General features: G+C 46.5%; 2 protein-coding genes across 2 annotated transcripts; one reads left to right on the top strand and one right to left on the bottom strand.

Annotated features, from left to right (window-relative positions):
* The first annotated feature begins 6,257 nt into the window (after positions 1-6,257).
* Positions 6,258-32,126, top strand: ENDOD1 (endonuclease domain containing 1). Its single transcript, XM_066586747.1, has 2 exons — positions 6,258-6,730; positions 23,572-32,126. Exons 1-2 carry the CDS (start codon positions 6,440-6,442, stop codon positions 24,631-24,633), a joined length of 1,353 nt encoding a protein of 450 aa, XP_066442844.1. The 5' UTR covers positions 6,258-6,439; the 3' UTR covers positions 24,634-32,126.
* A 30,813-nt stretch (positions 32,127-62,939) lies between these two features.
* LOC136587912 (guanine nucleotide-binding protein G(s) subunit alpha-like) lies at positions 62,940-64,877 on the bottom strand. Its single transcript, XM_066586733.1, has one exon. It carries the CDS (start codon positions 64,657-64,659, stop codon positions 63,442-63,444), a length of 1,218 nt encoding a protein of 405 aa, XP_066442830.1. The 5' UTR covers positions 64,660-64,877; the 3' UTR covers positions 62,940-63,441.
* Positions 64,878-66,960: the final 2,083 nt, after the last annotated feature.

The following is a 66,960-nucleotide window of genomic DNA, read 5'->3' as shown; positions in this document are numbered from 1 at the left end:
CAGTGCTAAGTCCTGGGAACGGTGTGTGTGAGATACTACACAAGAATCCAACACACAGCAGTGTACAATATTGAACCAGCTAACCATGTAACTGCTAGCTATGTACTAGGAGGGTATTTATGCCAATATATATATATATATATATATATATATATATATATATACGTGTTTGCCTCGGCAGGTGTGAGAAACATATGACAAGATGTATAAATATACAATAGAATACACATATTATTACTATAACAGTAACCAAGACACCTTCTTGGATCTCTCTCCACAAATCCTTACCAACTCCGACACCTCCCCCCCCACCCATCAGACTGCCGTGACTAACTCAGCTAATGCCCTGGAGGGCCAAAGCCGCACTCCCACAACACATTGTCCCCAAGCTCTTTCCTTATATACACATTATGCCTATTTATTCACATATCTTTGTATATATACTTCAGTATTTTACTGCCCCCCCCCCACCCCCGCAAAAAACAAACAAACCAAAACAATAATATGAAAGCAACAAATTGTCAACCCACATATGTGAAGGTGGGTGGGGGATCAGGGGGATTGCTGCCCTAATAAACCTAAAATGGCTGTCCCTCCAACTTTTATTCTCTCTTTTAGAACCTCCCAGGGCTCTATCACACGGCTGTATGACGCACACCTATTTTGCGCCCGTGATACTCGGTACTACTCTCACACTGACTTTCAATTGTGCCTCTTGCAAAGAGATTGCAAAGCAAGTGCACAGTCGAGTTGAAAGGAAAGGGCAAGTGGGCAAGCAATTATGCTGTCTGCTCTACACTTGAATCCCTCCTTGGAAGGAGATACAGCACCACCTATGGCAACATTATTACAAGTCAAGTTCTAAATTTTTATGAAGTTTTAAAGAAAGAAAGAAAGAAAATTATGATTGGGAAGAGGACATCCCTCTTGACCTCCTTCAGACCTTTCATATTTTCCACTTATGCAAGAATTCCATTCTTGAGGGTATCAAACATGACTATAAATTTGTACTCCCAAATTCTTCTGTGATGCTGCGACTTGAAATTGCCTTTCAGTATAATAACTCTCATCTGCTCTATGCTGTGTCCATGACCACAAAAATGTTTTGCCACAGGTAGTTCAGTCTTTCCCTCTCTAATTGAGTGTCAATGAGATCTCATCCTGGCTCTCAGTTTTTGTCCTGTTTCCCCGATATAAAGCCCCTTAACCAGGACAGTTACTGCATCAGATCAGGTACAAAACATTGGACGTGTAACATGTGAATGTCCCCAAGAGGACATTTACTGCTAATTTGAGGAACTGTATAATTAGGATTGCATTGCCCTCTGATGCACAAAAAGGAACTCATCCTTGTAAGGTAAGGAGCTGCAAGACCTGCTCACATATACTGACTGCGGACAGGATCCCCAACACACAGCAGGACTATAAGATCCCTGGGACATTCACATGTTCCACATCCAATGTTGTGTACCTGATCTGATGCAGTAAATGTCCTGTTGGGGGGTTTTATATTGGGGAAACAGGACAAAAATGGAGAGCCAGGATGAGATCTCATCGCCACTCAATTAGAGAGGGAAAGACTGAACTACCTGTGGCAAAACATTTTTGTGGTCAGAGACAGAGCATAGAGCAGATGAGAGTTATTATACTGAAAGGCAATTTCAAGTCGCAGCATCACAGAAGAATTTGGGAGTACAAAATTTTTGCCCTGTTTGATACCCTCAAGAATGGAATTAACCTCGGCCCGGGATTCTTGCATAAGTGGAAAATATGAAAGGTCTGAAGGAGGTCAAGAGGCATGTCCTCTTCCCAATCATAATTTTTTCTCTCTTTTTTTTTTAAACTTCATAAAAATTCTGAACTTGACTTGTAATAATGTTGCCATCCAATAGGTGGTGCTGCATCTCCTTTCATGTGCAGGTTGAAGGAGAGATAAGACACATCATAAAATTGTCCTGAGCTCAGTGGACTGATTTACGATTTATATCTCGGCTCAAGTTTGTCTGTTGTTTTAGGTTTTGAGTGTAAAACAGTCTCAAATTTCTGCCTGTGAACATTTATTTAGATCCAGAGGGATGTGTTCCCCTCCCCTCTGCATCTGTATGTTATAATTATGTGCCATCCAAACTAGTTTCATTCATTAGCCTGACGAAGGGGGCGAGCTATCCCGAAAGCTCGCAGTAACATCATGTATTTTTGTTAGCCATTAAAAGGTATCATATCTACAAGATTACTTGGTTTCTCTCACTGAGAACAATCGCACATTGTTCTACTGCCTAACACCTTACCAACCCCCTTTTTTTGTTTTAGGCGCGTAATACGCACCCTTATGGTCTATGGGGGCAGTGAATATGCATGTTACACACGTATTTGCTGCATAGTGCATCATGCGCAGGGCAAATACACTTGTGTGAGTGAGCCCTTAGTATGGCCTATCTGCAAGTAAGGACCACATACAAGCCTGATTCATTCATTACTAGAGATGAGCGAACGTACTCGGTAAGGCCGATTTCGCAATCGAGCACCGCGATTTTCGAGTACTTCACTACTCGGGTGAAAAGATTCGGGGGTCGCCGGGGGGCGGGGGGAAGCGCGGTGGAGCAGCGGGGAACAGGTGGGAGCTCTCTCCCTCCCCCCCCACTCCCCTCTGCAACCCCCCGCTCACCCACGGCGCCCCCCGAATCTTTTCACCCGAGTAGTGAAGTACTGGAAAATCGCGGCGCTCGATTGCGAAATCAGCCTTACTGAGTACGTTCGCTCATCTCTATTCATTACTAGTCACAGGGTTTTTTTATATAAGAGTATCCAGCAAAGTCAGCCGCTTTATGCTATTGGGTGTCTACTAACTAGAGAGAAAGTATTGCATAATGAGCAGGTGCGGCCCAGAAGACATAAAGTAAAAAAAATATCACATTTGATATTCCACGAAAGAAGTTGCTGAGCTTGCATAATGTGTATATACCTGGGGCTGTTCTATTCACAGCAGATACATGTCAAACCTGTTCTGCCCTCCTGTACTGTGCACTACTAATTTACTGACTGCAGAGCAAAGGGGAATTTTTACAATTGGTATCCAGGACACGGTGGGCAACTTTAGTGGGCTAATTACACCTGGCAAACAAACCTTAATATGATCCTAAGAGTAAGGACACGTGGTATTGTACTACACGGGGCCAAAACCCTGTCCACTGGAGGTAGCCAATAGCTGCATGATACTGCAGCAAATTGTTTTGGCCATTGCAGTTGGGCATAGCTTGGCTAGGTGGTCACTTGGTCAGCTGCCCTGTGTAGTTCACCCTGAGTGCCTGGCTATGCCCCTCTGAAATGGCACAGGCAATTGGTGTAAAATCAAGAGGTTTTGTTTCTTCTTGTAGGAAGACACAACAGTCTTAGTGGTTCTAGACACTTTAGGTGGTACAATACGCCTGGTGGTTTCTCTTACTCTTAGTAGCCAAATGCACTTGAACACATGAACAACATAACAATTGCTGGTAATACGTAGCCCCTATTGGGGTGTGGAGGACTAAGAGACACACCAAAAATCCTTCAGGGGGTCAGGTTGTGCCCAAGATGGTTGACAGCTCTTGCCTAAACTTTCTGTGCTGCTCTGCGTCTATGGAAGGCTACCTCTTGCCACTAAATGTCCTGCCTAGGCATTGTTTGTGGGATTGCACAAGCCTCTTTTAGTGCCTCGTAGGGTCCTCTTAACCACTAGACCACTAACTTTCTCGGGTATTAATCCTGACCACCCACAGCTGTGAATGTACAGTGAGTACACCACCAACACTTGCACCATTCGTTTCTTGCAAACTCTGGTTATGTCACGGTTTACCTCTGGTACAGCCACACATAGATGCATCGCCTTGCTTCTTCTCATCCTATCACACTCTCTTACAACTGAGTTCTACCAGGTCTTTGACCAGGTGTAAGACAACCAGTCCTTGCTGTTTTGCTGAATTTGTTGAGGTCTTTAACACCTTGGCACCATCCATCCTCCATCTACAATGGACGGATGTGCGCAGGCATTGTACGGAGTGGGCTTGGGAACCCGACAGAGTGAGGGGGCTCCATCTGTCACTTAAGCAACTCGCTTGCAATGAGATCACGGGTGATTGTTCATACATCATGGTAAGCTGGGGACTTGTGAAGGATTCCATGGTTGTTTGCCTATTAAGCCTTGCCTGTATAACGGCTTAATATAATGCCTGTGGAAATACAATATAGTACATTACTGAAGTGTGGTAGAATAATATTCATTATCTCATAGTCTCATACAGCGCACAATAATAAAACATTTTTCTCAATACAAATACAACAGTGTATTTTGTAAGGGGGCAGCGCGGGACACTTACAGTTCAGCCCTTTTACATAAGTTGTAAAGAGAGAATGTTGACATTGTATAGACTGGTAGAGACAGTTTACTGAGTGCAGAACCTGACATGATATGGTATAGACTCATAGAGATAGTCTCTGGAACAGACACTGGACATGGTATAGAGTGGTAGAGGCTACCCTGGCACAGGTAGCTTACATATAACATTGTATAAACCCATAGAGACAGTTGGCCTGGCACAGGTAATCTTGCCAAACACATTACCCATAACACAAAATGGCAGCTGCCCTTCCCTATGGCACGAGAGTCTGGTGCCACAGGTCCCTCATAAAGGCATCTGATATGAGATTGTATATACAGGTGGAAACGGTATCCTGGCACAAGTGACCTTCATATCCACATTGGCCATAGTACAGGATGGCAGCTGCCTATCCCCTTGGCAAAGGTGAGCCTTGAGGAACTGGTCACTGGCACAGTTGATCATGCTATACACATTACAGCACAGGATGGTAGCTACCTATTACACCTGGTACTGGTAAGCCAGGTGCAGTAGGTCCCTGGTGAAGGTGATTTTGCTATATACATTACAGCTGCTTATCCCACTGGCACAGCACAGTGTGGTGCATCAGGTCCCTGGCATGGATGATCTTGCTATACACATTACAGCACAGGGTGACAGCTGACTATTCCCCTGGCACAAGTCATCTTGCACATCACAACACGGGGTGGCAGCTGCCTATCACCTGGCATGGTAGATCCTGGTGCATCAGGTGATGTTGCACATTACAGTACATTGTGGCATTTGCCTATCCCTCTCTGGCACAGGTGATCTAGCACAGAGTGGCAAAGGCCTATTCCCTGGCACAACAAATCCTAGTGCATCAGATCCCTGGCATAGATGACCTTGCTGTACACAAAACATCACAGGGTGGCAGCTGCCCATAACCTGGCAGACCAGAGTCTGGTACATCAGGTCCCTGGCACAGGTGATCTAGCACATTATAGCGCATAGAGGCAGCTGCCTATCCCTCTGTAACATAGGTGATCGAGCATAGAGTGGCAGCTGCTCACCCCTCTGGCACAGCAAGCCCTGGTGCATCCGATCTCTGGCATAGGTGACTTTGCTATGCACAATTCATCACAGGTTGGCAGCTGCTTATCACCCCTCCAACCCAATCCCTCTTCAGGCACAGGTGATCTTACACATTACAGCACAGGGTGGCAGCTGCCTATTCCCCTGGCACAACAGAGCTTGGTGCATCAGGTCCCTGCCACAGGTGATCTTGCAACTGTCATTACAGCACAGATGGCAGCTGCTTATCCCCCTGGCACAGCAGGGCCTGGTGCATCAGGTGATCTAGCACATTACAGCACAGGGTGGCAGCTGCCCATCCCCTGGCACAGCAGAGCTTGGTGCATTAGGTCCCTGGCATAAGTGACCTTGCTATACATAATACTCCACAGGGTGGCAGCCTCCCATCCCCTGGCACAGCAGAGCCTGGTGCATTAGGTCCCTGGCATGTGACCTTGGTATACATAATACCCCACAGGGTGGCAGTTGCCGATCCCCTGGCACAGCAGAGCCTGGTGCATCAAGTCCCTGGCATAGGTGACCTTGCTAAACACAATACACCACAGGGTGACAACTGCCCATCCCCTGGCACAGCAGAGCCTGGTGCATCAGGTGATCTAGCATATTACAGCACAGGGTGGCATCTGCCTATCCCTCTTAGGACCTCTGATCTAGCACATTACAGCACAGATGGCAACTGCTTGTCCCCTTGGCACAGCAGAGCCTGGTGCATCAGGTCCCTGGCATAGATGACCTTGCTATACACAATACACCACAAGGTGGCAGCTGCCCATCTCCTGGCATAGCAGAGCCTGGTGCATCAGGTGATCTAGCACATTACAACACAGGGTGGCAGCTGCCTATCCCTCTGTGGCACCGCTGATCTAGCACATTACAGCGCAGGGTGGCAGAGCTCCCAGCATCCCGCGCGGCCCTGCAGTCCTCCTGATACTGCGGCGCTGTACGTGCGGCGGGCGGCTCCTCTCCTCTCCTCCTCCCTCGCCGGTCGGCAGGTAGCAGTGTGCGCGCGGACCATGGAGGCGGTGGTACTGCTCCTGTGCCTGGCGGCTCTGCCCGGCGCCCTGCACGCCCGCCTGGTACACGAGGGCGAGGACGGCTTCTCGGAGTGCAACGACTTCTTCTATCAGGGCAGCCCGCCGCAGGGCTTCAGTCACCCGGCCAACGTCAAGGTCTGCCAGCGGTACCAGGGGGACAAGCACTACGCCACCCTGTACAGCACCGAGCACAGGATCCCCGTCTACTCCGCCTTCACCTACCAGGAGGATGCGGGGGGCGCCTGGGGAGGCTGGATGGTGGAGCCGCAGGTGAGAGGGGCACCGGGGGGCATGACATCACCTGGCAGCGGCACAATGGAGGGCTGGGGAAGGGGGTATATAGTGTCCATCACAGGGGGCTGCACATAGATCTGTACATGGCGGGGATATATATGGTATACACAATGTATATTATATTATCCATCACAGGGGGCTGCACATAGATCTGTACATGGTGGGGATATCTAGTATCCATCACAGGGGGCTGCACATAGATCTGTACATGGAGGGGATATCTAGTATCCATCACAGGGGGCTGCACATAGATCTGTACATGGTGGGGATATCTAGTATCCATCACAGGGGCTGCACATAGATCTGTACATGGAGGGGTATATATGGTATACACAATGTATATTATATTATCCATCACAGGGGGCTGCACATAGATCTGTACATGGCGGGGATATATACCGGTAGTATCCATCACAGGGGCTGCACATAGATCTGTACATAGAGGGGTATATATGGTATACACAATGTATATTATCTATCACAGGGGGCTGCATAGAGCTGTATACATGGAGGGCTGTAGAGGGGGATATATAGTGTATAGTATCATCACAGGGGGCTGCACACATGGAAGGGGGTGTATAATGTTACAGTGCATATATTGTGCACATTGCCCTTATGTCTCCATTCAGCCTACAGTGATGTATGATCTGTGTACATATAGTATGATGCATAGTGTGCATTATTCTCTCTAGCCCAGTAATGTATGATCTATGTGTGTGTATATATATATCAAGCCTACAGTAATGTATGTGCTGCATAAATACTGTATATTAGGTAGGTCGCATGTGTGCCCTTATATCTGCATCCAGTCAAGTAAAGTATGATCTGCATATACAGGTAGGGTGTATATAATGTATACAGTGTGCCTCCGGCCCAGGGATGTGTGATGTGTGTAGTCTGGGCAGGTGCTCTACTAGGATGTAGTTGCTACTTTGTTTCCAAACAGACATAGCCTTTGTATCCATTCCTGTTTTATGTATTTATATACATTGTATCCACACTTGTCCTGAGGCTGCTGCGTGTATTATTACACATCTGTATCAGACACCAGTGATGCCATTCATAGGTAACCTATCCTGTGAGGGTCTAGTACCTTTTGCTTTTCTCAGACCCTGAATGACATATATACAGTATGCTTTAATGTATTCCCACACCACATAATCTTGTTTTGTTCTGCCAGTGAAGATCAGGATGGATACTTTCCACCTCCCACAGCAGGAGGATACAAAAATTGGTGACTGTAAATGCATAGTTTATTTTCCGCCTTTATAAAGCGCATACATATTCCGCAGCGCTGTACAGGCATTCTCATCACTCCCATTGGTCCAACAATTTAAGCTACAATCTGTATAGGCTCCTGCTATATAGTTCATCAATGAAATTTTCTCTTCTGGACAACCACATCCTATTAGGGGCATAGATAAGGGTTCCCTCTGTGAGCCCTAGCAGGCCCCACTCTGGAAGACTCGGCACAACCACATTGGCATTACAGTATGTCGTCACTCATCTAAATGGGTGCCACGCAGTACTACAACTCCCCTGTAGGGAAAATGAGCAACAGCACAAAGGCAATTAGAGCTGATTGTTAATGGTCAGCTGACTGCTGGGGTGACTTTGCTCTATGAATTGCAAGTTCCAGTGGCACAACCCTTTTAATTAATTTATATACCTTTGTCTATCTAATATACAGGGTGTAGTCAAAAAGTCGGATCCAGCACTATATCTCAATATATTGAAATCCCAATAGTGTACTTGAATAGGAAGGCATGGATGTGCTACATGATATGATGTACGGGCCTCTGGGGGTCCCCACCATAGATTTCAAATCTATGTCGCGGCTCTGTAAGACATAGAGCGTAGTGCATTCCAGTACTGATGATCGCATTGTAGGACCGAGTTGGTGAATGGCAAAACGCCGATTCAGAGCACATGCAATAGTAAGAGCACGACCCAATCAGAAGACAATGCAAATTTCGGCCTGGAATGAGTGCAATTGCCTCGTTGGACCTGTGTTCATTCCAGGGACTCGACGCAGATCGGTACCTGAAGCTCCCTCAGATGACAGTGGAGGACTTCCTGAATGATCCGCTCCTATCGTAGCAGATGGAGGCCACTAATGTATATTAGTTTTTTTTTTCCTGTGATATACTTTGATCTCCTGTTAAATGCTTATTGCAAAACCCAATTTTAGTGGCCCGTCTGACCTTTGCTATGAATTTGCAACCCTCTCTGTACAGGATTGTAGCCATAGTCTTGTATAGCAAGACAGATCTATCCATCTGTCTTGCTATACATCCATACAGTATAAAAATAGGGGAAAAAATCTCTAATTCTGGTCCCGCCTATTCATGGCCGTGCAGATGACTGCGCTGCTGATCTCCTTGGATGGGAGGCAGCATGTTGTGACAGGCAGGGAACGAATTCCTGACAGATCAGCTGAAAAGAATTTAGAGCTTGTATCTGCTGTCACAGATCTGCCTGACGTCAGCTGTGAACAAGAGGCATTGTCACCACGCCTTGCCCCCTCCTGCTGGCAGCGTGCCCGCTGCTGCCGCTGACATTGTATCACTAGTCATGAACTGAGCAGCAACGGGTACAATGGCATTTTACGGCTGTTTTGTACAATTGTTCCTCGTGGAAGCAGTAGAGAATCGAAGAGGCGCTTGTTGCCTGTGGTGACAATGTATCCGCGTTATCATGCGTGTGACAGTGAGGCCTCGGTCACACTGCAGTGTTCTGCTCATCAGTAGTGGTTCAAAAACCAGAAGAGGTAGAAATCCTTCCACTACACGCTCTGTCTGTAGCTTCCATTTCTGGTTTTTGCTTACAAATGACGATGCAGAATACTGTTGTGGGGATGAAGCTTTAGGATAAAGACCCACAGTGACTTTTCATTAATTATGCAACACCCATTCAGCCCTCTCTCTCTCCCTCTCCCCCCCCCCCCCCCCCCCATTCTCCCACGGGGCCCCCCGAATCTTTTCGCCCGAGTACGGAAGTACTCGAAAATCACGGCGCTCGGGCGAAAAAGGGGTGTGGCAGAGTACACTCGCTCATCTCTAATTATTATGCATCGCCTAATTAATGCTCTATATTGCTTTTTATATTTGCTATTTTAACTGTCGTAATTGAAAGCTGTAATGAGACGCTTATGAAGAGTTACCCCCGGTCTAAAAAATAACACATCTACAGCATGTTCTACTTTGATATATATGCCACCGCGCCCCCCCCCCCCCAAAAAAAAGGTCACAAGCCAACATCCTTTGTACATGTATACATCAAAAAGCCCAAAAAGCGGTGAACGGGGGTTTCACATCTTTATCGGATCCTCCGGCTGAAAATAACGGAAGAAAACGCGCAACATGCCGCACTTTTTCTTCTGTCCAAAGCTGTTCAGCTGGGTGGGAAACGGATGGATGCCATTATAGTCGATATGGTCTGTCTGGCGCTGTTCAGTTCCGTCCAGAGACTGAACCGTTTGGCCGCAGGGATTTCCCTTCCCTGCTCCCTAAAAACAGCAGGAAAGCGGAATTCCCAGCGCAGATGTGAAGGCTGCCATAATGGCTAACTTTGTAGTCCAATCACAGAGGTACCGAAAATGTGTTTTACTATATATTGCAAGAACCGGATTGCGGTGCGCCAGCTGCACTGTAGGGTCCTATGGTGACCTAAAGGTCCTTTACATGGGCACATAATCTGCCTGTGCGAATGCCCACCGGCCAATAATAAGCATGTCAGTCATCGCCCGTTCCCTCCGTGGGCGCGGGGAGATGTGCAGCTGACTAGGAAGCATTTCTATTATCCCCCTAGACAACACAATCAGCCGACCAATTAGTTGGCTTGTTCGTCATCTGATCGTTTGTCCTTTTGTACAGCCTGATTGTTGGACTAATGAGTGTTTGTAGACACATTTGGGCCTGATAATCAGCCATTGTAGGGGCTCATTCACATGAGCGTATTTGCGCAGCAAATTACATGCACAATTTTTGCGTGCGTAATACCTAATTAGAATCTATTGATTTCAATGAGTTCATTCACGAGCGTATTTTTTCATGCAATGTGTGATCGCTCGAAAACAAAAATACGCGGCATGACCTTACTGCCTAATATGGACCGTAGGAGCCCATTGAAATCAATGGGCATGCGTAAATGTGCGCGAAATATGCAAAAATTCTCTGTATTATGAATTCGGTGTGTGAAATGTGCTGCGTATTCACAGACCAAAATGAGCACGAATGCACCCTTAGAGGACCTTAAGGGTCACTACTCACTACGGTTCCTTTTCACTGCGAAATTCGCAGCGTTTTTTTTTTTTTCTCCAGGGGTCGATGGGACTTGTCAATGTTAAATTCGCGATTTCGCAATGCGTTTTTAACATTAGGAAGCCCCATAGACACCTGGAAAAAAACCGCAGCAAATTCGCAAACGCTAAGGGTAGTCACTAGTCACCCTAAAGGAGCTTAAGGTGAGTTGACATGTGGAGGGTCCTGGTGGTGGCTGTATTACAGTCATGTGAAAGAAGTTAAAGGGCCCATCTTCACAAGCGGATAATCTGCCCTTTTATTGGCGCTAACCTGCAATAAAGCATGCGGGTCGACGCTTGTTAAATTTCTATTTACTTACCGCAATCGTTGTTAGTGTGCAAACTGTATGGCGATGAACAATTGTGAACCGGCCCTGCGAGCGCAAAAGTTATAGTAACACACTTGTGTGAAGGGGCCGTTGGGGCTCATTCACATGCCTTTATGCAGGAGTCCCACAGCACTGGTCTGTGTGAAGTGGCAGAGACTGCGTATGGCGGCGAGTGCACTGGGCATGCCTGCGTATCTCGCGCAAACGGACATGTGCAGTATGACTTTTTAATTCCCCGCTCTATCTCATAGCGGGGTTGTCTATGAATCGCCGCCCCTACACAATGTATTGCATATGGGCAGTGTTGCATGTGCTGCCCATACAAAGCTATAGGGCTCATGCTGCATGGTACGCCAAGAAATGGAGCATGCTGCGATCTGTTTCTCACGTGTATCGGCACGCAGCTGTTTACACGCTAAGGTGAATGGATCAATAAAAAACTCCATTTACTTTCATTGACTCCAATCACTGCATGTCACACAGCTGTGCATCGCAGCTGTAATCACGGTCGTGTGAATAAGCCCTTACGCACGTATTTTTTACGCACGTAGTGCTCACCCCTAAAAGCTAATTGACTTATATTGAGCCATTCAGATGTGTTTTATTTTTATTTTTTTTAATGCACGGAATACATGGAAAAAAAACACAGCATGTCCTATATTGGTGCGTATTACGCTTATTGTAGGCTATAGGGGGTTAAAATACTCAGTAAGTGCATATGTCAAATGCAATACACAGCCCCTATAATCCCATCTGAGTGAGCCCTAACAGGGTGAGGATACACAAAAGAAAGACCTTTTATGCGCCTTCCTCCCAAACTCCTGCACTTCTAGTCACAGCGTGTCTGTCACTAGCTTCTGCTGCCCCCAGAGAGGGGTGTATAAATTTGGTGACAGTCTTTTTAAAGTTTGTCCCACTGGCAAACTCCTTCAACTGCCTACAGTTATCCGGGGGACAGAAATGCTAAGACAGTCATCCAGTCCTTGGCGTTGGGGCTTCAGTATCCAAAGCCAATATTTAGAACTATCCGTTAGATGGGACCAGTCACATGGATGGCGCCCACGTCTGGTAGCACAGAGATAGCAGCTTCTTCAGTAAGCTGTGGAGTTTGCTTGTTTACTGATATGAATACGTTGGATGGGTGTGAGCGCTGCTCTGCAGCACTGCTTCATTCTGATCACTATTACGTAATATAGAGATGCATCATGAGAACAATAGGACATTATGTAATATCTGACCTGTGGCTGTGTGAGCTGCCGCACGACTTCATGATGCAGAAAGCAGCTTCTGCCTGTAAATATAGGAACCTCATCCCCTCTTGTATGTTCGGTGACCACATTGCTGCCACTGCTATAGAGTGACAAAAAAAGGAAAAATAGGCTCAGAATCTAATCCAGTCCTAATCAAATACACTCTTGCAATAAGCATTTACTAAGAATTGGATCCCTTTAAAATATAACTTTTATTGAATTCTACAAAGATTGTACATAGAAACGAAAACACTTAAAAGCCCCGTATATGCCGCAGATTATATATTGCGGTTTATTACTATCCACATTGTCCATGTTATCCCATATTTAGACAGCTGTCAGTCTATGGCTATAGTTATATTTGCATGTGTTATACAGGATCAGATGGTCAAAAAATAATAAACGGGGCGCGCTATCCCCATGGGGACCAATAGCGGCAAATCCATTCTCCTAGCTGGAGGTACAGGGAAGCCTCAGAGCACTATAGCTCCTGTCTTCTATATTCCCCTGATGACACCACTTAGGCAGTGAAACATGTTGGAAGAGCTCTGTTTCATCTTGTAATATCAGTATTAGACCGCAGGCATTGCTATCTCACACTATTAACCCCTTGGGGCATTGCTATTACTCAGAGCACAGCTAGACAGTCATGCAGCTTCCCTACATGTTGAATGCTGGTGGACGGTGTAGCAGGTTCTGATGATCAGTCCATTTAGTCAGATGCTATAGGCTTCCCTGGACCTCCAGCTAGGAGAATGGATTTGCTGTTATTGGTCTCTATGGGATCACGCGGCCCGTTTATTATTTTTTGACCATCTGATCATCCTCCCAGGACTGGCCTGCTGAATAACACATGCAGATATAACTATCTTAGTATGGGATAACATTGATAATGTGGATAGTAATAAACCATAGTGTGCGTGCGTGTGCGCGTGCGTGCGTGTATATATCTGCATCATATACTGGGCTTTTACATTTTTCAGTTTCCATGTGCAATCTTTGTATAGTTCTATAAAAGTTATATTTTAAAGGGATCCAATCCTAGTTAATGTTTATGGCAGGAGCGGTTTTGATTTTTGACTATATAGTGTTGTCATGTATATGTTCCTATAAGTACATTACTTTACCTCCACCCCATCCACGGCACCTGAGGCTCAGCATCATAACCTCACTGCTCCTCTGTAACATCTGTAGGCTTCACGTGAAGGAAGCAGGATGGTAGGATTACCCCCAGTGTGCACAGCAGAGCCATGTACAGAAGGCCGTGCGCAGACGGATATGCCCCCAGAATTATTCAGTTTAACTTGATTTCAGTGGAAAATAAACAGATTGGCACAATTTTAGACTCTTTAAAGTTCCACAAAAATGTGTTTTCTCATGCCAAGAATTAATGGGTGTGGATGAAATGTACTTTTAGACCTGTCAATCATAGCAGAGGTTAAATAAGGCACAAAGTTCTGCCATAAATGTACAGCTGTAAAAAGAAATTCAGACATTTCCAAACGTATTCGCCTTTAATAACTTAGTTACAACTGCCCCTCTGTGTCATTGCTATTGCCACTGTCCAAGCTGCTTATCTAGGCTCACACATTACAACACGTTATTTTGTCATTCCTCTTCCATTTGGTAGGCTGGGGTAAGACAAGTGTATGGTCATAGCGTACTATGCTTGCGTGAGTTTTGCGCTCGTAATCTCTTGTACCAATCTCCCATAGGCTGCCATGTTGCTGCTCATACGAATTTCGCAAAATAAGCGTGCAAGGAAAATTTAAGCAAGTTCTACCTTGCTATGTACGCATACATGCCATGATGGAGCATTCCCCCTGTGTTGGCAAAAAACCCCAATGAGGTAGAAGCCGATTTATTTTTTATTTTTATTTTTTTATTTCCCTCCCCCCCCCCCCCCCCCCCCCCCTCGAGGGGGGAGAAAATATTTCCTGACTCCAATCTGGCGATTGGAATAATCCCCGGATCACTGACCCGTCTAAAGTAATCAGTGATACAATATTATGTTATATCACTAATCACTCAAGAAAGGTGACCAGGTCCCCCTTGCACTCCTTTATCGAATTCTTTATTGCCATGTCCTCCGGCAGAGTTTCATAGTCTCACTGCTCTTACAGTAAAGAACCCCCTTCTATGTCGGTGTAGAAGCCTTCTTTCCTCTAGACATAGAAGCTAATGGCATGATAGGATCGGTGTGGAAAGTCTCTATTGAGTGTTGAAATGTTTCGGCCCTCAAGATTATATTCAGGGCGGTGTACTAGAGAAGGTGTTGCCAGCTGGTGTAAACGCCGCGACGGGAGGCTGTAGGTGTGATGTAAAGAAACAAAGCCAGTAATAGCGCAATCTTTTTAAAGCGTGGAGAGTCTAAAGGCAGGAATATTAACACTCTTTATTTACAAACTAGCAGGAGCAAGCATGTTTCGAGGCATAGAGCCTCTTCCTCAGAGAATTGCTGTAGAACAACACTTGCTACAGCCAAGCGGAATGCTGGACATAAAGTGTTCCTATAATAAGAGGAGGTGACTCCTTCTTTTACTGTGGGAACACTTTATTTTCAGCAATTCCCTCGGCTGTAGTATAAGGAGGGAGGGACTAAAAAGTTATCAGCCCGACCAACAAGGGAATGAGCTAGGGGCATGAAAATATAATGCAGCTTATTCCCCCTGAAGTCCAACACACTTGCTACATCGTTTCTGAAGTTTCTTTAACCGTTCTAAAAATAAAGTTTAGTGACTGAAGAAGTGCCCTGTTGCTATCATCGCATGTGAATTATTAAACATTTTTGTCCCATCAAGTTTTTCAGGTTTGTAAATAGGAAATGCAATGATAGAGCCATATCTGGTGAGTAGTGTGGACAGTCTATGCACTGAATCCCAAGATCCTCCAAAAGATCCATTGTCTTGGCAGCCTTGTGTGAAGGAGCATGGTCCTGAAGAAGGGTGCCTTTTCAGCTTTCAGCCTCCTTCACACGGGCGACAAAGTCGCGCAATTTCGTCGCGATGCTACAAATCGCATTTATGTGAAGCCCATGCTTTCCAATGGGTTAATTCACACATGCGATGTTTTGTAGTATGCAACAACGCAACACAAAAACCTTGCGTGTCTGGCGATATGCCCGCGACACGCAAGGTTTTGTAGCCCATGTTTCAGTATGGAGCCTTCCTCTCTGTTGCATCAAATGAAAACAGACTTTTCATGTGGTGCGATGCAACTTTGACAGTAGGACATCCTGCTGTCAAAGCCCTAATCTAAGTCCTGGCTGCAGGAAAAAAAATGTAAAAAACAGTATACATCACCTTAGAAGCACTGTCCGACGCCACTACAGCAAGTCACAGCCAGCGCTTGATGAATAGCTGTGATTGGTTAATTGAGTGCTGGCTATGATTGGCTAGGCCTCAGCCAATCACAGGCAGCGCTTTGAGGAGGCGGGGACTTTTCACTCCCCGGCCAGACAGATGAAGAAGAGGAGTGCTGGGGACCAGGAAGAAGCGGCAGCGGAGCCACGGACAGCGCTTTTAGGTGAAGTATACTTTTTAATTTTTTTTTTCTGCAGTTAGGGCATATTTTTGGGGTTGCGCGACTTTGTAGCACTACAAAATCTTGTTATTGCCGCAAGAATACGCCGCGATATCGCTGCAATTTTCTCTCGGCGATGCCATGTCGCTCGTGTGAAAGAGGCCTAAAGTGTATTTTTTTTTTTTCTTTAAGTGCGGCCTTTAATTTGTCCACCACGTGACAGTAGTTTTCTGCATTGATTGTTTGGCCCTTGTGAGTTTAGCCTGTTAATAAAATACCCATGCTATCCCAAAAAATGGTGGCCATGAGCTTTCCTGCTGACTTGTGCCATGGAGATCCAGAGTGCCACCTCTGTGAGGACCATTGTTTGGTCTCGGGATCATAGGGGTGTAACCAAGATTCATCAGCAGCCACCAGTCTTTCTAAAAATAATTTGGACTGGATTCCTCAAAAGGCTTCAAAAACACCTTGAAGTGTTCACACGTGTGCGTTTCTGGTCATTGTTCGAAGATTTTGGCATTCATTTGATTGAATGCTCATGTAGATCCAATCGTTCACATGAATTCTACTCCAAACACGTTCCTTGGGTATCTGCAGTGTCTCCGCTATTGTTTCCAGTGAGATTTGCCCAAACCATGTCACATTCTGCAATTCGGGTGTGATGGGTCTCCCAGAGCTTTCAGCATCATGGGTGGAAAAAATTGACCTGCTGAAAGTTGGTTCCCCTCATTTCTTCATAGTTGAGTGTGACGGGTGCTGCTCACTCAATGCTTCCATCATGCACTCATGAATTTCCTTTGGTGTGGTGTTCTGCGTGAACAAGAACTTCATGATGCCTCGCAGTTCAGTACTTTTTCTCCGCCATGTTTTTTTTAGAGATGAGAAGAAAAAAAAATAGCGCTGTTACCCTGAAAATTGGAAGAACATACTTTATACCGACAATAGTAAAATTTTGCATACATTTCAGGCAGGGGTCGGGCCGGGAACTTTTTAGCAACCCCCTTCCCTCACAAGTGTTCTCCTGAAGCATTCCACTGAGGAAGAGGCTCTGTGCCTCAAAACGTGTTTGTTCTTGTTGGCTTATAAATAGAAGTCGAGTTAATATTCCTGCCTTCAGACACTTTTTATGACATGGTTAGAAGTTTGTAGGTTGTACTAAACTGTAATTTGCCTGCATTAACCTTTTAATCGCAGTCGCACCCATATTTTGCAAGCAAAGCCTTATTTTCTTGGGTGGCCTGTATCATCCATCAAGTATTTAGGTCTTCTACATTTAGTATAATAGCCTGGATGACCATATACCAAGCTGTGCGACTCATCAGTGTTATATAAGCAATCTAGTCCACACCCTCCTGTGTACACATTGACATTCAGCAGCCGCTTAATAGTGCATGCTGTGATTTGTGTGCGGGAGGGTTGGGTTCTTCCACTTGCCTGCTATTTTGCTTTCTCTATCATTTGGGGAATAGAAACACATCTCCACTTCAGAGCTGCAGGCGTGGACCCTCACCGAGAATAGTAACTTCAATTCATACTTTATTAAATAATGTTTCCACATGGCGATGAAAATATGCAGTTTTTATTTTACGGATTTGCCAGTTTTCACTATCTGCATTGCAAAGGGTAAAATCCACGGGGAGAATTCTGCAGCATAAATTGTCATGCTGTGGATTTAAAATCCACACTACACTGCAATACTTTGGCAGGTTTTTTTTTCAACAGCTTGTGGATGAGATTTGATTTAGGGTGGACACCCACTGGCGTTTTTATTTCTTGCGCTTCGAGAGCGAGTGAAAACACTCACCTCGCAGCGCAAGAAAAACGCTGCGTGTCGCCATTGTTTTTAATGGGGCCAGTGGCAGCAGCGCTGGCCCCGTTAAAAACATAGGAGTATACCGCGGACTTCTGCCAAGGCTGTCCCATTGCTTTCAGTGGGTTCGGCGCTGCTGCCGGCCCCATTGAAAGCAGTGGTTTGTGGCAACCCCCGCAATATGATTTTTGGGGAAGGGCTTGAAATATATGTATTTCTTTTTTTAACTAGTTCATGATTTTCAGGAAAGGACTTATATTTCAAGCCCTTTCCCGAAAATCATACTTTGGGGGTTGCCACAAACCACTGCTTTCAATGGGGCCGGCAACAGCGCCGAATCCATTGAAAACAATGGGCCAGCATGGTAGACTTTCCACATCTAAAAATCCACAGCAAATACATATCAAGTCTGCAGCGAACAAATTCACACCTGAAATCCACAACATGAATAGGCATGCTGAGGATTTAGAATCTGCAGCGGTTTTCAAAAATGCTGCATATTCGATGTGGAAATTCTCTGCTTCACGTAAAGGAGATTTTTGAATTGTCTGTACTACCCGTGGCTAGGATCCACTCGAAGGGTATGTTGACATGTAATGGATGTTCTGTGGATTTCCTGCATGGAAAATCGGCAGCATTTACAGTTTAAGCTATGTGGATGGGATTTTAAGACTATCTGGTCCACATGGAGAGGACCATGTCCACACAGCATGTGCAACCTATTAGAAATATTTTGCGGATTCTAGATGCACAGCATGCCAATTTATGCTGCGGATTTTCACTGTGGATTCCATCTCTTCAAATGAGGTGAAGTTTGCGCCAAAATCTGTGTCAAAATCCACATCAATTGGTGCGGCTTATCAGCTGCGGAAAATCTGCAGCTCATCTGCTCCATGTGAAATTATTTTTGGGGTTTTCAAAGCTCAATGATTTGGCCAGTGTTTTTACAGGGGTTCTGGTGGGGTTGGGATAGGAAGTTACTTTCAGATTGGTATGGTTGCAACTGCTACACCCACTAATCCTGAGAACGAGGGTCCTGAAACTCACTAGATGAATGAAGCTGCAGTCAAGTGCGCACAATACAGCTCCATTCATTTCAGTGGCACCGCTTAAGATAGCGGAGTTCTTGAACTCCACTTCCAGTAGACCTATTGTAATAGAGTGGTAGTGTGCATGCTTTACCGCCACTCTATTCATGTGGGGAGCTTTGGGACCCCTGATCTCTGGATTATTGGGTGTCACAGCATTTGGACTTCCACCGAGCTGAAAAGTTATCCCTTATCCTATGGAGGGAGTAACTTTCAGCTCTACCACAGTCCCTTCAAGTAAGACTTGATATGACTATGGACAAAATGGTCAGCTGATGTGATCGGGTCTGAATGTTACTTCACCAAGAACTCAGAGGACACAGGAGGACCTGAGATTAGTGGTGCTTAACTTAAGACATTGGGCCAAATTCATTTAACCTGTAGAACCCAAGCGGTGAGATGCATAAAGATGCTCGGACATGTTGTTTTCCTTCTGATCTTGCTTCTTGTTTTTCACGTTGATAACTTAACCTTCTGGATTATCACATGGTCAGAAAAGAAGACTAATAACTGTTATGCCGGGCAGCCTGGCCCACACGACTCTGCACACAGAGACCATTGTGCCGTGCTGCTCACACAATATGGTCCATTCATTTACACTGAACTGCACTTTGTACGAGGCTGCATCCAAGTGTTTTGTTGCTTTGTACATACATACCAGGTGGTACACATTGATAGTTGTGAATGTCCAAACACCCATTAAAAAAGAGAATTTACACCGTGCAGAACTAGGAATGATTTTATTCTCTTGTGATTGCACAGATTTTTTTTTTTCATCTTTTTGGTATTGCCATTGTGAAAGCTGCTTATCTAGTCTCATGTAGTCCAATACATCAGCTTTGTCATTCACCTTCCACTTTTGTAGAGATAACTAAAAAAAGAAAAAATTACTTTTACTGTATGCCGTCAAGTGAGATGCTCTTCTTTACCAGAGTGTATGCCTCTTGTGGCCAATAAGAGAATTGCAATATTTCTTAATTCTTTTTAGATGGCTAGTCACCGTTAAAATCGGCAATGAAAAATCACAAAACTATTTCAAGATATACTAACTTCTCTTGTTGACATACAAAATTGTGCCAGCTCTTTGCGGTGTGAAGCGGCGGCTATAGTTGGGGTGAGGCACATACCTTGTAACGTTCAGATAATTAGGTAGGATTAGTGTACACAGAGGCCCTTTATATTGTGGCCAGGATAGTGAATACACTTCAGTTGTGAATATAGAAACCTTTTTTGATTTATTCTTTATAGGCGTTGTCCTACCAAAGGAAATTATACCAGCATGAATGAAGCGGCAGTCAGACAAGCAAGTTCAAGTAGTCGAACCCCCACTGATCAGCTAGGTATCCCCTATCCCTTGTATAGGGGATAACTTCATTTGGTGGGACAACCCCTTTAAGTGTCACCACATGACTACAACAGGTATTTCTCTATATTGTGTATGGAATTAAGAAAACCTAGCTGCTTTTTTCCAGAAGCTGTTCCACTCTTGTGTGTGTGTGGCTGGGGCTGGTATTGCAGCTCATCCCTATTCAATTCAATGTGGTTGCATTGCAATACCAGACACAGCCAAAGGCCGAGAGTGGCACTGTCCTCCATAAAACATCTTTAAAAACAGTCATGCATGGTACAATATATATGATATACCAGTATATATGTATTCAGTGACTAAGTAATTGCCTTGATAAGGCCAACCCAGTGTAAAGGGCTTTTTACATGGGTCAATCATTGGCCTCAAATGTTTATTCGAAAGTTCGATTGCCTGATAATTGGCCGGTCTGAATGTGCCACTGATCACACAATGAATGAGATGTATGAGCAAATGCTCCTTTGTTGAGTAATCTGACCTTTTTTTGTAGCACAGAAGGGAAAAAATTGTCGTCGGCAGCACATTCCCCTGTGTAAATGGAGGGAGTATGACCTGGACTATATGAAGGCCATGCAAATTATCATTGACCAATGCTCCCCATCAGTACATTGCTCCATGTAAAAGGACCCCAAGTACTGTCTTGATCAACCGCCTTGCGTGTTTCAACAATCTTAAGTGTTTCAACTGGCTATAGCATTCATGGGTAAAAAAGGAGTCCTAAAACGGTCATGGCGGCGTGGTATATGTGGGGATCAGCCTAGACGTTCCTACAGTTTGAGAGATAACGCAGTTTAACTGCTATGTCTTGTACTAAACACTCCGGTAGTCGCTGAATCATTTCGCCTCCTTATATCTCCCAGTGCGATGACGTCGGCAATATTTGCGGAGAACCATTTTACATTAAAAAAAAATGGAGTTTTCTGAAAGTCTCCCCATTAATCCATAGTGAGTGTATGATCCCACAATCCATCACTGTTGGTCATGTGATACAACTATTTCTGAACCCCGTACAGCCCGTTTGTCATGTCTCTACTATTTATACATTCGTCTCGGTATTGGAAAACATTTTCTAGAACAGGTCAGTGAATAATACCCGAGCCGCCGATGCAGTATTTGCTATGGTTCTTGTGTCGTGGTGGTGATGTGTGAATGATGAGTGAATCATGGCCATGAATTAGCCTATGTAATCAGAAAAGCCTCGGCCACCCCACCAGAAGAGCTATATTCAAGCCCCTTTTTATTGTGTCCTAATAGATGATAAAAAAAAACAAAAAAAAAACATTCAACTTTTTTTATTTTTTATTTTTTTTAGTTTTTCTAATGGACTGAGTATTTTTGGTGTCTATGACGCAGCCATTCATTATTTTCCTGAATCAATATCTGAGCTGCTGAGTCAACGTCTGAGACCTCCCTAATGAAACTGGAGATTTTATAAGCTTGCATTTCGGAACATTAGCTAATTGCGTTAAATGGACATCCATCAGTAGATCCCGTACCGCCCCGGCTCATCCTGTTGGTTAGTGCGCTTGGGAAGCATTAGGAATTTTTGCTAACGACTGTTATTGACCACGCTGTCACTCAGGAGAGCATTTTAAGTGTCTCCGTCATATTCCAAGGTCAGGAGCCGAGGAGGAAAGCTAAAATCTGGAGTGGGGGAGGGAAGGCAAGAATACTGTAGCTTCACTGAACATGTATGTTGTGACCATCCTTTCGTTAGGAAGCGTGCATATTTTAATGATACGGCATACACAAGATGGAGCTGAACGGGAAAATAGAGACTGGGATAGATATTGCTAACGCAAATGGCAAAAATATCTATTTAGCGATAACAGATGTAGCACATGCTAACTTGACGTTAATGCTAATATATATATGCGCCCTATTTGTGTTTTCTATAGGAGAGTAAAAAGTGCATGGCAATTGCATGCCATGTGATTTCAATGCATACTACTATGGGGACCGCATTTGGGGGAAAAAAAGTGCAGAACAGTAAATCATGCCATGGAAATTGCATGGAAAACCAGTTTTTCACTGACCAAAATGCACTTGCATATGTGAATAATGCCTTGTACAATTTTAGAATGCAGCCATTTAAAATTATTGCACTGTTGTCTCTTACAGTACCACTTGCCACCACTAGCTGTAGTAAACACCTCCACCAACACTTATACAACAGCGTCCTCCGTTCTCATTGAACCCACTAAAAAGAAACACTGCTTGAAAACTGAAAAAAGTATTAGCTCAAGTTTCTACCAAACTGATAAACTCATTTTTTAATAGTATAGTTTAAGATTTACACTTCTATATAGTATCTTACATATTCTCTTTTAAAGGGTTTGTTCATAATGGACAATACATTTTGATTAGCTACGCTAGCCATAAGCTGATCACAGGGTGTCCCACTTCTAGTTTCCCCAGCAATCAGCTGTAATGTGTATGTAGCAAGTGTTGTGATCCCCCTACAGTGCCTCCACAGGTAACATGACACATGACATAGTTATTAAAATTAATGCGTTTGGGTCCTCCATGGTGAGGGACTCTTTGTGGCCACTTTTTTTTTTCTTGCATAGGCCGGGGGCACGCTACTGTATTTTGGCCTCTGGAATGTATGATGCATGGAGTTTAGGTCAGAAGAACCGCGGTGAGGACACACTTCTGTATTATGGATGGTAAACGACGGCCAAAATATGGTAGTGTGTTCCCGGCCATAGATGAGAATCGTGAATAAAGGGCTCCTTTTTTTAAAAAAAAAAGATACTCAAAATTCCCTAGTAGGGGATGTAAAAACAGGTTTTCTAAACAAGATAAGAAGTGCCAGACCACATACAGATAGTCTTCTACACTTAATGTCTCTTCTGTAAGATGTTTGCCTTACTTTGCGAAGTACGTACTTGTATTGAAGCACCTTCCACAGAAGATTCTTCAGCTAGTTCATGTTGCTTAAGATCCGAATGTTTGCATTTATTCTGGTTCCCAGAAATTTTTTTTTTTCTCCCCTACAATGAGGAAAATTGTCTTCTACCTCATGGGGGTTCTTTGCCTTCCTCTGGATCATTATTGTAGGGTAATAGGCTAGACTGCATGGACATATGTCTTTTTTTGACTTACAGACTGTTACTTATGGTACTTCTCTTCTGATCATCTTACAGGTGGACGATTCCAAGAGCAGTTTGGATGAAGTCAACAAAGGTTCTGACGTGAAGGAGCAGGTTCCTGGACTAGGAGCAAACCAGGCCTTAGAAGAAGACTATGCCTCAACGGATTACCAACCTGGTCCATTGTACCATAGGGCTCCACCAGCCCTCACCAGCGCTGTGCCATTGACACCGGATTTCAAGGAGAAATGGTCTGCAGATGTGGATCTTCTGATTAAGGAAAAGTTACTACCCCATTGTGAGAATGGAGAGAACCTTCACCTTCTTGCTGGAGCCGTCCCATCCAGTACAAAAATAAATGATAAAGTGGCCGTTCCAGAGTACGTCTGGCTCGCAGCTTGCTGCAACATTCCCGAAGCTTGGTCCTTGGCGATTGTTAAAAGAATTGGAGATGTAGATGGCTTAGAACAGATCACCGTGGAGGAACTGGAAAACCAACTGTCTGGAGATGTCAAGTTGTTTTCTAACCAGTGCGGTGGTGGCGCTGTCCATCCAGAACTGAGATCAACATCTGAAGCTTCAACTCAGACTGAGGAGGAACCACCAGTTAAGAGCCCAGGAGCCTTTTCTAGATTTTTCCAGTTCATTTTCTGTATTATCTACGAAATTATAAAGAGTGTCCTGTGCTTGGTGTGGTTCCTTTTCAAGCAAGTCTGTAATTTAATCTTCGGACGACTGTACTGGATCTGGACTGCACTCACCACCTACGTATTCGCCTTGGGCAAAGTCTTGCTGAACATTCCTTGCGATGTCCTCTGTGTCTTTGCAAACATTCTTTGCGGCTTTGTACGAATCCTTAACAATGCTTTATCAGTTGTATGTCTCATTCTTAGGCTGCCAACCAGATTCCTCTGCGACATGGCCAGCTTCCCCTATTATACAGTCTGTGCCATACCGGATGTTGGAATCGACATACTAAGTGGTGTCTGGGGCATCTTCATGTTGGGGTTCTCGGCCTTGTTCGGGGCATTTGGGGGTTCGTTCTCGGTGGCATCGTTTGCAAGCAGCAATGTTTTGCAAAGGTTCATTGGACAGTCCGTGGGTTATGAAAACTGACCGGTATTACTAAAGGAGAGCCGTCAACCCAACCGTTGATTGATTGGTGTGCTCGCACTTTACTGCAAGTCATCCAGAATTCTTGTGGAATTTCTATGAAACTTCCATTTACTTTTATCCTGCTTGTTGGCATTTTTCATCAGCCCACGGGAATTCGACTCCTTTATAGTAATGCTGGCTTCTCAGTAAATTTAAATAGGAACGATCAGCTGGCTTTCAAGCTCATTTTCTCTTTTTATTGTGGCAGGTGTAACAACTCATCAAGTGTCTTTTCGCAAGGTGAAAGTGTGAAAATTGGACTATTTTTGGATGTTTTGGCTGAGGAGACTGAATGCAGTTAGTTGGCATTCTAGGCAATGACATAAGAGTGTGACTATTTGATAGGTGGTTGTCTGCAGGTCGCGGTATAATGTAGATTTTAGTGTTTTTGTCTTTTTTTTTTTTTTTTTTTTTTTTTCATCGTGCGTAAAAAGTATTGCTAAGGTATAATTACTACTTTTCGGTGAGACGTAAGATTGATTTACAGCCTCTTTAAAATGGTGAAAGCGTTTACTGTAGGCGTTACGAATAATAGACAAACTGATCCAAAAAGCAGCTGGTTAACATATTGCGTCGGAGTGAAGGGGTAATTGGTTTTCTTAATTTATCAGGAACTGTAGTTGATTATATTTGAACGTTACAACTAGAATGTAGTTTTTCTAGGTTTTTTTTCCCTTTTTTTTTTTTTTTTGTTTTTTATACATATAATTAAACTCCACTTTGATATGACCAAAACTTTTTCAAATTCTCCTGCCATTCAGTTCAGTCCGTATGCTGTCTGTTGCAAGTTGCACCCAAGACTCTTTGGCACAACTTGCCATGTGAATCCGGCCTTATCCAGAATCAATATACTTTGAACATCCTGTTGGAACAGAGTTCTGAGTCGTGGAGGTGTACTGCACTGGCCTTTCCCACCCGGATCACTTACAGTGACTGCTCTCCCCCGGTCTGCGTGTAAGAAGAAGGCTATCGGTCTAGGCAACCTGGCGGGAAGAGGCGGGTCCGGTGCGCCCCCATGGCTCCAAGTTCTTTTCGGACAGGATGTTTAAAGTATGCTTATTCTGAAACGCTACAGTGTTTCAGAATAAGGCATATGGTTTTTGCCCAGAATTTACATACCCATTCTAGGTTCATGCAGCCTGTGGTATGGGCAACATGATCTAATGACACATTCCCTTTTTAAGGTGTTTTTCTCCCATAAAAATAATGCTACTAGAAGCCGTATCTCCATGATTCGGCATCTGATGGAACACGACTACCATATTTCTCCCTATGAAATCAGAGAAATGTAGTACAGTAGGTCCTAATAGAAATCTATGGAGGCCGTATTATGCCTCCATATAACATAGAGGAGCAGTAAGGCTCTTGGGTAAGACCTAACAGTCTGTGGTGAGAAAACCGAAACAATGTCCAAATCTGCCAATGCCCCCTGACCAATACTGCTCACTAGGGTTGGTTTGTGGCGTTATCACTGGGAAATTTCAATGCAATAGAGGTCAAAAGTTGGGTTGATTTTTGGAATCGGGGATATCTTGATAGATTTTTCTTCATTAAGCAACTTCCTTTAATACAGGAAGTCAGCTGGGGTCTATGAAAGCTCTAGATTATATTTGTCAACTTTTGATTTTTGCTCCACAACTAAAGAGAAATTATGTTGCCTAAATCGGGACAAATTTTCAGTAGTTCTGGCCGGATTACTGTATGGTTGTACGATGGACGTTGTCCAGTTTTTATATCCAGCCTGCTTTGGACAACTTGTGTGACTCTTGCGTTGCTTTAAACAAATTACCCCATCAGTATTACTCTAAATCAAAAATTCGTGAATCAGCATTTTGTGGTGTTTAGAATCTGAAAGCTCCTGTATTTTACGTCTCGCGTCCCGCGCCTGCTTCTTTCAATCCGTATTATTTATTTCTGATTTAGTTCTGTTTGCACTGAAAGAAAATGTCCTGTTGAATTCAGGAACATGGCACTCATTGTTTTCTGGAGAACCAAAAAAAAGGGAAACTTTATGGAACAAGCTGTTGCGAAATAAACATATACATTTTGCCATGTTTTGACATGACTGTCAGGTTTCTTGTGTTTCCTTATGCGCATGAGTAGTCCTTGGTGTGATTTTTTTTTTTTTTTAAGGGTTTTTTCTTAAAGGTGGGGTATCCTCTTCGTTGTTTACCACAACACAGCTCCATACCTATGATTGTGGCCCTGTCTGGTGTTGCAGCTCAGGTTTAGCCAATTAAATGGGAGTTTACTAAGGTACCACTCGTGCCAAAAGCCGTACGTACGATGCCGAGCCTGAGTGAACAATGACGAGGATGCAGCACTTGCTTGGAGCATTGCAGACCCTTCATTCAGGTGTTTTAAGGGAGTGTCAAGAGTCACAGCCCCACCATTAGAATATCAGTGGCTTAGGATCTATTTACACGGAATGGTTTTTCTATGGAAAGCTTTGAATTGAATGGAAATCTATTGCAACTGCAACTTTTTGGACAGGACAATGTAAAAATGTCCTGTTACTACATCATGTGGAAATGCCTCAGAAATCCGCAGATGGATTCTGCCCATTGATGGGGCTAAATCTGAGAGGAGGGCCGTGACAGAATAGCTGCGGATTTCTGGAACGGTTTTATAGGTTTTAGTCGGGACAGAAACTTCCGCGGTGGATTCCGCCGGTGAACATAATTTGCGGACTGCTGAAGAATTCAGTGTCTTCACTTCATCTTAAAAGGGGTGGCCTATGAAACCCAGAACCCCCTTTTGGGCAGCCGTTGAAGTTTGCCCCTCCCCAGTAAAAAGCTTGACCCATCAGTTATACAGTGATCCCCTCGTCCATCGCCGGGGTTACGTTCCAGAGACCCCCACGATACGTGAAAATCGGCGAAGTAGCGGCGTTATATTTACACACATCAATCTGTCAGGTGAACTGCCAAATAATCGCCAAAGTGAACAAACAGACCGATGCTGTGATCAGTGAGCCAATCAGCGCCCAGGATACAGAACACCTTCCATCAGCCAATAGTGTGCCGTGTACAATTTCGCGTTGGCAAGTGCTAGTGACTTATTATATTTCCTGTATGTACCGCAAAATTCCACGATCTAGCGAAAAACTCTGGGGAAACAGAATTCTATATGGTCTACCTTAAATCTGCGATGCACTGAAGCCGAAGTCATTGAACCGCGATATAGTGAGGGATCCCTGTATTTAACATCTCCCTGTTATATTCTTCATTTGTCAGGATTCAGCAATGTTTACATAGCTTTCAAAGTTCTAGATTGTGACTTTTTGTGTAACTTCCAGATATACTGTGTAGTAGTGGGTCACTGTACTGTCAGTCACCGTCAATTATAGCTTTTTTTCCCCATTATAACGGACAAGTTAGAAGAAACTTTTTTTTGTCCCAACTTTTGCTGTGCAAATTTTATGTCTCCCACTACTGAATCTGGGATTGCTTGCATTTCTTGGGCATTTTGACCAGATATTACAAAGCTCGTTAAGTTGGCAGAAATGCAGATAATGGGTTAAACTGGTTCTCTGGGATTAGTATTGATGACTTATCTTCAGGATTTGTTATCCATATAAACTAAATAAATAAATCTTGGTATTTGTATAGTGCCAACTAATTCCGGAAGGATGGAAGGCTAAGTCAACCTTGAGCCGGCTACCTGAGTCATGCGGGGATTGAACTTGCAACCACACGAGGCTCTATATCATACTAAATGGGGTGTACCACTCAGGACCCCACCATGATCAGCCAGTTTGAAGTGGCCACAGCATTCGTCTAAGTGCTATGGTCTCTTCTCAGGCTTGTGATGTCATGTTCATTGGTCACATCTAAGAGCAGGTCAGTCCCATTCAAGCGAATGGGTTTGCACTGCTCTACCAAGCACAACCGCAATACAATATACAGTGCTGTGCCTGATGGGCACTAAAGCGGCCAGAGCGCCACTGCTGTTTCAAACAGGTGATAGTGAAGATCTTGAGCAGTAGACCCCAACAATCTCTTATTGATGACCTGTCCAGAAGATATATCAGCAATATCTTCAGTCTCAGAAAAACCCTTTTAAAGGCATTGTCTTGTCCTACAGAGGGTTCCCTGCTCAGGGAGACTGAATCCCTGTATGTATTACATGACTAACCATTCATCCGAAACTCGGAGGCCCTTCCCTCGGAGGCCCTTCCCTCGGAGGCCCTTCCCTCGGAGGCCCTTCCCTCGGAGGCCCTTCCCTCGGAGGCCCTTCCCTCGGAGGCCCTTCCCTCATAATAACCATTCACCTTCCATCAGGGAATTGGTTGGTTTCAAATCTAGCAGTACCTATTATGAATAAGGCCAAACATGTCTACCTAGATGATTCCTCATGAAGTTTTATTCACTTTATGGAATCCAATCTTAATTAATCCAAGATAAACGATATTTACTGCTCATCATATTACATGCCAATATTTGGAACCGAAAACCCAGGAACTCTGTGCCGCCTCTGTAGTCCAGTTCCCGAAAGTAAAGCAAAACAGCCATTTAGGTTTTTTCCAGAGGAAACCAATCATGATCCTAAATCTTATTTTTTATCCTGGAGGTGTGATCATGGACATTAGTGAACTGTTCTAAATTTAGTCATAAGCCTGAACTAAATACCCTGAAGGAGCCTGCTAAGTTCAAGCCTTAATTTGTCCTCCCCATCTTTGTAGATCCTGCGAATACGATGATGAATAATTGCTTGTGATTTGTTTTTGTATGGCGCTTGTTGAACTGTTCGAATTTTTATTAAGGAAACGTGTGTGTGTGTGCGTGTGTGTGTGTGTGCGTGCGTGTGTGTGTGATAGATAGATAGATATAGCAGAAAATTCTGTCCTGTGAAATGTTTCTTTATGAAATAGTTTAGCAATTGAGATTTGCATACAGGGCCACTCCAGCAGATACATGCCAGCCCCCATCACACACTGGAGGTTTTCTCTGTGCATTGCAGCCACTTCCATGCAGTGCAGCCTCCTGTCTGATACTTGTCAGTACCATCTTGAGAATGAGAGTTATCACTTTCAATCAAGCAATCCCATAATGCATCAGCACAGCATTAGCTGAGGCTGTACCATTTTTGCCAGCTGGAGGGACCGTTTCATTATCCTTACATTCTATATTCACCTAAATAAGCTATAGACTGTAGGCATACAGTCAGACGGATGAGCTGTGATCTCCTCTATTATACCCGTGTGACAGGAACTGTGTGATCATCAGTAACTGTGATAGAGTGTCTGTGTCCCCTTCTAGGCAGTTTCTATGGTGGATCAATGTAACAGCATCACACAGACTGAGAAACTGACTGGAAAATAATCCATAAGCTCAAGCAGCTCTGAGCAGGTCAGAATTGAGATCACATGACCATCTGAGGAGAAAGAAGCCAGGAGTTTCAGATAGAAAGAAATAACTAACCAAAGAAACCCTCGCCCACTAATATAAATGGCTGCATAATGAATGACTATAAAACAATCACTAGAGTTGCCCTTTAAAATGCTACAAACGAAAGGAGTAATATATTTGCATAATGAAGAACGTCACAATCCATTATGACCGCTAATATCCGTAATTATCTGTTGTAGGGGTACGTTGACCCCTTGTAATACACAAGCTTTCCTAACTAACATTAGTGATGTCATCAGAACCCGCCATTTATACATTTATTGTAGAAGCATGCCCTGCATATTCTATAACCATTATAAACCTTAAACCAGCCCTCCAGTTTCGGGTAAAAATTCTGTCCTGAGTCCAAAGGGGGTAAAATCATAGAATGGTAGAGTTGGAAGGGACCTCCAGGTTCATCGGGTCCAACCCCCTGTTCAGTGCAGGATCACTAAATCATCCCAGACAGTATATTACTTGCAGTGGTCTTTCTCTGCTTCACCCTGATCTGATAGTTCCAGATCCTGTTCTTGGCCCTTCAAGATGGCTGATGGGATCTTCAGACTTCCTAATCCCCTCTTTTGTGTTAGACTACCAGTGCACTATACCTGCTCTCTGATTGGCCAGAGCTGTACGCATGATCAGTGCTGGCCAATCAAGGAGCAGTGCATTAGGTAGTTAAAATATTGCTATAAACAGGGCCCAAAACCAACAGCTCAGAGGGACAGCAGAGAACTACTACTACGGGTAATATACCTCCTGTCCCAAGACCAAATTCCACCCGCCCCCCCCCCCCCCCCCAAACCAGAGGGTGGCTTTAATAACCATAATGAGAAGTTGGGGATAAATTAATTTAAAGGGGCAAATCCACCTAAATTTTGTCTTCTGGCCTGTTGTAAAGACATGATCTAAAAGAACAGTGGGGGGCAGTAAGCTTAGCCCTCATTAGACTTCGGGGCTACAGTGTTGTATAGAACCCCTTTGACAGCTCAGAGACGTCTATAAGTGAAAGTCGTGTGAAAGGGGAGTTCTGCTTGAAATTACTACTGTTTGGTACAATACCAATACCGGGACTCGACATTCTTATGGATAAACCTCTAATTATCTGTATATTACAATCCTGTTACAACTTTTCCTAGGTGAATAAAGTATATCTACTAATCAGAATGTGTAATTAGTAGGATGGCGTCTTGTTTGCTTCCTACATGATTCGTCTTGATTTTGTATTATGGGAAATATTGGTGTGGTGTATGTTAAGTTATCGGGGGTCTTTTCATTGGGTCTACTTGAAGGCACCATATTAGACGTGTCATTGAACTTGTATCTGGACCGCTTCTATTAGGCCAAGCTGTGGTAATTGAACCAGGCCCGGCACTAACCTTCACCTGCTAGTTATATAATGCGAGCATAGCCCGTAGAGATGTAGTCATCGAGATTGTAGGATTACCAATGTAAATCATTTGTACAAATTGCTATGTCCTATATATATTCTGTCATTTTTGGACTAATGTATTGTTTTTATTTATGTTTATATACTTTTTTTTTGCTTTGTTTTTCCCCAAAGGGGTTTCGGGTTATTGATGGGCCTTTCTTCTATAGCTGTAGTGGTGGTGGCTCTTTTGTAGGCAGGTGCCACCACTGGACACCAGTGTATTTGTATACTAAAGTCTCATGCTTGTAGATTATGGCCGCCTTCGTAGGCCTGTTTAGATTTCCATCGCACCATCCACAAACAAGAGTCCGAAAAGAGCTCTAGTGCCCAACGGGTGAGAGGAACATCTTCAGCTTTTTGCAGCATTGACCTTTTTAGTGTTGTGTGACATGAACTGCTAAGCAGTAGGATAACCGTAGGAGGAACAATGGCGCAAGAGCAAAATGCCTCACCACATCCATGCTGCACAGCAATAAAGTACAGACCACTTCCAACTGACTGGTTGCGCTTGTGCCCCCTTGTGGAATCTGTCATGTGACCATTTGCCATGTCCTGTATGTAAAATATGTTCATGTTTTTTTGTTTTTTTTCTCACATGTATGATTACAAGGAAATAAAGTAACTTAAGATGACATCTTTCTGGTTTGCGGTCTTATTAAAATGGTTCGCTAAAAGCATTTCGTCAGGTTTTGTTTGTTTTTTTTTTTTGCATGTGATGGTTACGCATCATTAGCGCCTCTTAAAGAAAATTTTATATATATATATATTTTTTTTTTTTAGGATAAGGCCGGGCTAATTTGAATGGGTTGGATTCCACCTGCAGAAGACCTGTGATCCTCCATGGAAAGTAATTGCAAATGATCGCAGATGTGTGGTTTTCTGCACAGATGTACACTATGCACAGCGCAACAGAGAGCCCTTTCTCTCCCCTTCAGGTTTCTCTCCCCGTTTTTTGTTAAATCTATGCAACTCACCTGTCACCCGCACCGGCAGCGGAACCCTTTCTCTTGAGCGAGCAGGTACTCGCTAAGGGCAATGCTCGCTTGAGCAATTGCCCTTAGCGAGTATGCTCGCTCATCTCTATTGAGTAACTTTGGTTGTTTTCATTTATTTTTTTTGTACCGATCAGCTATTTCATACCGTTCACATCTGCGCTCGAACCTCCGGTTGGAGATTCCGTTGCAGATCTGGCACAAAATACTCTAAGAAATAGCGCTGCATGCAGCGCTGCTTTTCCTGGTAAAAATGCTGATTGGAAACCGAATGGACCCCATTATAGTCAATGGAGTCTGTTCGGGGCTGTTTGTTTTCGTCATAAGACTGACCCATTTGGCCAGGGGATTCTCCTTTCCTGCTCCCCGAATGGAGTAGGAAAAATGAACCGCCGCACCTGTCATAGCGGCCTTAGTCCGAATGCGGAATCCAACCCAGTACCCCCATGTACCTGTCCGCAGTGGCCTTCATCTGTATTGTGGATGTGCCGGCCAGGTCGGCCAGCACATGCGCAATACAAGTGATGCTGCACCATCACTAGGTGATGATGCGGATTCCGCGGCCCATCCGCAGTGACAGCTGCGGATCGGACAGCTTACATTGAATTAAATGGAAGCCGTCTGTGCGGAAATTGCGCTAAAATAGGACATGCTATGATTTTTTTTTCCCTCCGCGAGCAAAAATCACCGCAGATTTCCGCTCGTGGACATGGAAAAGCGATTTTGTATAGCTTGTCTATGGGCAGTATTTGCTCTGGATTCCACCAGTATACAAATCCGCCCGTATGCATTGGGCCTAACTATTCACATCAAGAGCTGCTGCTAAAACTCTACTTATTGCGCTTTGAAACAGACAGCGGTTTATTGACACTGCTGTGATTGACCAGCTTAGCACTCGCCATGTAAAAGTTTCTGGCCGGCTCGCCGTGCGCCATCTCTGGTAATTGGAAGATTGCTAAAATTAACTGCAGACAGCAACAGAAAAAAACATCATGTAACTCCAGAGTAGAGAAGTTACTCATCGTTTAACCCCCCAACAGTCACGTTATATTTGGAAAGACCCTCCCGAAAAATGTCACTTTTATTTAAATGTAGATTTTGAATTTGTCCCATATACATATATTTGGCGCAGAACTCTGTCGCCTTCAGTGCATATTTAACCTTAGTGACATTAATTAATTTTAGCCTTAACCCCTTAGTGCCGGCCCCATAGTGTTTTTACGTCCTGCCGTTGCAGCGTGAGCGTCAGCTGTTTATTACATCATACTGGCATTACATCATACTGCAGGAGCGCTCAAAGCATCACTGGTTGTGGTCCTCTAGGACAGTGGTGACGAACCTATGGCACGCGTGCCGGAGGCGGCAGGCAGAGCCCTTCCTACTGGCACGCGCCCCATCGGCCGCTCACCACTTGTGAATACCAGCAGGGGCCGAGGCTCCCCTGCCGGCATTCACAAACGGCACTGCTAGCCGCGCTGATCCCGGCACACACTGACTTCAGTGTGCAGCAGGAATCCCTCTCCCCCCTGCCCCAACGTCTCCTACTACTTGGTCCTGCCGGGAGGGGGGAGGCGTCCAGCAGAGTGTGTGTCAGTGTGTGGCGGGAGCATATTAACACTTTCTTCCCCACTTCTGCAGCAATCAGCAATTCCCAGCAACCTGATCGGTAATTCCCAGCAAACAAATCAGGTTGCTGGGAATTACCTATTGAGGCAGAAGTGGGTAAGAAAAAGTTAATATGCATGCCGGACCATCGCTGACCAGAAGAGGAGCTGAGCTTCCGGGAGGAGGGGGAGGAGGAGGAGGTAAGTATGTGGGTCTCGGGAGGGGCACTGTGGGGTGTCACTACTGCACTGTGGGGCCGCTGGGGGTGTGTCAATACTGCACTGGGAGGCCGCTGGAGGGGTGTCACTACTGCACTGGGGGTTGTCCCTACTGCACTGGGGGGCCACTGGAGGGTGTCCCTAATGCACTGGGGGCCACTGGGGGGGGGTGTCCCTAATGCACTGAGGGGCAGCTGGGGGGGGGGTGTCACTACTGCACTGAGGGGCAGCCGGGGGTGTGTCACTACTGCACTGGGGGGCAGCTGGGGGGTGTCACTACTGCACTGGGGGGCAGCTGGGGGGGTGTCACTACTGCACTGGGGGGCAGCTGGGGGGGTGTCACTACTGCACTGGAGGGCAGCTGGGGGGGTGTCACTACTGCACTGGAGGGCAGCTGGGGGGGTGTCACTACTGCACTGGGGGGCAGCTGGGGGGTGTCACTACTGCACTGGGGGGCAGCTGGGGGGTGTCACTACTGCACTGGGGGGCAGCTGGGGGGGTGTCACTACTGCACTGGGGGGCAGCTGGGGGGGTGTCACTACTGCACTGGGGGGCCGCTGGGGGGGTGTCACTACTGCACTGGGGGGCCGCTGGGGGGGTGTCACTACTGCACTGGGGGGCCGCTGGCGGTGTGTCACTACTGCACTGGGGGGCCGCTGGCAGGTGTCCCTAATGCACTGGGGACCGCTGGGGGGGTCACTATTATCGCTGTGCGGTGGGGGACACTATTACCGCTAGGGCCGCTGTTGGGTGGGGGTCACTATCACTGCTGGGGCCGCTGTGATGTGGGGTTCACTATTATTGCTGGGGGGTGGGGGTCACTATTACTGCTGGGTGGGGGTCACTATTATCGCTGGAGGTGCTGGGGGGCGGGAGTGTCACTATTACCGCTGGGGCTGCTGGGTGGTGGGGGTCACTATTATCACTCTGGGGGGGGTCACTATTCCCGCTGGGGCCGCTGTGGGGTGGGGGTCACTATTACCGCTGGGGCCGCTGTGGGGTGGGGGTCACTATTACCGCTGGAGCCGCTGTGGGGTGGGGGTCACTATTAACCCTGGGGCTGCTGGGAGGTGTCACTATTACCGCTGGGGCTGCTGTGTGGTGGGGGTCAGTCACTATTACCGCTGGGGCCGCTGTGATGTGGGGGTCACTATTACCGCTGGGGCTGCTGGGGTGGGTGTCACTATTACCACTGGGGTATGTTTACATGTGGCGGAAATGGGCAGGGCTGTTTCAAAATAGATCGGGTGCAGATTTCGACAACTTTTTGGATGCGGAAATGCTGCAGAATTTTCCACAGAAATTTCCGCTGAGTACATTCTGCAGCATTTCTGCATCCAAAGAGCAGTCAAAATCTGCTCCCTGTCTATTTAGAAACTGCCCTTTCCTTTTTAGAACGATGGAGGTACAATTATACGTCGTGATAAGCCCCGCCCCCTGATGTGTTGGCACTTTGCGATAAATAAGTGGGTTTTAGGTTGCAGTTTGGGCACTCGGTCTCTAAAAGGTTCGCCATAACTGCTCTAGGAGAACAAAAAGAAAGTGTAAAAATAAGATCAAAAAAATGTTACTAATAGAGATGAGCGAACGTACTCGTCCGAGCTTGATACTCTTTCGAGTATTAGCGTGTTCGAGATGCTCGTTACTAGAGGCGAGCACCACGCGATGTTCGAGTTACTTTCACTTTCATCTCTGAGACATTAGCGCGCTTTTCTGGCCAATAGAAAGACAGGGAAGGCATTACAACTTCCCCCTGCGACGTTCAAGCCCTATACCACCCCCCTGCAGTGAGTGGCTGGCGAGATCAGGTGTCACCCGAGTATATAAATCGGCCCCTCCCGCGGCTCGCCACAGATGCATTCTGACAGAGATCAGGGAAAGTGCTGCTGGTGCCGGAGCTGCTATAGGGAGAGTGTTAGGAGTGATTTTAGGCTTCAAGAACCCCAACGGTCCTTCTTAGGGCCGCATCTGACCATGTGCAGTACTGTTGAGGCTGCTTTTTGCAGTGTTGCACTTTTTTTTTTTTTTGTATATCGGCGGCGCAGAGCATTGCGTCCTGCAGTAATTTTACATAGTCCAGGGCCAGTAGTGGTGGTGAGGCAGGGACAGTGAAAGACATATCCAGTCTATATAGGCAGTGGGCTTTTCCAAAAAAATTTGGGAAAAAAAATCTATTTGGGCTGCCTGTGACCGTCCTGACTGTACTGCGTCTCTGCTGGGAGTAGTTGTCCTAATTCAAACGCAGCCAGCTAAGTGTTACAGCAGCCTTGCGCAAAATTCTTTCCTGCTTCTGCTGTGCGTTCCGTAAGCGAAGTCAGCCTCCAACCACAGGCCAATAAGCGGCACATTTAATTACAGCGTTCTGTTTCTGCACTACTGGTAATACACCATGCTGAGGGGTAGGGGTAGGCCTAGAGGACGTGGACGCGGCCGAGGACGCGGAGGCCCAAGTCAGGGTGTGGGCACAGGCCGAGCTCCTGATCCAGGTGTATCGCAGCCGACTGCTGCGGGATTAGGAGAGAGGCACGTTTCTGGCGTCCCCACATTCATCTCACAATTAATGGGTCCACGCGGTAGACCTTTATTAGAAAATGAGCAGTGTGAGCAGGTCCTGTCGTGGATGGCAGAAAGTGCATCCAGCAATCTATCGACCACCCAGAATTCTGCGCCGTCCACTGCTGCAACTCTGAATCCTCTGGCTGCTGCTCCTCCTTCCTCCCAGCCTCCTCACTCCATTACAGTGACACATTCTGAGGAGCAGGCAGACTCCCAGGAACTGTTCTCGGGCCCCTGCCCAGAATGGGCAGCAATGGTTCCGAATCCTCTCCCACTGGCGGAGTTTGTCGTCACCGATGCCCAACCTTTGGAAAGTTCCCGGGGTTCGGGGGATGAGGCTGGGGACTTCTGGCAACTGTTTCAAGAGCTTTCAGTGGGTGAGGAGGACGATGACGATGAGACACAGTTGTCTATCACTCAGGTAGTAGTAATTGGAGTAAGTCCGAGGGAGGAGCGCACAGAGGATTTGGAGGAAGAGCAGCAGGATGATGAGGTGACTGACCCCACCTGGTTTACTACGCCTACTGAGGACAGGTCTTCAGAGGGGGAGGCAAGTGCAGCAGCAGGGCAGGTTGGAAGAGGCAGTGCGGTGACCAGGGGTAGAGGCAGGGCCAGACCGAATAATCCACCAACTGTTTCCCAAAGCGCCCCCTCGCGCCATGCTACCCTGCAAAGGCCGAGGTGCTCAAAGGTGTGGCAGTTTTTCACTGAGAGTGCAGACGACCGACGAACAGTGGTGTGCAACCTTTGTCGCGCCAAGATCAGCCAGGGAGCCACCACCACCAGCCTCACCACCACCAGCATGCGCAGACATATGATGGCCAAGCACCCCACAAGGTGGGACGAAGGCCGTTCACCGCCTCCGGTTTGCACTGCTGCCTCTCCCCCTGTGCCCCAACCTGCCACTGAGATCCAACCCCCCTCTCAAGACACAGGCACTACCGTCTCCTGGCCTGCACCCACACCCTCACCTCCGCTGTCCTCGGCCCCATCCACCAATGTCTCTCAGCGCACCATCCAGCCGTCGCTAGCGCAAGTGTTGGAGCGCAAGCGCAAGTACGCCGCCACGCACCCGCACGCTCAAGCGTTAAACGTGCACATAGCCAAATTTATCAGCCTGGAGATGCTGCCATATAGGGTTGTGGAAACGGAGGCTTTCAAAGGTATGATGGCGGCGGCGGCCCTGCGCTACTCAGTTCCCAGTCACCACTACTTTTCCCGATGTGCCGTCCCAGCCCTGCACGACCACGTCTCCCGCAACATTGTACGCGCCCTCACCAGCGCGGTTACTGCCAAGGTCCACTTAACAACGGACAGGTGGACAAGCACAGGCGGGCAGGGCCACTATATCTCCCTGACGGCACATTGGGTGAATTTAGTGGAGGCTGGGACAGAGTCAGAGCCTGGGACCGCTCACGTCCTACCCACCCCCAGAATTGCGGGCCGCAGCTCGGTGGTGGTATCTGCGGCGGTGTATGCTTCCTCCACTAAACCACCCTCCTCTTACGCAACCTCTGTCTCGCAATCAAGATGTGTCAGCAGCAGCACGTCGCCAGCAGTCGGTGTCGCGCGGCACGGCAGCACAGCGGTGGGCAAGCGTCAGCAGGCCGTGCTGAAACTACTCAGCTTAGGAGAGAAGAGGCACACAGCCCACGAACTGCTGCAGGGTCTGACAGAGCAGACCGACCGCTGGCTTGCGCCGCTGAGCCTCCAACCGGGCATGGTCGTGTGTGACAACGGCCGTAACTTGGTGGCGGCTCTGCAGCTCGGCAGCCTCACGCACGTGCCATGCCTGGCCCACGTCTTTAATTTGGTGGTTCAGCGCTTTCTGAAAAGCTACCCACGCTTGTCAGACCTGCTCGGAAAGGTGCGCCGGCTCTGCGCACATTTCCGCAAGTCCCACACGGACGCTGCCACCCTGCGCACCCTGCAACATTGGTTTTATCTGCCAGTGCACCGACTGCTGTGCGATGTGCCCACACGGTGGAACTCTACGCTTCACATGTTGGCCAGGCTCTATGAGCAGCGTAGAGCTATATTGAAATACCAACTCCAACATGGGCGGCGCAGTGGGAGTCAGCCTCCTCAATTCTTTACAGAAGAGTGGGCCTGGTTGGCAGACATCTGCCAGGTCCTTGGAAACTTTGAGGAGTCTACCCAGATGGTGAGCGGCGATGCTGCAATCATTAGCGTCACCATTCCTCTGCTAGCCTCTTGAGAAGTTCCCTGCAAAGCATAAAGGCAGACGCTTTGCGCTCGGAAACAGAGGCGGGGGAAGACAGTATGTCGCTGGATAGTCAGAGCACCCTCCTGTCTATATCTCAGCGCGTTGAGGAGGAGGAGGAGCATGAGGAGGATGAGGAGGAGGGGGAAGAGACAGCTTGGCCCACTGCTGAGGGTACCCATGCTGCTTGCCTGTCATCCTTTCAGCGTGTATGGCCAGAGGAGGAGGAGGAGGATCCTGAAAGTGATCTTCCTAGTGAGGACAGCCATGTGTTGCGTACAGGTACCCTGGCACACATGGCTGACTTCATGTTAGGATGCCTTTCTCGTGACCCTCGCGTTACACGCATTCTGGCCACTACAGATTACTGGGTGTACACACTGCTCGACCCATGGTATAAGGAGAACCTTTCCAATCTCATACCCGAAGAGGAAAGGGGTTCAAGAGTGATGCTATACCACAGGACCCTGGTGGACAAACTGATGGTAAAATTCCCATCCGACAGCGCTAGTGGCCGAAGGCGCAGTTCCGAGGGCCAGGTAGCAGGGGAGGCGCATAGATCAGGCAGCATGTACAGCACAGGCAGGGGAACACTCTCTAAGGCCTTTGACAGCTTTCTGGCTCCCCAGCAAGACTGGATGCCTTTCTCGTGACCCTCGCGTTACACGCTTTCTGGCCACTACGGATTACTGGGTGTACACACTGCTCGACCCACGGTATAAGGAGAACCTTTCCACAATCACAATGGGATATATTTATGTACCGCCGGTGGGTTCCAGGGAGCCACCCATGCTGTCGGTCCACACGGAGTTGTAACTGCATGTGTCCACTTCTAAAGAACCCCAGTCTGACTGGGGCATGCAGTGTTGGCCGAAGCCCACCTGCATTAAACATGACATTACCTCAGCTCTGCTGGGCACTGCAATGGGATATATTTATGTACCGCCGGTGGGTTCCAGGGAGCCACCCATGCTGTCGGTCCACACGGAGTTGTAACTGCATGTGTCCACTTCTAAAGAACCCCAGTCTGACTGGGGCATGCAGTGTGGGCCGAGCCCACCAGCATTAAACATGACATTACCTCAGCTGTGCTGGGCAATGCAATGGGATTTATTTATGTACCGCCTGTGGCTTCCTGGGACCCTCCCATGCTGTCGGTCCACACGGACTTCACAATAGGGAGTTGTACCTGCCTGTGTCTACTTATAAAGAACCCCAGTCTGACTGGGGCATGCAGTGTGGGCCGAAGCCCACCTGCATTAAACATGACATTACCTCAGCTGTGAGGGGCAATGCAATGGGATATATTTATGTACCGCCGGTGGCTTCCTGGCACCCACCCATGCTGTCGGTCCACAGGGACTTCACAATAGGGAGTTGTACCTGCCTGTGTCTATGAATTAAAAACCCCGGTCAGGTTGAGGCATGCAGTGTGGGCCGAAGCCCACCTGCATTTAATCTGACGTTAGCTCTGCTGTCCAGGGCACTGCAATGGGATACATTTATGTACAGCCGGTGGGTTCCTGGGAGCCACCCATGCTGTGGGTGCACACGGAATTCCCATTGCGGAGTTGTACCTGCCTGTGACTATTTATAAAAAACCGCGGTCTGACTGGGGCATGCAGACACCTTGACAGAATGAATAGTGTGGCACATAGGTTCCCCATTGCTATGCCCACGTGTGCAGCTCCAGATGAAGGTGGCACAGGATTATATTTCTCATTGCTTCTGTACAGCATTGTGGGCTATCGCCCCGCCCCTTTTAAAGAGGGTCGCTGCCTAGCCGTGCCAACCCTCTGCAGTGTGTGCCTGCGGTTCCTCCTCATGGCAGACGCACTTATAAATAGACATGAGGGTGGTGTGGCATGAGGGCAGCTGAAGGCTGCGCAGGGACACTTTGGTGTGCGCTGTGGACACTGGGTCGTGCGGGGGGGGGGGGGGGGTTGGGCAGCATGTAACCCAGGAAAAGTGGCAGCGGAGTGTCATGCAGGCAGGGATTGTGCTTTGTTGGAGGTAGTGTGGTGCTTAGCTAAGGTATGCATTGCTAATGAGGGCTTTTCAGAAGTAAAAATTGTTGGGAGGGGGGGCCACTCTTGCCGCTATTGTGGCTTAATAGTGGGACCTGGGAACTTGAGATGCAGCCCAACATGTAGCCCCTCGCCTGCCCTATCCGTTGCTGTGTCGTTCCCATCACTTTCTTGAATTGCCCAGATTTTCACAAATGGAAACCTTAGCGAGCATCGGCGATATACAAAAATGCTCGGGTCGCCCATTGACTTCAATGGGGTTCGTTACTCGAAACGAACCCTCGAGCATTGCGAAAATTTTGTCCCGAGTAACGAGCACCCGAGCATTTTGGTGCTCGCTCATCTCTATTTACTAATTATTAAAAAAAAAAAAAGTAATAAAAGTTCCCCAAAAAATCCTTTTGCCATATTTGCAATAAAAAGGTAAAAATAATAAACCAAAAATACGTGTTTTGCGTCGCTGCATCCGTAAAAGTCTGATCTATCAAAGTAAGGGCTTAGTCACATGGGCGTTTGTAAGCCCGATTTGCAGATGCGCTTGTGATCTGCGTCTATATATACCCAATGCTTTGCAATGGGATCTGTCACATGTCCGTTTTTATGTGGATGTTCCGAAAATTATGACATGATTCGCAGAACGCATGTAACTGCATTCTGTGCAAATCGTTCTTGTATAGCCGCTCAGTGGGGCCTGCGGCAGCAGCACCGACCCCATTGAGAACATATACTAAAGATCGTTCTCCTCTGTCACAGCTGTGGCAGAGGAGAACGATGTTCTCCCATTGAAGTCAATGGAGCCGGCAATACAGCCGCCGGCTCCATTGAAAGCAATAGGCTGCCAGCAAGCGCTGTATTAATTTTCGGGGAGGGGCTTCAAATATAAGCCCTTCCCTGAAAAGCATCTAAAAAAGTGTAAAAAATAAAAAAAATATATACACCTTTTTGCAGCTGCTGGAGATCAGCCGCATCCCCAGGAACGGTTAGGGGCTGGTATGAACTTTACTTGAATAAACTTGCAGTAAACTATTATTACAAGGCAATTTAGGTATAGTCTTCACAGTGCAGGCAAGAAAAGAGATCAGAGGCCAGGAAGGAGACACAGGAGGACACCGGTCCTGCAGTCTACGTTATCTGTCAGATACCACTCCTGGAAAAGGAACGCTTCGGAGGAAAAAAGGGGGAAGGCTCACTCCACAGACACTCTGGCAGCAATTATTGACTTTCAGTATTTTCACCCCGCTCTGTAGACACATGGGTGTGACAATTATCGAGCGTACTTCTACGCGGTGATCCTGACTCTGGACGGCTGCGTAGGAAAACTTGAAGACTTAATTATTTAGTACCTCTGCACTGGCCTTGTCAGGGATAGTGATTACTCACAGATGCTCGCTCTCTGATCTGGGGGAGGGGGGGGGGGGGTTCACGCCACTCATATCCAGAATGCAGTCTCTATGGGATATCTCTTCTTAGCTTCCATCTTCACCACAAGGAAGCTGAAGGTGCTTTAGTGTGGCTCTGTGTTAGGTGGCAAGATGGAACCTCAACTCAAGATGGAACTCCTTTCCCACTCTCATTCACTCCTATTTATACCTTCACTCATACCACATGACATGACAGGCTGATACATTTAAAGGCAGATTATGATTTTATTAAAGTTAACCTCTCAAGCGCCGTAGCTGTGCAACACACACACACTGGATATGACATAACAGGCTTGCACAGTGACCTATGTATGACAATTATAGAGGGGACAAGGATGATGTACTGGGCCATTACATATGTATCCCGGCTGTAGCATGGGCCCAAGCTCGGGTGAGTTTTGCAGGGGGAAATTTTAGCCGCATGGGCCTGACTAGTGCCTTCCATTATATAAGGCACTAGTCAGGCCCCACATGGAATACTGTGCACAGTTCTGGTCATTGGTGCTCAGGAAAGATGTTACAGTACTGGAGGGGGTTCAAAGAAGGGCAACTAAACTAATAAATGGAATGAAGGGACTGGAATACCCAGAGAGGCTAGAAAAATTGGGATAATTTACTCTGGAAAAAATACGGCTAAGAGGCGATCAAATAACTATGTATAAGTACATGAGGGGACAATACAATGATCTCTCCCATGATCTGTTTACACCCAGGACTGCGACGGTAACAAGAGGGCATCCGCTACGTCTAGAGGAAAGCAGGTTTTATCACCAACATAGAAAAGGGTTCTTTACTGTAAGAGCAGTTAGAGTGTGGAACTCTCTGCCTGAGGAAGTGGTGATGGCAAAATCCATAGAGGAGTTTAAAAGGGGACTTGATGTCTTTCTGGAGAGGAAGGATATTATAGGTTATAAATCTTAGGTTAATTGTTAATTCAGGTTTACAGGCAGGTAGGAAATATTAGGGGTTGATCCAGGGAACAGTCTGATTGCCATTAGGGAGTTGGGAAGGAATTTTTCCCCCAAAAAGGGCTAATTGGCTTCTGCTCTTGTTTTTTTTTTTGCCTTCCTCTGGATCAACATAGGAGTATAGACAGGCTGGACTAGATGGACATTGTCTTCATTTGGCCTAACGAGCTATGTTACTATGTTACTATGACAAGAGGATGCACATAACCAATGCAGTAAGGGTCTCTCTGGTCTCGTGGCTCTCGACCGGAAATCTCTCAAGAGGCATTCATTAGTCATAAGATCCAGTGCTGTGCATCACGACAGATGCCAGCGCAAGAGGCTGGGAAGCACGTGTATGGGAGCTTTATCTTCAGGGGATCTGGTCGCAGAGGATAAGTACACAGTCCTCAAACATCACAGAGCTTTTAGCAGTCTGGAAATCCCTACAGAAAATAGAAGGGGTCATCTGGGGCAGATATCTGAAGATCTTATCGGACAATGTGACGGCAGTGGCCCACTTTCAGTGTCAAGAAAGGACAAGATGCGCAAGGCCTTGCAAAATATAGCACAAAAAAATCTTTTTGTGGGCACAGAAAATATCTTATCGATCTCAGCCATCCATCTAAGAGAGGTTCTAAACCAAAAGGCAGATTTCCTAAGCAGGTAGCATTTAGATCCAGGAGAATGGTACCTCTCACTGGAGGTCTTCAGTGCGCTCATGATCAGATGGCGAACACCACACACAGATCTCTTTGTGACGAGAAAAAAATCGCAAATTGAAAAAATTCGCTCAGTCCAAGAGATCACCCCACAGCAATAGATGCCCTGACGCAGGACTGGGGCCAGGGACTAGTTTGTGTTTCCTCCAATTCCTTTGATTCGAGGAGTCCTTCAGAGGTTTTGCTGCCAGAGGTTCACCATTATATTAACAGCTCCCTTCTGGCCACGAAGGACATGGTTCAGGCTTCTAAGGAGTCTTAGTTGGCAAGATCCACTCCTACTACCGGTTCAGCTAGATCTCTTTACCAAGTATCCTCTAAAACATCCAGATCTAGTGAACCTACATCCGTCAACATGGATTTTGAAAAATCCATGCTGCTAGGACTGTGTTTCTCTACAAAAGTAGTGAACACACTCCTACTCAGTGGAAGGGAATCAACAAACAAAATTTATCAGGAGGTCTGGAACAAATTTGTATCTTGGTGTAGAGAGAAAATTACTTCTTCCTGTCCTGACATCCCTGCAATCCTGGAGTTCCTTCAGGGGGGCCTGGATGAAGATCTTTCCCCAAGCACTCTGAGGATCCAGGTAAAGGCACTTAGTGCTTTTTACGATACTAGACTTTCAGAAAACTCCTGGATAACAAGATTCCTTAGGGCAGCAGACAAGCTGAAGCCCGGGATCCGTAACATAGTGCCCCAATGGGATTTAAACTGAGTTCTTATGGGCCTGTCCAGGTCCCCGTTTGAACCTATAGATTCAGTCTCTATTAGAAATCTGATCTTAAGACAGTGTTCTTAGTGGCCATCCCAACAGCGAGAAGAATGGGCAAGTTACAGGCCCTGTCCATCTGCTACCGGTTTTATACAGTAACGGATAACAAAACAATTCTTAAATTAGACCCATCCTTCCTACCGAAGGGTGGTGTCTTCCCTTCGTCCATCACATCATAGTCATCCCCTCATTTTGCAATAACCAAAAAATGAGAAGGAATTCCACTGCCTAGCTGTCAGAAGGGCAGTACTTAAATATGTTAATGCCACAAGCCAGGGGAGACAAGAGAATAATCTTTTTATCCAATTCTTTGGCCCGCAACAAAGGAAAAAAGGCATCAAAAAACTCCATAGCCAGATGGATTAAATGAGCTATCGCAGAAGCCTACGAGACGATAGATAGGACAGCCCTGAAAAGTCTTAAAGCTCACTCAACAAGGGCAGTATCCACGTCTTGGGTGGAAAGAGCATTGCTTCAGTAGAATAGATATGTAGAACAGCGGTGGCCTAGCTAGCTAAGGGAGAAAAAGCATGCAGGAGAGCTCCGTGCCCCGCCGGTGTAACTCATCGCCATCCAGCCAGGGATTGACCTGCAGCAGTTGGCTGAGACCCTGCGCCATCCTTCCCAACTTTGGGGGAACATTAAGGGACCTTTTAAGGTCTCCCTGTAGTGGGAGAACTGCTGAGGGCTTCCAAGTTTAAGCATCCCCGGGCTCGTATGCCATCGCTAGCGCCAGCGGCTCTGTCGATTCGCAGAGCCAGATGGACCCCAGCCATGGACCCTCGTTGCCTCGGCCCTCCTGCGCAGTGGAACTGGTGATCACCGAGTGCCTGGACACTGAAAACTCTCCGGTCCCCGAAGTGATATGCAGCCTCTCCACCCACTGGCAGCCGTGATCCTGAGGCAGGGGATGAGGAGGAGTGCTTTCTCTGCAGTGCCTCCACAGTGGTCGAGGAGAGGGGAAATAAAAGATGCGGAGTGAGAGGAAGGAGAAACTAGAAGGGCCCCAGCATATAAGGGTGCAGCTGCCTCCCTCCCCCTCTCTACTCTGATTATCACTTATCTAATAGGCGTGGAGGCTGTGGGTCAGAGAGTGAAAACATCTGCAGACCCCCTGCTCTTCAACCTGCAAGTCTCCTCCATATACTCCTGTCCACTGACTTCTGGCCTGTTCTCTGCTGCCATCTAGTGGTGGTGTGGTGCCACTGGCATGACTACACTATGAATATGTCTCAGCAGCCTTGCATATTAAACTACCTGTGAATCACCCTGTGGTACATTATAAGCCTGCAGATATCTCCTACAGTATCCCCCCTATGTAATGGCTCCCACTAAACAAGCAAAACTAGTGAACAAGCTGCAACAATATACCTGGCCCGGCACACCAATAGACCCCCAATCTAAAGAACCCTGCAGCCCAAAAGGCGCATCCTCTGAGGAGAGAGTATCAGTTTCGCCTTCCTAACCATTGCCGACGTTCTTAAGGCAATCACGGAGTACCGGTCTGCTCTCACAGAAAGAAATTGATGCCCTACAGTCGGAATTTAGTCTGCTGATAGCGGACGTTCAAACACTGCGGGAACGCACGACCGAGATTGAGACCCGTAACTCAAACCTGGAGGACACCACAGCAAAGTCTGCTCTCAGACTTTGCGCAGATACAGCGACCCAAGACACAAGGCCCATGTTGAGGAGCTGGTGGGATAGAGATGGCACTTGTCACAGTGGCTCTACCAGACTCCTCCCCAGAGGGACGCATGCAACCTCGGCCAAGGCATTGGTAGGCCTCTTCTAGCCAACGCTAGGACAGCAGTTACCTGTATATGTGGACTGAAGAAGTTGTCACTCGTGACGCCACCATTCCTTCACACCGTTGATTATCTGGCGGTAGACTTAATAGAGTGCACACACTGTTAACTTTGCGTCTCACTCGTAGAATACAGCTTTACACGCTAGTGCAGAAAAGACAGTTTTAGCAGCTGGTCAGAGAGGAAGAACACAGGATGAAATCGGGCCTACAGTTGCTTTCTGTATGACTCTGCCCCTGGACACACACACTTCGGGATGCAGGATAACACAACACTCCGCAGACACTCACTTAAGAATTAGTAGCTTAGTTGCTGCATGGCGGACTACTTTTCTCCTTTGACTCCTCAAAGCGGGGTTCCTGGAATTGGGAACGTCAGGATACTTCTCCTCAGCTTCCATTCTCTTCACCACATGAGAGTTGAAGGTACCCCCATGTGGCTGGCACTCTCTCACAAAGAAGAAGACGTTTCTCTCTTTCAATCACACCTTGCACTCATATTTATGTCATTCAATATCACATGACTAGGCAAACGTGTTACATTTTCCAGACATATCCCAGCCAACTTTCAGACATTACCCTTTTAATGTAGCATTGCACTTGCTGCAGCTGTGCAATACACATAACTAGAGACAAAACAATTTGCACAGTGCATCTACACCGAAGACATGACGGTTATGACCATTATGAAGAGGCCAGGTGTATAGACTTCGGCCCACTATACATATGCTTAGCTCCGGCTTCGCAGAGCAGCAAAAAAGATAGATGATATGTAGAATCGGCTGCGCCGCTGTTATCTCAGGTTTATAGAGAGCGGAGCGCAAAAATCCTTGTGAGTTCTTGGAATCACTTCTTAAGCAGACGTACGGCTCAGATTCTCTGCCACCTCTACTCTCTGTTGAAAGGGCACATCGCATTCCACCTATAGACCCACCACCTGCAGGCCGCCTGCGCACCTTCATAGCCAAGTTACTCAACTACAGGGAGAGAGATAAAATCCTGGAACTCAATCGCGTGAAGGAGCCGCTGAGGGTGGAGGGCAAACAATCCGGATTTTCCCGGATTTTTTTCTGGAGGTGCAGCAAAGGCAAAGAAATGACTGCACTCTAAGCAGCTTGTGTACACAATGTTATATCCTGCTAGACTGAAGGTGATCAAGAACAATTGCTCCTACTTCTTTGAGAGTCCGGGAGAGGTGCTGAATCGACTTGAGCAAGACTGAATCCTGTTTTTGGGACCCTAATAATCCTTGAAATGGCCAACCCATTAATCCACATATGCCGTAACTACTGATGGAGGTTTACCACCCCCTTACCTGCCGCCCCCCATTCCTCCCCTGCCCTTTGCCCCCTCTTACCCCCCCCCCTTCCTCCTCCTTGATCTTCAGAGTCAACTGTTGATGAGGAAGCCTTTGATATGTGATGTGGGCTAATGTTTTTTGATTTCCCCAGTGACCTAGCGATATTGCTGTCTGTGGTCTTCCCCTGATGGACCCCCCACCTTTTTGAGGCCAGGGGCAATTGGGGCATCCTCCTGGAGAATCAAACTATAGAACCGTGGTGTACGGTGTAACCGGGCATATGCAAGATATAGTGGGAAAGCCTACACCTTCATGATGTTGTCTCTATTCTTTCGCAGGGGGATTCTGAAACTACTTTTGTTCTCTTAAGTTTTCTAGTTAGTTCTCTTGGGGCAGGCCTCACGCCCCTTACAAAAGTTGCGAGTTATGGGATCTAAACCTGTCCTGAGTTCAGGGGGATGGGTAGGGTGGGAAGGGATTTTTGTTAGGGCTTGTATGTATAAGCTGTCTGCTTTTTTTCTACTTCATTTTGTTTTCTTCCGCGACTCCTCTCTTTGCAGATGATGTCCAACTCTACTACAATGGCTACCGCGTATCTTTAACTGGTCTCTTGGAATGTTAGAGGCTTGAACTCCAATTTTAAAAGAGCCTTGGTTTTCAAATTTCTCAAGATTCACTCCCCCCATATAATACTATTTCAGGAAACGCACTTGCAGGGCTCCAGAATACTTGCAGTTAAATGGGCCACTATAGGCTCTGCATATCACGCTACTTACTCCAATTATGCTAGAGAAGTCAGTATCCTGGTGGCTAAGTCAGCCCAGTTTGCTTTTCGACAGATCCATATTGATGCTGGGGGACATTTTTAATCCTTCAGAGCACCTTTCATGGATGACTTCTCACAATAGTTAATGTTCATTTGCCACCCCCTGCTGATATTAAGGTCCTCCCTGAAGTGATGGTATGGGTGGTTTGCTTGAGCCTGTTCCAGTAATATTCAAAGGAGACTTTAATCTCATTTTAGATCCAGTGCGAGACTGCATTACTCCTACTACCTGAGGATCATCTTGGCTACCTGCATGGCCTCAATCCTACCTGCTGCAGGAAATATGGCGCCTGCAAAACCCACATGACACCGCCTACTTGTGTCACTAACAAATAACGCTTTTTCCTACATTGATCTATGTTTTAGTTCCCCGGACTGTTTGCCCATAGTGCATGATGTATCCTATCTGCCCAAAGGCATATCAGATCATTCTCCTCCAACTGGTTCTTGACCTTGCAGTGGAGGGTAGCCACCCTTAATGGAGACTTAAGGCCCATTTTCACTGGATGAATATCGCTAAAACTTCGCTCATTGGCAATCGTTGTAGAGATAATTGGTGCGTGTTAATGGGCGCGGGGCACACCCATTTCGGGCACCTTTCACTGATCATTAAAATCAAGCTCTTTTGATTTTAGCCATCAGTTTTATCAGTTGTCCTCCACGGGGGTGGGGGGGGGGGGGTGCTGATAGCATTGTTTCCCGTGCAGAACAAAGGATCTGAGTGCAGCTAATAGCCTTGGGCATTCAACGAAGGCTTCATTAACATTACATAATTGGCAGCTACTTGAACACCAATTATTTTTTATGTAAATAAAATAGCGATTATCTGCTACTGTAAATAGGCCTTAAGTCCCCTATGGCTAAAACAAGGAGAAAAGTGTATGTGTATGCTGAGCAAGATATGGGAATGTACTGGGGGGTCAACGATGGAACTGCTTCGGAGCTAATAGTATGGGACGCTTTTAAGGCTTTCACTAGAGGGTCCTTCACATCTGCCATAACAGAGTATAGAAGGTCCCTACAGGCCATCCGGCTTGACTTGGAACACCACCTTGTTGTTGCGGGGGCCGCACGTAGTGAATCCTTCACCAGAAGCTTACCTAGAACTAAACAACCTGCGAAGGAAATAGAAATTGCTATTAACTGGATAGACAAAAAAGAAACTCCTCTACTCCCGACACCAGGCCTTTGACCAGGGGGATAAGAATAGCCACCTGCTGGCCTACTTGACCAGAGAGGACCAGTTGTTGTCACCAATTGCAGTGGTGTGAGATGCTTTGGCTGCCCTGATAGATGACCCACAACTCATCAACCAAACGTTTGCCCATTTTTATAGAAACCTATTTACCTCTAAACGTAGCTGTTCTGATGAACAGCTAACAGGCTATCTTGATAATATCTTCTTTCCTATGCTGAACCACTCCACTGTTTTGCATAACTCCCCTGTCATTATTCCAAATAGCTTTTTCTCCACGCTCCATGGGATTGTGCTACGCATTTTGTGGAGAGGTTCCACACAGGATTAAATTGGAGACCCTGTGCCTCCCGGTGAGCGTGAGAGGTCTAGCCTTAACCCACTTCTACTACTATTATCTGGCCAGTCAATTGGTGTATGCTGGATGGTGGCTGTCCTTGTCAGATTACAACCCGATGCTAGGCCTGGAGCGTAGGATGGCGGGCTCCGATCAGAGTCTGAGAGGTTTGCTGATGCTGGCCCCTTCTCTTCTACTATCCCCCTACCCGCTCCTATGCTGGTGCAACACCCCAGAGGAGTACCCCCGACACTTGACCAACGTGGGAAGCTGGGAGGGTCAAGTGTTGGCTTGTCATGGCGGCACTTACCAGACTCCTTTTCCCTGTGGGATGACACACAGCCATTGCCAGAGTATACTGCAGGCCACCGTTGACACCCCTAGGATAGGGAATGCCAATAAACTGGATGATGTAGTTGTTATGGGTGATGCCACCGTTCCTACACACCATTTTCTTACACGGCGGAGAATAATTACAGACACGGATTTCTAGTACCTCAGGTCCCCGGGAATGGTTAGGGCCCGGTATAAACTTTACTTGAAATAACTTTGGCAAACAATTGTTACACAACAATTCATGTATAGTCTTCACAGTGCAGGTAAAAAAGGATATCAGAGGTCAGGGAGGAAACACAGGATGTCCACGTTATCTGCTAGGCACCGCACCTGGACAGGGAGCACTCTGGAGGAGGAAGCGGGTAGGGTCACTCCACAGGCACTGTGGCAGCAGTTAATTAGCTTTTAGTACTTGCACCCCGCACTGGAAACGCGTGGGTGTAAAAACTAAAGTAGCGTACTTCTACGCGGTGATCCTGGATCTGGACAGCCGTGTAGGAAAACTTGTAAATTTGAATCTGTACCTCTGCACTGGTCTCTCACATAGAATTACTTACGAGTGCTCTCTCTATTAGGATTGGTGCTCACTCTACTCACATTCAGATTCCAATCGCTACAGGATATCTCTCCTCCTCTTCCATCTTTATCACAAGAAAGCTGAAGGTGCTTCCATTTGGCTCTGTGTTAGGCAATTTGGAACTTTCTGAGCACTAGAAGATGGAACTCCTTTCCCTCTCTCAAGCACTCCTATTTATACCTTCTCTCATACCACATGACATGACATCCTGATACATTTACAGGCAGACTATGATTTTATGAAAGTTAACCTCTCAAGCGCCACAGCTGTGCAACACACATACTGGAAATAACAAAACAGGGGTTTGCACAGTGCATCCACATAAGACAAACATGTGTGACATTTATGGAGGGGACCAAGATGATGTACTGGGCCACTACACTGGTAACACTCAAGGTGTGGCACAGGGCCTTGCCTCTGGCCCCTGTGGAAAAAATCATGTGGTCCCCACATACTCCCCCGTGGAACAATCCACACTTGCCACACCTGCAATGCTTCACCAATTCTGCATTCAGGAGACTTCATGGGTTGAGTGTCCTCTCAGACATAGTCAGTGAGAGTGTAGTAGCCCGGGGGGTCCTCCAGAATAGCCACACATCCATTGCCCTGTGAGCACTTTGCTATGTGCTTCCAGGAGGCATAGAAAGTGTCGTACATGGGAGAAACCGTGTTACCCCTTTTTTCTCAAGCTTAAAGCTTGGCAACAGCTGGCTGCTCATTGGCTGTATATCATGCCATCACTGATTGGTGGGGGAAGATGATGGGACTTCAGAGTGGGAAACTCCGGGATTAGCCAGTATGCTGAGGGGGGGGGGGAGTAGAGTGAAAGTGCGGGAACAGTACAAGAAGAGAAGGGAGTTGGGGGCAGAGAGTGGTAGTGAGCAGTCATCGGACGCGGTCGTGCAGGAGGAGCTCCGCAGAGTGAGCAGCTACGACACACTATTCCACAGGGAAGCCAGGATTCACCAGCTCCTTAGTCTACTAGCAGTGAGGAGGAGAAAAGCTGGGACCCGTTCCACTAAAACAGTGAGTTACACATAACCCGGTGAAATCAAAGCCAGGGGTAGTGAAGTGGCCCGTCTTAAACTTTAATAACTGCATAATCAACTTCCAGTAAGCCCAACAGATAACTAGGCAGGTGGGAATTTCTACTTTGTTACCTCTAAATACCACAGAGAGAGTGTTGAAGAGAAAACTGTGTCTCATCTAAATTCAACTGTATCACAAAATGTTGTACTACTACATAACTATTTGCTGTGCAAAGCTTCTACAAGTCTGCCATTGCTGTGTTGTACTGCTAAATTCAAGCTTAAGTAAATCTGTGCGCTTCCAGTTTACTAAACCAAAAGCTACCAGGACTCGTGTCAAATTATTTCCGCCATTGACCCTTGAAGTCCCAGATGAAGTGCTGGTGTCACATGACAAACCATTTTTTGTGCCACTGTGCGGCAACCGAAAAGGGCACCTTTGCCTCCATTGTCAGGAGAGATTGCAGAGCCACCCGTGACATCCATTTTGCAATCTCCGTGGTCTCCCCCACTTTGGTGCATCTCGTTCAGATGCTGCAATGGCACCTTCTGCACTTTCCCACAACTGCAAATAAATCATAACTTGCCTGAACATTCTTACTTTAGATACTACCAGCTAAGACATGTAATCAAGGGCCAGTTCTGGGGCCTTTCCATACCACTGTCCCTGACTCAGTTGGAGGGACTGGTGCAGATGTGTAATCTTGTGAAGCCACTGTCTAATTTCTATGTCCAGTTAATACAGGATCTTGCCCCGGTGAGGGAGAGGATCACCTGGAAGTGGGTCACTGATATTTGTGATCTGTTGGCGGGGGAGGATGGGGACATACTAGCAGGTTCTGGCCCCCTCTGATTATCGCTAGGGACAGATTTATTCAGGTCAAGTTCCTGCATCATATATATTACACTCCCTCCAGACTGCATGTTATGGGTTTGGTCCCTTCGGAGACTTGTCGACGATGCTTAGTTGCTTAATGTCTTACGTAACTACTGGAGGGATGTTCTTATATTCATGGAATTTCACCCTGGAGTCCCTAGGATCATGCACACTGGGGTGTGTTTCTTCCGGCTTGTTGGAAATCTGCCGGTAGTTGATACATCTCAGGTGTGCTGTCGTGGAGACGATAGGGAAAAGGTAGATTACACTTACCGATAATCGTCTTTTTAGGGAATCTCTATGACAACACTCTTCCTTTCCCCTCGAAAAAAGGAAGATATATTTTTTTTATTTCTATTATGATACCGATATAGGTAGTTAATTTAGTTGAGTTCCTACCCCTGGAGATTTCATTATAAATCACTGAGAAAGGTGGGAAAAGGGTTTTTTTTTTAACCCTCTGTATGTTCCTGTCCTATCAGAAGGAGGCAATCTCAAGTGTGCTGTCGTGGAGACTCACTAAAAAACCGATTGGTAAGTATAATCTACCTTTTCTCCTTAGGGAGAGCACCTGGAACAGTGTTTCTCAACTCCAGTCCTCAGAGCCCTCCAACAGGTCATGTTTTCAGGATTTCCTCAGTATTGCACAGGTGATGTAATTACTGTCGGTGCCTCAGACATTGCCACAGGTGTTCCTACTATAGGATATCCTGAAAACATGACCTGTTGGGGTCCCTGAGCACTGGAGTTGAGAAACACTGACCTAGAAGTTGAGTGAGTGAGGAGACTTATAAGGCCATTCATGCTCCTCTGGGTAACATGCAAATAAGGGGGATAGAACAATGCCTCTGCAGTGCCACCTATTGGAAGGCAGCATTCCTGCAAGTCAAGCATGAATGGCCTTATAAGTCTCCTCACTCACTCATCTTATAGGTTCTTTCCCTAAGGAGAAAAGATATTGTTCCTGACCCACGTCACAGGCCTCTCGCTAGCCAAGCCAGAAACCTACAACACACTGATGAGGGGCAAACACCCCTAAATATTACATTAATGCTATTCTGGCCCTTGGAAACAAACAGCGGTTTATTGCCACTGCTGTAATTGACAAGCTTAGCACTAGCAGTGTAAAAGTTTCTGGCCGGCTCGCCGTGCGCCCTCTCTGGTAATTGGAAAAATGCTAAAATTAACTGCAGACAGCAACAAAGAAGAAACATCATGTAACTCCAGAGTCGAGAAGTAAAGCAAATTCTTTACAAAGTTACTCATCGTTTAACCCCCCACAGTCACATTATATTTGGAAAGAACCTCCCGAAAAATGTCACTATTCTTTAAATGCAGATTTTGAATTTATGTCTCATATATAAATATATTTTGGTGAGGTGGAGCTTACAGATATATGAGTAGAAAACATGCTGGCTGAGCTCCCGCTGCACCCACCGTTAAACCCCTGCTCACCACAAGACAGAAGGCACCAAGTGATCCCCAAGGCTCCATGGGGAAGAGAAGAGGCACCAGCAAGGTTAAGGAGGAGGCGAATGACAAACCGCCAAGAATCCAGCGGTTCCTCAGCACCCTCAGCCAGACAGCCCCTGCACTCAAGATAGTGCCGGACAATGTGCGCCCGGCTCCTGCTTCAGTCAGTGGCAGCAGAGAGGGGAAGCCTGCAATGAAGGACTCTGGGTCCCCTGGCAGCAAAGGGGTAGATATGTTTATAATGCCCCCAGGGCTCCAACTCCACACAACGAGGGTAGTAGTACCCCCTTCTGGGCTGCTTCTATCCAGGCTGTAGAGCTTCAGGCAGCAAATACACAGAGCTCAAGTAGCCTCTATAGCCCAGGCAATACAGCACAGTTGCAGGCTTCTTGGTATGGGTAGCAGCCAGGCACCATTATCCAGGAGACCCTCTGTTAGCCTGAATGCCCCACCAGAGGGGGCTAGTAATCCTTCATAAAGGATCCCTCTACTGATGATAAGTGGGATTAGAAGGAACATTTTAGAGCTCTCCCAACGAAAAGTATTTCAAAAGGTATTTCCAGCTCACCGCTTTAAAGAATGGCAGATCGGTGACTTTTAGGTCTCCAGCTGATCTTGCTGTGTTTCTAGGTGCGCTAGAATTACCCATGGTGGCAATACCGGATTGGCCACACATCTCAGCTTTACCCACCTCTGACCCTAGGGAGACTTGGCAGGAAGTTAAACCCCGTCGACCTAGAAGCAGCGGCCAATTCGGCAGACCAGCAGACTGTTGCATGTTTGGCTAGTCTACACTGCCTCCTAGTAATGTATGCCATGCCTCTCTTAGTGAGCCACGTGACTCCTCATGATATAATGTCAAATGTTATTAACGTGTTATTGCAAATGTAGTGGCCCAGAGTTATTGCGGCCCCTTCATCAGTGTGAATGTATTTGTCTCATTCTTACTGTATTGTCAGTGTCTTCTATGTGTATGAATATGACGTGTATTGCACCTCTGCAGCACTGAATGGATTACTGTCTGGAAATGCATCTTTTGTTAGTCATGTGACAGTGCTATACATATGTGATTGCAAGGTGTGTGCAGGGGAGTAGTCAGTGAGTTAGTCTGTCGGTGAGAGAGTCCATTCCAAGGCTTGCAAGAGAGAGGAGTGCTTGGAGCTCTGCAAGTAAGCCACGAAGAGCCCTTCAACTCTGTGTGGTTCGGAATGGAAGAGGCTGAGAGGAATCCAAAGCCTACCCTGGGTCTGCTCTGCCCAGGAGATGCCAGTGTTACCCTTAAACACTGAGAGAGAATGAGGAGCCACCATGCAGCATGCCCCTTTCCAGATGTAAGTGATGACTGGTGGAGAGCTGGAGAGAGAAGGAAGAATGCTGCCAGATCAGGACCCACAGATAACAGGACTGTGGTTTCTCCTGTCTACCCATGAATCCTCTCTGTCACATCACTTTGAGTTTTACCCTGTTTTCCCTGCTTGCGTGTATTACTGAACTGTATCGAGTTATTGCAAGTAAACGAGCTTCACTGACCATTCCCGGTTTGGCTCTGAATGTTGAATCGCTGTGTGTGGACTCTTTATGGCTAACAACTGGATTCACCGCAGAGGAAGGAATGGTGGCATCACCTGTGAAGGACTAAGGTAATCCACCAGTGAGTTTCCCTATTTAATAGCCTGCCCTCGGCCCCTTGGATGTGTCCCTGGTTACCCTCCGGATGGGAGATGGTAGAGCTACCATGACAAGGCCCAAACTCTACCCCGCTGTGTCCTAGGCTGGGGCCCGCTCCTCGGACGCTGCACAAAGTTCTGATTTAAGAGCCTAGTTTGCCTTGTCTTTTACCGCTTTAGTATTGTGGTGCCATTTTGTCCAATAGTTATTTACGCTTTTATGCATGAGTTAGTCACTGTCATGTACTTGACTCTAATTTATTGTAGGTGGGGGCGGCTAGACTGCTTTGGCGCCTTCAATCTCCCTCTCTACCGGGTTGATGCCACTTTAGTGTCATCTGTAGCTGACCCGATTAGACAGAATGAGTGTCTTCTGTCACCACAACTTTAACCCCTCACACCCCTGTCTATTTCTACTACTTTCTCTTTTTTCTGTCTCTCTGATGCCTCATACACCAGCTGCCTTGGCGATTTCCCTTATTGATACTAAACCACCCCCATGGCTAGTCTCTCTTTTTGTACCTATAATGCCAGAGGTCTGAATAGCCCCGCTAAAAGGGGCCAGATCCTGGCTCATATGCACAAGAAATGGATCCCTTTTTCAAGAAACACATTACAGAAGAGGCCATCTCCCTAAATGCAACAATAAAGTTGTTACAGTGGCTAACATTTATTCTCCCAACACAGGGCAGGCTTCGTTTGGGTACCACATAATAGGAGAGCTGGCACAGTTTGCCTTGGGTTCCAACATCGTCCTTAGAGGGGATTTCAACCTTGGCCTAGATCCCAGTCTGCATACTTCCTCGGGTAAGTCCTGTTCTTCCCTGGTGGCCTTACGTAGATTGCGGAGCCGGTTGACAGAGCTGCAATTTGACCTCTGGAGGATACTTCATCCAGGGGTCAGGGACTTCAGCCATCATTTCATCACCCATATAGTTATGGGAGATTGAACTACATCCGAGTCGGCAACAGGAGAAGGTGAAGCACAAGGGGTCAGGCAAAGGCAAAGTCAAGTCTGAAGCAAGTGGGTCAAAAGCTGGGAAGCCAATCCAATAACGTGGGTGTAGCCTAGAGACAAACATACACTGGCAACCACTGACAGGAACAGACAGGTTTACATGCTGTCAGAACTCCCGCCCCAGCAGCTGATAGGAGCGGGAGCCTGACAGCAGCAGGAGCTAGTCATAAGTGCAAGAAAATCAGCTCCCAGCACTAACTGGCCGGGCGGAGATACAGGATGCATGCCCAGCTGCCATGGCAACGGGGACGCGGCACGGGGCTGCGCCCGACGCGTCCCTAGCAACCCGGCGGAGGACAGGTCTACGGCGACCAGGGGAGGTCACCAGCATCGGGGCTTCACTGCGCCGCACCCCAGCCGGCTGGGTGATAAGACCAGCGGTGCGGGCATGGAGGCCCCGGGAGCCGTTGGTCCTGACATATGCCAGCAGATCTTGGGGATTATGGATTGCGCCCATTTGTGCATGAAAGATAGAATAAAGGAAGGATTTTATGAATATGGAAATAAATGTAGTTCTTGGTTAGCGAGAAAGCTGAACCCACGGTAAAGCCAGTCCTATGTTTTTGCAATGAAGTCGGCAGAGAAAGGGAAAGTCCATGCAACAAGCGATATCCTAGAGTGTTTCAGAAAATACTATGGCAAGCAATACAATATTCAAAGTGCCACAGAGGAATCTAAGAGGGTTAATTCATCAGCCATCGAGCAGTATTTACGCAGTTACATCCCGACGCCGATTCCCTCTGAGAGTTCTGAGATACTAGAGCAGGACTTTCTGGTACAAGAAATGCTAGGGAAGATTCAGAATTTGAAAACAGGAAAGAGCCCTGGTCCAGAAGGCTTCATCGCCATGTTCTATAAGACGTGTGGGGATCTCATTGTGCCTATATTGAGTAGAGACCTTAATGCGGTCTATGGGAGCTGCTCTTTTCCTCACCAAGCATTGCAAGCTATCATCACAGTTTTGCTGAAGCTAGAGACTCCATGTCGTGCGGGAATTACTACCCAATTCCTCCATTAAATGTTGATGTTGCAAATTTTGGCAAGAACGATAGCCATGTGTTTGTGACCTCTTATTCCTATGCTCATTCATAGAGATCAGGTGGGATTTGCCCCGGGACAAGAGGCTAGGGATAATACCATCAGGACACTTTCACTGATAGGATGGGCATGGGCGGCGAACACCCCACTTTGTCTTCTCTCAGTGGATGCTAAAAGGCATTTGACCAAGTAAGTTGGGCATTTCATCACCCATATAGTTATGGGAGATTGAACTACATCCGAGTCGGCAACAGGAGAAGGTGAAGCACAAGGGGTCAGGCAAAGGCAAAGTCAAGTCTGAAGCAAGTGGGTCAAAAGCTGGGAAGCCAATCCAATAACGTGGGTGTAGCCTAGAGACAAACATACACTGGCAACCACTGACAGGAACAGACAGGTTTACATGCTGTCAGAACTCCCGCCCCAGCAGCTGATAGGAGCGGGAGCCTGACAGCAGCAGGAGCTAGTCATAAGTGCAAGAAAATCAGCTCCCAGCACTAACTGGCCGGGCGGAGATACAGGATGCATGCCCAGCTGCCATGGCAACGGGGACGCGGCACGGGGCTGCGCCCGACGCGTCCCTAGCAACCCGGCGGAGGACAGGTCTACGGCGACCAGGGGAGGTCACCAGCATCGGGGCTTCACTGCGCCGCACCCCAGCCGGCTGGGTGATAAGACCAGCGGTGCGGGCATGGAGGCCCCGGGAGCCGTTGGTCCTGACATATGCCAGCAGATCTTGGGGATTATGGATTGCGCCCATTTGTGCATGAAAGATAGAATAAAGGAAGGATTTTATGAATATGGAAATAAATGTAGTTCTTGGTTAGCGAGAAAGCTGAACCCACGGTAAAGCCAGTCCTATGTTTTTGCAATGAAGTCGGCAGAGAAAGGGAAAGTCCATGCAACAAGCGATATCCTAGAGTGTTTCAGAAAATACTATGGCGAGCAATACAATATTCAAAGTGCCACAGAGGAATCTAAGAGGGTTAATTCATCAGCCATCGAGCAGTATTTACGCAGTTACATCCCGACGCCGATTCCCTCTGAGAGTTCTGAGATACTAGAGCAGGACTTTCTGGTACAAGAAATGCTAGGGAAGATTCAGAATTTGAAAACAGGAAAGAGCCCTGGTCCAGAAGGCTTCATCGCCATGTTCTATAAGACGTGTGGGGATCTCATTGTGCCTATATTGAGTAGAGACCTTAATGCGGTCTATGGGAGCTGCTCTTTTCCTCACCAAGCATTGCAAGCTATCATCACAGTTTTGCTGAAGCTAGAGACTCCATGTCGTGCGGGAATTACTACCCAATACCTCCATTAAATGTTGATGTTGCAAATTTTGGCAAGAACGATAGCCATGTGTTTGTGACCTCTTATTCCTATGCTCATTCATAGAGATCAGGTGGGATTTGCCCCGGGACAAGAGGCTAGGGATAATACCATCAGGACACTTTCACTGATAGGATGGGCATGGGCGGCGAACACCCCACTTTGTCTTCTCTCAGTGGATGCTAAAAGGCATTTGACCAAGTAAGTTGGGCATTTCTCGAGGCCACACTAAGGAAAATAGGATTGGGCAGTAGATTAATAAGTTGGATAATGGCCCTATATAGCAATCCCACAGCGCAGGTCTGGGTAAACGGAAAACTCGCCACCAGAGGGGTGAGATATCCACGGGTGCCTCTGAGTTGTGCTGGAGATGTTTGGGAGAGACAGGTACGCTAACACACATATGGTGGCCTTTGTCTTCGTATCTATGGACTTGGGATAAAGGTTGAGGGCTTATACAACGTCCTGAATTGCAGTTCTTTGACACTCCTGAAATTGCTTTACTATCAATCTTGCCAGGGCCCATTGGTACTAGTAAGAGGAATATTCTTAGATTATTCCTTCTAGCCATGAGAATAGTGATCCCTCAGTTTTGGAGATCTCAGGACCCCCCGACACCATTGAACTGAGTAATGGATTTGGCTGAAATTGGCTGTATGGAGGAGCGAAGAACTAGAGATGATGATAAATACTTATTTTATAATTCCATTTGGGAGCCCTGGTTGACGTTTTTCACATCTACAGAGTTTGAAGGGTGGTTGGTGAATGGGACATTGCCTAATCATTAGTAGGTACGGGGGTTAATTGTCTGACACTGGACTGAGGCACACTTTCTCTTCCTTTCTCTCCTTTTTTCACTCTCTTCTCCTTTCCTTCTGGCTGCTTCCACATTTTCTCGTGCGATTTTGTCGCAGTGCAATAGTGTGACAAATCGCATGCATGTAGCGCCCATGTTTTACTATGGATTCTTTCACACGAACAATGTTTTGTAGCCTGCAACATTACGAGGCTGCAAAACTGCGGCATGCTCTACAGAGCCACAATTTATAGAGCCAATATTTTATAGCCCATGTTTCCCTGTGGATTCTACCTTTGTGTTGTGTCACATCACACGAAAATACTACTGTCCAAGCCCTAAAATAAACCCTAGCTGCATAATTCCCCCCCTTTCCAAACCCCCAAACCCCACATATATCACCAAAGTAGCGCTGTCAGCTCCACCGCATTTTATCCCCGGCAGTTGGAAAATCGCCGCCTCTTGGAAGCCTAAATCAATGTCTGTGATTGGTTCATCAAGCTCCGGCTCTGATTGGCTGAGTGCACTTCCTGTAGGCAGGGATTTTCCAATCCCTGATGAGAAGAGATGCCTGAAGACAACTGCTGGGGACCGGAGAGAAGACGCGGTGAAGCTGACAGTGTTTTTTTTTCATGCAGTTAGAGCTTATTTTCGAGGTAGGGCTTATATTTCAACCTCACCCTCCTCACCTGAAAATCCTCGCACATGGTGCTACAAAGTAGCGACACAAAATCGTGAAATCGCTGTTAGAAAACGTACTGATATCGCACAAACCACCAATGTTTGTGAGGACAGAGGTCTAACATTCTGCTCAGGATTGAAGATTTAAAGATCATACAAGGTTGTTTAAAGGATATAATGGGGCAAGAGGGGGAAAAAAGAAAAAAGATGGCCAACGCAGCACAAATGTCCAGGTTTTTTTTTTTTGAGAAATAAATATATCGATATGTTGAAATTTATTTCCAGGTAATTATTGCTTATTCTAAAAAAAAACAGCACCCTTGTCTTATAGTAAATAACTCATATCCCTGTGACTTCGCTGTACTGCTCCTAATTGGTTATTGAGAAGTTCATGCATGCCATGTAACTGAGACTGACACAAAGTGCTTGTCAACATCAGTACGCGTCTGATTTATTAATATCATCATGGTACCTATATACTCCAAATGATGTAGCAATAGAAATACATTCCCCTAAAATTATAAGAACTCTTAACTGGCTCTAGGTTCTAATGATTAACATTTGTTAATGCCACTGGCGTAACTATAGGGAATGCATTTGCACCCGGCCCCAGGAGACTTGGGGGGCCCATAAGGCCTCTCTTCACCATATAGGGAGCCCAGTACGATGAATAAAGCATTATACTTAGGGCAGTATTTCCCAACTCCGGTCCTCAAGGCACCCCAACAGGTCATATTTTCAGGATCTCCTCTAGTAAGAACATCTGTGGCTATGTCTGAGGCACCGGCAATAATTACATCACTTGTGCAATATTGAGGAAATCCTGAAAACATGACTTGTTGGGGTGCCTTGAGGACTGGAGGTGGGAAACACTGAGTTAGGGGCCCAGTTACAGGTTTTGCATTGGGGTCCAGGAGCTTCAAATTATGCCTCTGGTTAACACCTTAAAATGTGTTACTACTAAAACACATGATTTAGAAGAAACAAAGACAAAACGCAACCTAACGGAGAATAGACTTATTAATATCACTGCTTGGCCTAAGGAATGTGAAGGGAGGGGGGATGAGTAGCTCCCCTTATCAGAATATGGAACTGTTCGTGAGAAAAGCCTGTGAGAGGTAGATTAAAGAATCTAATACATTCCATTGCATGATGCTTGAAAAGGGCTTGTATTTACGGTAGAGATGAGCGAACGTGCTCGGCCACGCCCCTTTTTTGTCTGAATACTGCGATTTTCGAGTACTTCCGTACTCGGGCGAAAAAATTCGGGGGTCGCTGTGGCGGCGCGGGGGGTTGCAGCGGAGAGTGGGGGGGAGAGGGCTCCCCCCTGTTCCCCGCTACTACCCCCTGCGCCGCCACGCCTCTTCCCGCCCCCCGGAGCACCCGAGTACTTTTCGCCCGAGTAGTGAAGTACTCGAAAATCGCGGTGCTCGATTGCGAAATCGCCCTTACCGAGTACGTTTGCTCATCTCTAATCTACGGCCAAAACGTGTCACAACATTTTAAAGAATAAAACTTTTCTGAGGACTTATCGGGACCAGCTCCTTCCCTCTACCTCAGGCTCTGTACAACGCTGTTCTGGATTAGGGGTGCTCTCGTGAGAGGCACCCCTGTAAAGTAAGTTCTGCACGTTTTACCTCTCCGTGATCGTGTTCACTGGATATAATGAGTGAAGGTCGAGAGGATAGAATTGGGCCTTTATTTGAGGGATGGAAATAATTGTTACAGTCTCCAGCCTGCTGTACAGAGACATGTGTAATACATTATAGGAAGTCAAAATCCTCCACATGCACTGCATTGAACATTGGCATTTAAAAGGGGTGCTGGTGGTGGTGGGGCAATTGGGTTAAAGATGGGGGTCCATAGTCAAGGGTACATTTGGCACCAGCCTGTGCTGTTTTAGGACAGGAGGGGAAGGGGTAAAGGGCAGCAAGCTAATAGTTCTACAAATTGTCCAACAGCTAGGAGACAAGCAAAAGAAAAAAAAACATAGGTGCAACAAGCTGGAGAAGAAGATTGCACACAGTTTATCCATACCTTCGTGGGTGGATCGTTTCCCCACCTCCTTTGTTTCTATGGTTATGTGTGGGTGGGGTTTGTAGTGGTTTCATTTTTTAAATTGAATTATGAGTCCAAAAAAAAAAATAGGGGAAAACAAAAATTAAAGTGAGAACTCCATTACAACGGTCCGAATTCACGGAGGTACATCCTTAGTAAAATATCCCGACAATCATTAAAAACCCTTTGAATATTTTCTGTATCCACTGCACACGTGAAGTGAGGGTAACAGTTCTTCTGCCCTGCGCTGCTTGCTATACTGACTCTAAGAAACTCATCTCTTATAAAATACTTGGCCCTTGTGACTCTCGGGTCCTCCCCGGGTTCTGGAATTGCCTCTTCTGGGGTGGTATAACGAATGAAATCTGAAAAGTAGTCCTCAATTTTCCATTTTCCAGCCAAAACTTTCTCTGCAAGTAGATCTTGTTTATTCAGGAAGAGAAGGACTGATCTCCAACCATCCCAGGGTCTCTGTGCGATACATCTATAGAGGTGTAGTGCTTCCTGGAGTCTGTTGGTCTCATCGTCCCATGGCAACACCATATTATAGCTGCTGCTGTCAACCACAAATATAATCCCAGTCGCATCATTAAAGCACTTCATCCATTTTCTGAATTGGCAACCGATATCAAACACGTGAAAGTTCAATTTGTCAACCTGAAACTTGGCTTCATGTATTCCTGAAGTCTGAAATCTGCTTCGTAGCAAATCCTGGTCCGTCGGTGTATAGTCATCCTGCTGCACAATTTCAATTTTATCCAGAAAATACTGTGCACGGTCGATTAATTGATATTCATTCGCTCTTTCGTAGCAGGCTTTCACGCCTTCGTCTTGCCAGAGTGCTTTTGTATGTTCGTAGAACTCCAAAGGAAAGTCAAAATCCGCGTGACTCGTTAAGTTCATGATGTAATCAATTCGGAACTGGTTGTCTGGATTTGCTAGCTCCACTGGAGGCGACAGCTCGCGCATTGCCCTTACTATGGTCCCAATGGCCTCTTTAATGTTCTTCTTGATGTCTGGAACTTTTAGCTTTTTCTCCTCTGCACTAAATCCATTCCCATGAAGAATTCTCATCTGCTTCACAATTGTGCTTTTCCCAGATTCTTCAAGACCCAGGAGTAGCAGTCGGTGTGTCAGCTTGTATGCTATGTCTTCTGCCTTTAGCCAGTCGTCAATCATTCTGCTTCTTTTCCTGGCCGCCTTCCGCTGGTTCCGTGGTTTGGAAGCATCTGTGTTAGTATTCCATCCATCATCATTACCTCCAAACCCGGTATCACCTGTACAGGAAAGTGCACAGTCTCCTAACAGCCTGGACCTGAGGCTGGAGCACATCCCCATAGTGATGCAGCTGTGTTAGGGCTCAGTTCAGGGTTTCCGTCTTTCTGCTCCGTTTTTGGAGGCGAGAAACTCAAACCTCCCTGCTTCACAGATGTAACTGCTCGTACCCCGTCCACACGCTGCTGCTTGTCATTATATTATATCCTTTCTGGGAAGACTTGTTATTTCCTCTCTGACGTCGGTCACTTTCTCCTCCCTTCAGTGCATTTTTAACCTTTTAGTGACATAACTAATTTTAGCCTTAAAGGGGTTTTGTCATAAGAAAAAAAGTCAATATTTGCTTATTCTGTCCCAGGCAGCCTTTTTACCGGATCGTCTACTTCCTGATCTTCTCCTGGTTCCTGCTGTCCCTCGGGTCAGGTCACCACCAGATACTCTTCTTCCTGTTTTAGAGCATCCATTAACTGCAGTTCACTTCCTGCAGAGCAATGTATGCATATAATATATGAAACACTAGCGGCGAGACATTGCGTATGTGCAGTCACGCTAAAGCAGGCTGCCAGAGGCGTTTGATGTCCATGGTCTATAGTACCTTGGTTTCCGGGAGGGATCGGGACTCAGACAAGGGATTCCAGAGATCTTTGACGGAGGTTGAGGGCTTATACAACATCCTGATTCGGGGTCCTCTGACACTTACCCCTCAAATTCCTTCTTACCATGAGAATAGCGATCCTTTGGATTTGGAGATCTCAGGACCCTCCTGACATGATTGAACTGGGTAATGGCTTTGGATGAAATTGGCCATATGGAGGACCTACGGGCTAGGGATGATGATAAATACTTATTTTATTATTCCACTTTGGAGCCCTGGTTGACATTACGCATGTCTGCTGGGTTTCAACAGTGGCTGATGAATGGGACGTTGCCTAATCATTAGTAGGTATGAGATTAATCCGCTGACACTGGACTGGGCCATGTTTTCTGTTCTTTTCTCTCCTTTTTACACTCTCTTATCTTTTCCTTCTCGCTATTTCGTTTTTCTTTCCCTATCTTGGGCTCTCTCCCATGTCCCCTCCCCTGCTTTCTTCTCTCTACCAACCTCCTCTTGGGAATTCCCCTTAGGGGTCACTTTTTGCAAGTTGAACAGTTTGTAAATGCTTATAAGAACCGTTAACAAATAGTTACATTTGTATTTAGCTCACAAGAGCTGTTCTAAATACTCGGGTTTTTAATATAATAAATAGTAGAGACCTGTGACATGACATCTATATATATAGAGGCGAAAGCCCTCATTGACTGACTCGCCACTAATTCTCTACCTTCCGGTGTCGTACAAACGAAATTTGGCAGGAGCATTCTTTATGTCCTAAATAGGAAAAGTAAAGGAGTCACAACTCGATTATTCAATGGTAAGTGCAAAAGTAAGTGCACCCCTATGTCATGTAACTTCCCGGTGTCGTACAGTCTTAATATTTGGCACGAGCATTCTTTAGGTCCTACATAGAAAAAGTATAGGGGTCACAACTTGATTATTCAATGCTTAGTGCAAACGTAAACGCTCCCCTATGTAATGTGCCTAATCTAATTCTCTAACTTCCCGGTGTCGTACAAACTTAAAATTCGGCAAGACTATTCTTTAGGCTGAGAGGATATTGAATGGGTGTGCACACCTTCACAGGTGAGGGGTTAATTGAGCTGGCTGGGTGTGGTTGCTCAGTTCAGTCAATCCCCTGGGTCTGGGTGTGGATATATACTACAGCCTTTCTGCAAGAGGAAGCTGTATCTCCTCAGTCTTGTCCGCCCTGCAGCTTGCTGTGTGTGTAGTGTCTGGACATCTTGCTTTGCAGCTTGCTGTGTGTTTTGTGCCCTGTGCTGCCTGATTATGTGTCTTGCTAGAGTAGTGACCGCAAGACACGAGGACCCTTGACTGTTGGGCTTGTGGCTTAAGTTCATTGGCCACTAATCCCTCGTTTTTATATTCAGCTTTATCATCTGCTTTAGTCTGCGAGGTTGAGTGGTAAGTGTGTTTATCATCTGTAAGTTTCTTGTTTGTGCATTTCGATTGTCCTGGTTCCATGTGCCACCTATTCTGGGAGAGCTAGTGCTGTCTTTATTGAGGCAATCGCTCTGCTATAAGGTAGGGCCTTGCCATCTTCCCTTCAGCACAGGGTCAGTTTCCCCTTCTGTGTTCCGAGTGCCAGCTTTGTCTATTACCCCACAGTCTGTCTATCTGTCAGTTGTCTGTTGACCCACATTCTGTATGCTTTGGGTCACGTTCATGTGGACCCGGTGCTTGTTTGCTCACACAAACATAAAAGGGTGGTGTGGACCCCTTATTCTTCCACTCCTGGAAGATTAAGT

Source organism: Eleutherodactylus coqui, chromosome 1 (genome assembly GCF_035609145.1).
Source record: "Eleutherodactylus coqui strain aEleCoq1 chromosome 1, aEleCoq1.hap1, whole genome shotgun sequence".
Classification (NCBI taxonomy): Eukaryota; Metazoa; Chordata; class Amphibia; order Anura; family Eleutherodactylidae; genus Eleutherodactylus; species Eleutherodactylus coqui.
This window is presented reverse-complemented; position numbering and strand designations above follow the sequence as displayed.

Bases quoted from the DNA above. Each gene is read 5' to 3' on its own strand.
- LOC136587912 (XM_066586733.1), bottom strand. From the start codon at position 64,659: ATGGGGATGTGCTCCAGCCTCAGGTCCAGGCTGTTAGGAGACTGTGCA.
- ENDOD1 (XM_066586747.1), top strand. From the start codon at position 6,440: ATGGAGGCGGTGGTACTGCTCCTGTGCCTGGCGGCTCTGCCCGGCGCC. The intron at 6,731-23,571 runs GTGAGAGGGGCA...ATCATCTTACAG, and splicing joins GCTGGATGGTGGAGCCGCAG to GTGGACGATTCCAAGAGCAG.